We start from the raw sequence: 72089 nt of genomic DNA on the forward strand, positions 1-72089 counted from the left end.
GCCATAGTCAGTGCAACTATCCTACTTCTGTGCCTACTTAAACAGTCGCTGTTCACAATTAAACATGAAGATTTGCATGCGGTTCAGGTGGGGATGGAGAAAGACATAACACAGAGAGATTGTAGCCTGCTTAACCTCATCTCATCTGCTCAGCACAGATTGGGTAACAATGAGGAGGTGGACACTGAGGAAGAGAAAGAGGAAGAACAGAAGCTGATGGCTATCACGACAGAAGCTAGTACCCACACAAACTTCATCTCGTCTCTCCTACGTGGATGGGCTGGGGATGGAAATGAGGAGGAAGAGATGGAGGAGAAGATGAAGTGTCATGAAGAGTCATCACCATGGTGGGGACAGGGAAGTGTTGGCTGTATGGAGCTTGGTACATATGACTGACTTATGTATTTCTGCCTTTCCCAAGACCCTTGTGTTACATTCATCTTAGCCAAAAAAGTACTGGTTGATCACCCTGATAGACCCACACTCCAAGGAGAACGTTGCATCTTTTTCTGAGATGGAGTGGTCTTCTAAAATGGTGCTATACCAGAAGGCCATTGTGGAAAATATGTTGAAAAAATTCCCATCATAAAATGCTAGCTGCAGGGGGCTAGCTTCCTTGCCCAGCTATGGAGGAGAGGCCAGGGAGATACACAGCAGGAGTACACTGTCAAAGGCATGGGACAATTTCATATCACCAGCTCAGCGCCCAGGGCCCAATGACCAGGTATTTTTTATAATCATGGAAAAGTTTTTAAAGATGGTCAAGCAATACTTGGCCGACCAAACCAGCATACTCGCTAATTCCTCTGCAACTTTCAACTATTGAGTCTCAAAGCTGTCTCTCTATGCCTTGGAGTTATTGTGTTGTCCTCTCGCTAGCATTTTGTCTGAGTGGATTTTTAGGGCCACCAGGTGGGTCATACCATAACTTTTTCCTGTCAACAGAAAATGCAGACAGGAATTCAACATATGCATGTGCATGGTCACAGGTGAGTGATAAGGTGAGTATAAGGGGGCCCGTCACACATAGCGAGATCGCTGATTTTGTGATGCAACAGCGATCTCGCCAATGATCTCGCTGTGCATGGCATGCATCAGTGACCAGCCCCCCCGCCAGGTATCGCTGATCGTGCAGGAATGTCCTGGGCCATCTTTTGATCGTTAGTCTCCCACTGGCCAGCACGCATCGCTGCGTGTGGCAGCGGGAGACCAATGATCAGCGAGCTCCCAGCACTGTAAGCAGACGCTCAGAGCTGGTATCCAAGGTAAATATCGGGTAACTAAGCGCACGCGGCACTTAGTTACCTGCTGTGTACCTTGGATACCAGAGTGCTCATGCTGGGAGCTGGTATCTAACGTAAACAGTGGGTAACTAAGTGCCGCGCGTGCTTAGTTACCCGATATTTACCTTGGATACCAGCTCTCAGCGCGAGCATGCTGGTATCCAAGGTACACAGGGGGTAACTAAGGGACACACGCGCTTAGTTACCCGATATTTACCTTAGATACTAGCGTCCTCGCTGGTCCTGATCGCTGGTGTGTCTGCCTGTTTGGCAGCTCACCAGCGATCATGTAGCGATGTACCAGCGATCCTGACCAGGTTGTATCATTGTCGGGATCGCTGGTGCATCATTTGGTGTGACGAGACCCTAAGGATTTTGCTGCATTGTTTATATGTTACATTTATTATTTCTTGGGGACTGTAGAGACCATAGCACATAATAAGACATATTAAATTTGAGGAGAATAACTTCTCCCTAAAATGAAATTCCAAAGAAAAACCGTGCGAACAAGCAAATTTGAATTTTGCGAAATTTGCTTGTCTGTACTATTGGAAAATAGGCTGGTCTCATTTTGAATTTTCCTATGGGATTTAGTCTGCTCTATATACATTGTCATATTCTAAGCCCAGAGGATGTTATTTATATGTATTTAAGTATCTGGAGCATGTTCTTTTCCATAAGGGGATATTTTACTCAATATGGCTTCTCTGTATAAATAACAACTGTTTATTATATGACAAGTACTAGGCTGTGCTTTATGCTCACCATCCAGTGACCAATGATCTTGTTCTTGAATTTTGGTCTTTGTCTATTATATTATCAGACATCAACTAAGTTTTAATTTATAAAACTGAGGCTGTGATACATAGACAAGAGCACTCGTTTATTATAATTCTTCAAACCTCTTTTAAATGATTGCTTCTGAATCTGTCTTTATGTGACTGCCTGTAGATAAAGTGATACGTGGCACTCCATTCAATGCACTTAAACTATACGTTTTAAAGAAATACAATATAAAGTAATTAATGGAATTCAGCGTGATAGCATTAAGGCTAGTTTCACACTAGCGTTTATTCGACGCAGCGCACGGCGCCGCTAAGCCCCGCCCCCTGCCGGCTCCCTGCCCGCCCCATCCGGTCATCGCCGCCTACTATCGCACATGGACGCTTGCGATCTGCACACCCTTTCTTTAGCATAGGGTGCACAGGTCATGCGCTGGCCATGCGCTAGTAGGATTTTGGCGTGCGCTGCGCACTTTTGAAGGTGCGCCCGTGTGCGCCGAACGCTGCATGTTGCATTTCGGCGTGCTCGGCGCACCTTCAAAAATGCGCAGCGCACGCCAAAATCCTACTAGCGCACGGCCAGCGCACGATCTGCGCACCCTATGCTAAAGATAGGGTGCGCAGATCGCAAGCGTCCATGTGCGATAGTAGGTGATGACCAGATGGGGCGGGCAGGGAGCTGGCAGGGGGCGGGGCTTAGCGGCGCCGTGCGCTGCGTCAAATAAACGCTAGTGTGAAACTAGCCTTAGAGACATATAGTTCTGTGACAGAAAGTGAGATATGAATTTGGGCTTATGAAATACCCAGTGATGACTGGAACAAGTGGAAACAATAAACTCAACTTGGTTATGATTTCAAAGCTGTTAAAAGGAATATCCAGGTTCACATTAAGTCGCAGTATCCTAAAAAGAAATAACTGCTGTTACTAGTGTATTATGAGAGAAAGAGACTATTGTGATGACTAGGCAAAGGTTGGTAGACCTGTTATTACTGTTGGGGAAAGGCACTGCCAGGACTACTGGGGGAGTAATGTCAGGGTTGAAAGGAGAACTAGGAGGAAACTTTTTGGGGCATTACTGTTAAGTGAGACAAAGAAACACTGCTGTGACTGTTGGGCAATAATTTTCATGATTTACACTTTTCCTATCCTAGTCCTAGATTTTATATAGAAATCTACTGTTCATGCACTGACTTAGCTTCTCTTTCCTATTATTTATTCCTTAGCTTCATTTTGATTAAGAACTGACAGGATCAGCCAATGATCTAATGTGTATACCCAACTCTCCCCGACAGATGACATAAGAGAAGAGAAGGATCAGGCCTGTTGAATTTTAGTGGCTGACCAATTTTCTTATCTCTGTATATCATTTTTTTTTATAACTAAGGAGTCAGTAAGCAAGATAGAAAAAACTTTTTGAATGAAGAGATTTTCACAACAAGACAAGGAGCACTTCCCTTCTCACCATACAGTACTTCTTTATGTGAACAAAAGCTGTTCTCTAAGAAATTAATCTCTGTCTTTTAAGGAAACTTTCCTATCAAAGTTTTTATCCTCATAATATATTGTAATCATCATGTTATATAACACTGTGTACTTACAAATGCTCATTTTGCCTTTCTACCCAGATAATTCTTCTCTTTTCCCTTAGCCTTATGACAGCACTACAATTCTACATCACTTCAAAGTTCCTGGCAGGGGGAGGAGTGGAACAGCTGAATCAGGAGTTGAAGAGAGAGTGGAACTGACCTACTAAGGACTTTGCAGTTATGTAGAATTGTAGTTCTAATGATGACTCATGCAGAGAAACGGAACTTCCTGTTTTTACATAGAGCTTAGAAGGATTCAGCTAGTCTGCTTTTAATCACGTGATATTATAGACCTAATGGAAAAGAGAAGCATTAACTAGGTAGAAATGCAAAATGAGCAATTTTAAGTACACAGAGCTATATAATATGATGACTGCAATATATTAAAAGAATAAAAGCTTTGATGGGAGGAGGAGGAGGAGCGCTTCTTGAATATTAGGTTATGGTTGAGGTCAGCTTTCTCTAGCATTATTAGCTGCTTGACATGAGTGCTAAGATCCAGTCCTACAGTGGTTCTTATATGAAATGGGTGGTCTCTGTCATGAAACAGCAGCTTACATTTATCGTTTAAGGGAAAAATATAGATTTGACTAAAAGGTTTTACTATTATCATTGTTACTATTATTATTATAATTATTATTATTAATAATTATAATCAATATATCACATTTTAAAATATTGTTTGATGACCCTATTTTTATCTGAAAACACTGGTAAAAAGGAGAGAAATCAACTAGAGTAATACTTTTTGTGATACTTTTGTGTCTTTGAAAGCCTTGTTTTTATCAGAATCCTATTCAAACGTTCTTAATTGCTTTCCCTTGTATCTGTCTGTTGGCTAACTGCACCTTACACTCTGTAGGTGCTCCCTTGAGACTCATAGGTCATGGCCTCATCAGTTCCCTGCTGAGACCTTTATCAGTAGCAGGCAGTGAGTTCCCTGATTGGATTAAAGATTGATTATATACTAATCACAGCATCAAGGCAGGCAAGACAGGCTGCTTGTGGTCAAAATGGGAACCCGCAATCAGTGTCGGAATAATGAGATGCATGCTGCTTGCCTTATAGGGAGAAGAGCCTGAACACAGAAAATGTGCAAGTACTTTCACAAATATGTTTTACGAGAAATTTGCTTGAAAACAAAAATAAAAAATTCCATTCAAATTGAGATAAATTTCACAGCAACCAATAATTATTTATTTTAAAACAATAAGTAAAACATAATTTCTTGAATCTGCAATAAACACTTTAAAGTGTGAATTATATATTTGGAAATAAACATGAATTACACACATGGGAAAATCTAAATACTATAGCTGTACTTGTGAGGTTATGTGGCTGGTGAAAGTACTTCACAAATGCAGGAGGATAGCATGTAAGATCTGTTAACCAAAGTTGCACATTTTATTTTTTTACTTATTTATATAGTAAATTAAAAGGCGCTCACATGTTGGGGTCAGCTGAATTTAGTGCAATCCATAAACCATCCCTACCTTCAAGGAAACAGAACAACCTTAGATAGAAATGTTTATGTATTTCTGTTATCTCCCCTTTTTATTTTATAACTGTTTTGCTTATTTTTACATTGCCTTTTTTCCCTTTTAATTTTTATTAATTTCGCTGAAAGCTCTATACTTTTCATATTAAAGCTTAAAACGTTCATTAATTTGGTCTTTGTATGCTCAAAAGAATCCATAGCCTTTCGAAAAAGTGTCTGATCTTTTGACTGTCCGGGGAGTCATCAAAATGTTTGTGTGATAAGTGTTGATAGTGTGCTGTGTATCTGAGGAATGTAGATTGTGTTGGGGTGTGATTTAGGATCACTTTACTGTCTATAAAAGAGGTTTAGTGGAAGATTGAGTCAAAGGAGTTACGTTAAAATTTAGAGTCAGATCCCTACGCCACATGGTTGAAAAGTGTGTACGTGGCACCAAGTTTTCAACTAAACTTTACTTCTTGCTGTTTACATCAAATATTGTGAATGGTGGATCCTATGTTACCTACTGCATATAGAGCTGTTATCACCTTTATGGTAATTGTTTTTAAATTGTCAATTGTCATTGTTTTTAATGACAATGAGTTGAGCTCTGAAAGTGATCTTTTGCAGAACAGGAAGTGCCAGTTAATTGTGGGTCGTGATAGACAGAGTGATATGGAAATTAAAGAAAGAAAGACACCAAAAATTGTATTTTCAAAATATATTTTAGATAAAAACTTGTTATAAACAATATTACGTTTTCTGAAGATACATTCCCTTTAAATCTACATCAAGCAGCTATAATAGAAACCAAAATAAAAAATAAAATACAAGTATAACTCAAGTATTATAAGGTTTACCTACTAGTGAATTAAAACCAAATATGTTTCGTAGTATTTGGTTGTTATTACATTTTTTTTAGAGGGATCTTCCAGGCTTTTACATTAATAGGACCCCCCTTCATAATGCAGAATAATAGGCGATTAATAAATAGCCTGTAAATCTCCTTTATTGCGAATGGCCTGTAGATGAAAGTGTATAAAACAAAAGCAACTTTTTATCAGGTGTCGTGTCAGCAAAATGGTCCATGTATTCTAATAATTAGCCAGTCAGCCAGTTCCTTATTTAAACCCTATAATAAAAATTGTCTAATGTATATGAATTTAGTATGTATTTCTGTTATTTACCTACTGTACATCTATGTATATACTGTATACATGTGTGTATGCATACATGTAGATTTGTTTAAAGTTGATGATTTTGTGTGTAATATGTGTGTATTTATTTGTTCGTTGTGTACATGTAACGCTCAAGTTTTGAATGGGCAAATATTTCTTAGGTTATTATCATTCTCAAATAGGTAAAAAAGTCAAGGATGCCATATAATGACAGAGAACTACTTTCCTTAGAGGCTTAGGGCCCCGTCACACATAGCGACTCACCAGCGATCCCGACAACGATATCAACTTGTCAGGATCGCTGGTGAGTCGCTACACGCTCGCTGGTGAGCTGTCAAACAGGCAGCTTCACCAGCGATCAGCACCAGCGATGCCGAGCGCGCGGCGTCGCTGTGTACGTTAGTTACCAGCGCGCTGATGCAGGGAGCTGGTATCTAAGGTACACATCCAGTTTCTAAGCGGCGTGCGTCACTTAGAAACCCGATGTGTACCTTGGTTACCATCTCCCTGCATCAGCGCGCTGGTAACTAAGGTACACATTCGGTTTCTAAGCACCGCGCGATGCTTAGAAACCCTGCGTTTACCTTAGTTACCAGCACGCTGATTGCTGGTCTCCCGCCTGTCACACGCAGCGATGCGTGCTGGCCAGCGGGAGACCAGCGATCAAAAAAAGTCCTGGCTATTTCAGGATGATCAGCGATAACCAGCAGGGGGGCGGTCCCTGGTCAGTGTCACACACAGCGATCTCGCTGATGAGATCGCTGTTGCGTCACAAAACTTGTGACGGGGAATTTAGACAGCTTTACATAAGGCCTAATTCAGATGTCTGTGTTTAAACACGTACATTCAAAATATGGTACTCGTGTGACCAGTAGTGTTGAGCATTCCGATACCGCAAGTATCGGGTATCGGCCGATATTAGCTGTATCGGAATTCCGATACTTAGTTCCGATACTTTTTTCATATCGAATACCGGAATCGGAAGTTCCCATAATGCTAGGAGCCCGCTCGATTTGATTCAGCCAATGGGGATCCTCAGAAGTGTGGGCATATCCTGTTAGGCATGTAGGCATGTTAACTACTGGCATGGCTGTGATTGGCTGCTGAAATGATGTCATGATGCACTATAAAAAGTGCTGCAGCCGCCATTTCTGGTCACTCTGCTGTGAATTCAGTTAGGGACAGGCTGCTGTTGAAGACTGTGAGGGACAGTTAGAAATAGCGATTCTAAAAACAATATTGTGCTTTAGCCAGGCTACATAAACCACCACTGTAGCTTGCTTTTCCCTAGCAGCGCTGTTTTCACAGCTGTCTGCAAGGGCTGTGTGAGTGCAGACCCACGCTGTGTAGTGTGTCCTGCAGGCACGTCTGCTTGTAGGCCGGCCAGCGTGTGTCTCTGCCTCATACACATTTTTCTTTTATTGCTGCTTTTTTTTTCTCCTGTATAGTGTGCTTCCATACGTATCCATATACGTTGGTTGCAAACACTAAAGGAGTGGACAGCGGAGCCTTTCAGCAGCCTTTCAGTGCTATAGCCCATTTCTCTGCACTGTTTTTGGCTGTCTGATAGGTCTCTCTGTGTGTGAGTGCAGCTCACGTTGCAGTGTGTTCTACAGCCACCGCTAGCTGTAGTCCGCTCAGCGTGCGTCACTGTCTCATACATAGTCCTTTTTTTGCAGCAAATTTAGCCAGATTTTTGCTCCTATATTTGTGTGCTTCCAACCGCATCCATTGTCATTGGTTGGTTGCAAACACTATATAGGGTTAGATAGAGGAGCCTTTTTGCTGGCTTGTGCCCTTCAGGGCCAGCCAGGCTAGTATCACCCTATTTTTTGGAGCCTCATCAATTGCATTGTAGGTTAGCTTCCTGCATTGTAATCGCTCCAAAAAGTTTGTGATACTATAGCTTTCAAACTTTGGTCACATCCTTTCCTTTCCTTTCCCCCCACCCAAAAAAAAAAAGGAAATAAAGTTCACCAAACACTCCACTTTACAGTTGTCTAGGCCACATTAGATCATATTAAAGTGTAGTACATACACTCTTAGCCAAATTAGTGTTTCTTATACTGGTTAGCAGGTGTTCAGGAATAAGAACACTAAGCCACCCCTTTTTTACTTTTCTGCCTATCTTTATTAGTCTACCAAGATGAAGAAAGCAGGGAGTAAGGCACGTGGTCGTGGCCATGGAGTTTCAGCAGGGAGAGGACGGGGGGATTCAGCAGGGAGAGGACGTGGGGATTCGGTATCTGCTGCGGCCACCAGTGACCCGGCATCCCCCACTTTTACCAGGCAACAGTCCTTCATGCGCAGCTTTGTAGGACCTCGCCGTACCCCACTGTTGCGTGACGAACAAATTGAAGCCGTTGTCGGATGGATGGCAGCTAACGCATCCACTTCAATGACTTCCGCATCCTCCCAAGGCCAGAGCACTGAAGAGCAACCATCTGTCTCTTCACCACCTGCCAAATTGCCCAGGCAGTCTGAGAGCCCTGGACAGGAGCCATCTCAATCTTTAATTCTGTTCTCAGAATCTGTTGGCTTGGAAAGAGGTGGCCAGCCAAGCAGCATTCTAGAGCGTGAAGAAGAGGGAGTATGCAGTGATGCGCAACTGCTTTGTCCCTCTGAATCTGAAGAGGCGGGTGGGCCAGTGCCTATGGTCAGCACACCTCAGTATGCATCAGATGATGATGAGACTCAGTTGCCAATTTCTGGTGCGTACGGTGCTGGCGAGACAACCCAGGACCAGCCGGTGCTTGAAGAGGGGAGTGGAGATGATGAGGTCCTTGAACCATCATGGCGTCAGCCACAGGAAGGTGGAGGGAGCAGCTCTGAGGAAGAGATTCCCCGAATGGCCAAAAGAGGAGGGAGAGGGCGGGGGCAGACTTGGTTGCCTGTAGTCTCCACTTTGGCACCCTTGAGGAGCAATCCTCTTCCAAAACACAAAACGGGCGCTCCCAGGACTTGCAGTGCGTGGTCTTTTTTTGGCACAGTTGCAGATGACATTTGCTTTGTCAAATGCAAGCTGTGTCATCAGAAAGTGAAACGAGGGAAAAATGTGAGCAACCTCAATACCACAAATATGTGGAAACATGTGCGTACCAAGCACGAGGTGGAGTTACACAGACACACTGAAGATGTAGGCCAACCTTCAGCAGCACCTACCACCTCTTCAGCTCGTGTTGGGGCCTCTTCCTCCAGCTCACACACAGCTGGTTCGGCTTCCTCACTGGAACGCCATTGGAAGAACCACTGCCACTGTTGTCCAGAGACCCAGTGAAATTCCACCCACTGAACCACGTTCGCAGTCATCAGCACCCTCCCAGGCCACTCACCAGCAATCGGTAGCACAGGCATGGGAGAAAAAGCGGCCATACTCGGCAAACCATCCCCAAGCACTGGCTCTGAATGCCAGCATTGCCAAACTACTGGCCCTTGAGATGCTGTCATTCAGGCTGGTGGAGACTGACACATTCCGGAACTTTATGTCATTGGCAGTTCCACAATACAATGTGCCCAGCCGCTTTTATTTCAGCAGGCAAGCTGTCCCTGCCCTGCAAAAGCATGTGGAGGGAAAAATTAAAAATGTGCTACTAAATGCCGTCAGTAGCAAGGTCCACCTGACCACCGATGCGTGGACCAGTAGCCATGGACAGGGACGATACCTTTCCCTCACTGCCCATTGGGTCAATGTTGTGGAGCCGGGTACAGATCTGGAGAGTGGCTCTGTATGTATTCTGCCAACTTCAAGGATTGCAGGAATGCAGTCTGTACATATTGAGTCCTCCTCCTACTCTAGTTCCTCGGAATCAGCACTGTGTGAGCCTGTTAGGCCAGATATGAGCACAGGTGTGGCCAAACGTCAACAGGCCGTCCTTAAATTAATTTCTTTGGGGAATCGGAGCCACACAGCACAGGAGCTCTGGAATGCCATCAAGCAGGAGAGCGATGTGTGGTTTGTGCCAGCGAATCTCCAGCCAGGTTTGGTAGTGAGTGACAATGGCCGAAATCTAGTGGCAGCTCTGGGCCTAGGCAACCTCACTCACATACCATGTCTGGCACACGTGCTCAATTTGGTCGTGCAGAGCTTTCTGAGGGACTATCCGGATCTTGATGCACTGCTGCACAAGGTTCGCCTAGAGTGTGCTCACTTGCGGCGTTCCAGCATGGCAAGATCGTGCATTGCATCTCAGCAACGCCGATTCCGCCTGCCAGAACATCGCATCATATGTGACCTCCCCACCAGGTGGAATTCAACATTACATATGTTGGAGCGGTTGTGTGAGCAGCAGGCAGCAGTAATGGAGTACCAGCTGCATCAGGCGCAAACAAGTCGCACTGTGCGCCAGACACACTTCACCACCACTGAGTGGGCCACAATGAGGGACATCTGCCAAGTTTTGCGTGCCTTCGATGACTCCACGCGGATGGCCAGTGCAGATGATGCACTAATCAGCATGACTGTCCCCCTCATCTGTCTGCTTCAAAAAACCTTACAAGCACTAAGTGAGGAGGTTTTTGAAGAGGTCGAGGATGAGCAGTCAGAAATGCCATCTGTTTCTGGCAAGTCTGCGCAACGTGCTTCCACACAAAGGCCCAGGCAGGGTACACTTAGTGAGGAGGATGACGAGGAGTCAATGGAGGAGGAGGAACACATCTCTCCAGAGGAGGGAGGTACACAAGGCTCTAGTAGTCAGTGTGTACAGCGAGGGTGGGGTGATGCTGAGCAGGCAGAGATGCTGCCTCAAGCTGGGGACAGCGTTTCCGGTCCAGTTGGCAGTCTGCAGCACATGGTTGATTTCATGCTGCAGTGCTTGTTAAATGACCGCCGCATCGCCAACATTCTCCACACGGCTGATTATTGGGTGTACACCCGCCTAGATCCTCGCTACCGGGACAACTTACAAAGCCTCATACCACAGTTGAACCGGGAGCGAAAAATGCGGGAGTACCAAGAAACACTTGTGCAGGCCATCATGTTCTCCATTCCCCCCACAAGTGTTGCTGGTAGTGCTTTTCAAAGCAGCCATGTGGGTAGAGGCAGTGGAGGAAGCTCTGCACAAAGAGGTAGCAGAGGCAGTGCCGCAGGACAAGGCAAGGCCAGTATGGCCCAAATGTGGAAAAGTTTTGTGGGACCGCCACAAACGGCTACACCATCACAGACGGCTCCAGTCAGCAGGAGGCAACTTTTCCGTCAGATGGTGACAGACTACTTGTCTTGCCCTGTTAGTGTTCTCCCAGACGGCTCTTCCCCGTTCAAGTATTGGGTCTCTAAGCTGGATACATGGCCAGAGCTTAGCCAGTATGCATTGGAGGTGCTGGCTTGCCCTGCTGCCACTGTATTATCGGAACGTGTCTTTAGTGCTGCAGGTGGTGTGGTAACAGACCGTCGCACGCGACTATCCGCCGATAATGTTGACCAGCTTACTTTTGTGAAAATGAACAAGGCCTGGATCTCGCCTGAATTTGCCAGTCCTCTTCCAGAATAAATAATTGGCTGGCAACAGGATCCAGGTCTCCTGTTGTGTTCATGTTTCTATGACCTGAACTTTATTTCCTGGGCTACAGCAACACCCGTTGTTGCTCAGAAGTGCTGTCCGCACAGACAAAACACTCGCTCATGTGTAAGTGGGGTTCGGTAACGTCAGCTGATCCCCTGCTGTGTGTACGGCAAACTCTCCTGCTGCCTACAACTTCTGACTACCTCTGATTTAATATGTTCTCTGATTTGCCCTCTGTCTCCACTCTGTTTTGAGTATTTCCTCTGGCCTACAACACCGCCTGTTTCTGCTCTCAAGTACCGTCTGCACAATCCACACTTGATCCTGTGGTACCTGGGTCCTGTAACATCTGCTCATCTCCAGAGTTGAGCACGGCAATGTCTCCTGCTTTGTCTACATTCCCACTACTTGTAGTGGAAATGTGGACAGAGCAGGAGACATTGCCTGACTCACCTCTAGGGAGAAGCTGCTGTTACAGAACCCCAGTAACACAGGAACAAGTGTGGGTTGTGCAGACGGCATTTCAGAGCAGCAACTGGCGTGGTTGGAAGCAAGCGGAAATACTCGAAACAGAGTGAAGACAGAGGCCTAATTGGATTACGTTGACAGTTAGTAGTAGTCTAGAAACAATCGCACACTGCCACCAAGTAGGCCTCGGCCTACTACCTGATTTTCCCTGGGCTCCGACACCGCCAGTTGGTGCTCAGAAGTGCTGTCCGCACAGACAAAACACTCGCTCATGTGTAAATGGGGTTCGGTAATGTCAGCTGATCCCCTGCTGTGTGTATGGCAAAGTGTCCTGCTCCCTCCACAGTCAAACAACCTCAGATTTACACCTGGCTCCAAGTAGGCCTCGGCCTACTACTTCAGTAACGTCAGCTGATCCCCTGCTGTGTGGAGGGCAAACTGCTGCTGCCTCCAAATTGTAACTACTTCAGATTTAATCATTCTCTGATTTGGCCTCTGTCTCCACTCTGTCTCTAGTATTTCCCCTGACCTCCAACACCGCCAGTTCCTGCTCACAGTTGCCGTCCACGCATTCCACACGTGTTCCTGTGTTACTGGGGTTCTGTTACGTCAGCAGATCCCCCAATATGTGTCCGCCACTGTCTCCTGCGCTGTCCACCTTCCCACTGCAAGCGGTGGGAATGTGGACAGAGCAGGAGACAGTGGCAGACACACATCAGGGGATCTGCTGACATTACAGAATCCCAGTAACACAACAACAAGTGTGGATTGGGCAGATGGCTACTGTATGCATAAACTGGCGGTGTTGGTAGTCACGTGAAATCCTGAAAACAGAGTGGAGACAGATGCCTAATTGGAGCACGTTGACAGTCTGTTGTAGCCTACAAACAATCTAAAACTGCCACCAAGTAGGCCTCGGCCTGCACCCTGGTTCTCCCTGGGCTCCAACAACGCTAGTTGGTGCTCAGAAGTGCTGTCCACACAGAAAAACACACTCGTTCATGTGAAAGTGGGGTTCGGTAACGTCAGCTGATCCCCTGCTGTGTGGAGGGCAAAGTGTCCTGCTCCCTCCAAAGTCAAAATACCTCAGCTTTACACCTGGCTCCTAGTAGGCCTCGGCCTGCACCATGATTGTCCCTGGGCTCCAACAACGCCAGTTGGTGCTCGGAAGTGCTGTCCACACAGAAAAACACACTCGTTCATGTGAAAGTGGGATTCAGTAACGTCAGCTGCTCCCCTGCTGTGTGGAGGGCAAACTGCTGCTGCCTCTAAATTGTAACTACTTCAGATTTAAACATTCTCTGATTTGGCCTCTGTCTCCACTCTGTCTCTAGTATTTCCCCTGACCTCCAACACCGCCAGTTCCTGCTCACAGTTGCCGTCCACGCATTCCACACGTGTTCCTGTGTTACTGGGGTTCTATTACGTCAGCAGATCCCCCAATATGTGTCCTCCACTGTCTCCTGCGCTGTCCACCTTCCCACTGCAAGCGGTGGGAATGTGGACAGAGCAGGAGACAGTGGCAGACACACATCGGGGGATCTGCTGACATTACAGAATCCCAGTAACACAGCAACACGTGTGGATTGGGCAGACAGCTACTGTACGCATAAACTGGCGGTGTTGGTAGTCACGTGAAATCCTGGAAACAGAGTGGAGACAGATGCCTAATTGGAGCACGTTGACAGTCTGTTGTAGCCTACAAACAATCTAAAACTGCCACCAAGTAGGCCTCGGCCTGCACCCTGGTTCTCCCTGGGCTCCAACAACACTAGTTGGTGCTCGGAAGTGCTGTCCACACAGAAAAACACACTCGTTCATGTGAAAGTGGGGTTCGGTAACGTCAGCTGATCCCCTGCTGTGTGGAGGGCAAAGTGTCCTGCTCCCTCCAAAGTCAAAATACCTCAGCTTTACACCTGGCTCCTAGTAGGCCTCGGCCTGCACCATGATTGTCCCTGGGCTCCAACAACGCTAGTTGGTGCTCGGAAGTGCTGTCCACACAGAAAAACACACTCGTTCATGTGAAAGTGGGGTTCAGTAACGTCAGCTGATCCCCTGCTGTGTGGAGGGCAAACTGCTACTGCCTCTAAATTCAAACAACGTCTTATCTTAAACTGCCTCCAAGTAGGCCTCAGCCTACAAAATGACTATCCCTGGGCTCCAACATCGTCAGTTGTTGCTCGGAAGTGCCGTCCATACAGAAAAACACACTCGTTCATGTGAAAGTGGGGGTCATTAACGTCTGCTGATCCCCTGCTGTGTGGAGGGCAAAGTGTCCTGCTCCCTCCAAAGTCAAAATACCTCAGCTTTACACCTGGCTCCTAGTAGGCCTCGGCCTGCACCCTGGTTCTCCCTGGGCTCCAACAACGCTAGTTGGTGCTCGGAAGTGCTGTCCACACAGAAAAACACACTCGTTCATGTGAAAGTGGGGTTCAGTAACGTCAGCTGATCCCCTGCTGTGTGGAGGGCAAACTGCTGCTGCCTCCAAATTGTAACTACTTCAGATTTAAACATTCTCTGATTTGGCCTCTGTCTCCACTCTGTCTCTAGTATTTCCCCTGACCTCCAACACCGCCAGTTCCTGCTCACAGTTGCCGTCCACGCATTCCACACGTGTTCCTGTGTTACTGGGGTTCTGTTACGTCAGCAGATCCCCCAATGTGTGTCTGCCACTGTCTCCTGCGCTGTCCACCTTCCCACTGCAAGTGGTGGGAATGTGGACAGAGCAGGAGACATTGGCAGACAAACATCAGGGGATCTGCTGACATTACAGAACACCAGTAACACAGGAACACGTGTGGATTGGGCAGACGGCTACTGTACGAATAAGCTGGCGGTGTTGGTAGTCACATGAAATCCTGGAAACAGAGTGGAGACAGATGCCTAATTGGAGCACGTTGACAGTCTGTTGTAGCCTACAAACAATCTAAAACTGCCACCAAGTAGGCCTCGGCCTGCACCCTGGTTCTCCCTGGGCTCCAACAACGCTAGTTGGTGCTCGGAAGTGCTGTCCAGACAGAAAAACACACTCGTTCATGTGAAAGTGGGGGTCAGTAACGTCAGCTGATCCCCTGCTGTGTGGAGGGCAAAGTGTCCTGCTCCCTCCAAAGTCAAAATACCTCTGCTTTACACCTCGCTCCTAGTAGGCCTCGGCCTGCACCATGATTGTCCCTGGGTTCCAACAATGCTAGTTGGTGCTCGGAAGTGCTGTCCACACAGAAAAACACACTCGTTCATGTGAAAGTGGGGTTCAGTAACGTCAGCTGATCCCCTGCTGTGTGGAGGGCAGACGGCTACTGTACGCATAAACTGGCGGTGTTGGTGGTCACGTGAAAACCTGGAAACAGAGTGGAGACAGATGCCTAATTGGAGCACATTGACAGTCTGTTGTAGCCTACAAACAATCTAAAACTACCACCAAGTAGGCCTCAGCCTACACCATGATTGTCCCTGGGCTCCAACAACGCCAGTTGGTGCTCGGCAGTGTCTTTGGCACGGGGACTCCCTGTTGCCCAGCCTGGTTCCAGCACGCCTGCTGTTTCCGGGTAGTGTCAAGGTCACTATGCCACCAATCCGTTGTCCTGTCGTCTTGCGGCCGGGTTAACCGACTCTACGGTGCCTTCAGTTTAGGTGACTCCTATGTGGGCTGCGGGAACTGGCACTGAAGGCTGGATCCGTAGTGCCAATGGGACATGGACCCCCTGTAGGACTGTGGGTTTCGGTAACTGCGGCCGGCTTGCGGCCTGGCTACTTTGCTTTCAATGGGTACCTTCTGCTACCCACCCGGGTTCCAGCACTGTCTGCTGGTTCTCGCCAGAGCCTTTGGCCTAGGTGCCTCCATCTCGGTATCCGAGGTCCAGCACCGTCAGCTGGTCCTTGGTAGTGCTTTTTAGCACAGGTACCTCCTGCCTAGTAACCGTGGTCCAGCACCGTCAGCTGTTCCTCGGTAGTGCCATTGGCTCTTGTAGCTTTTGATACCCATCTGGGTTCCAGCACTGTCAGCTGGTTCTCGGCAGTGTCTTTGGCACGGGGACTCCCTGTTGCCCAGCCTGGTTCCAGCACGCCTGCTGTTTCCGGGTAGTGTCAAGGTCACTATGCCACCAATCTGTTGTCCTGTCGTCTTGCGGCTGGGTTAGCCGACTCTACGGTGCCTGCAGTTTAGGTGACTCCTATGTGGGCTGCGGGAACTGGCACTGAAGGCTGGATCCGTAGTGCCAATGGGACAGGGACCCCCTGTAGGACTGTGGGTTTCGGTAACTGCGGCCGGCTTGCGGCCTGGCTACTTTGCTTTCAATGGGTACCTTCTGCTACCCACCCGGGTTCCAGCACTGTCTGCTGGTTCTCGCCAGAGCCTTTGGCCTAGGTGCCTCCATCTCGGTATCCGAGGTCCAGCACCGTCAGCTGGTCCTTGGTAGTGCTTTTTAGCACAGGTACCTTCTGCTTAGTAACCGTGGTCCAGCACCATTAGTTGGTCCTCGGTAGTGCCGTTGGCTCTTGTTCCTTCTGCTACCCATCCGGGTGCCAGCACTGTCTGCTGGTTCTCGCCACAGCCTTTGGCCTAGGTGCCTCCATCTCGGTATCCGAGGTCCAGCACCGTCAGCTGGTCCTTGGTAGTGCTTTTTAGCACAGGTACCTTCTGCTTAGTAACCGTTGTCCAGCACCGTCAGTTGGTCCTCGGTAGTGCCATTGGCTCTTCTTCCTTCTGCTACCCATCCGGGTGCCAGCACTGTCTACTGGTTCTCGCCACAGCCTTTGGCCTAGGTGCCTCCATCTCGGTATCCGAGGTCCAGCACCATCAGCTGGTCCTTGGTAGTGGTTTCTAGCACAGGTACCTCCTGCATAGTAACCGGGGTCCAGCACCGTCAGCTGTTCCTTAGTAGTGCCATTGGCTATTGTTCCTTCTGCTGCCACTACGGGTTCCAGTACTGTCAGCTGGTTCTCGCATGAAGACAACCACCAAGATACAGAACAAAAGACAGAAGAACAAGATGCAGAAGAACAGAAAGCAGAAGAACATTAAGCATAAGACAAAAAATCAGCATAGAAGAAATCAAAATTATAAGCAGAAGAAGACTAAGCAGTAAATGGGGGTGAGTCCGTTCCTCCTCGTGGTGCCCCTGGAAAATGCCTGCTGCTGCAGGCCAAACTGAACGCGGACAAATCCTGTTGTAAATCTTTTGTGACAGGCAGAACGTAAGGTGTAATCTTATAACTTTTATAGATAAGTACTACAGGAATGCCTGTCGCCATAAGAAAATGAAGAAAAAGAAGAATAGGAAGAAGATGAAGAAATAGCATATGAAAATTAATAATAGCTGAATAAGAAGAATATGAAGAATGGAAAAAAAAAATTAATGGGAAGAAGGTGAAGAAGAAGAAGATGAATAAGGTGAAGAAAACGTTGATGAAAAAAATGCTACTGCTGCGGATCATGAAGGAGAAAGTGTGGGAGAAGTACAAAAGAAGGTGAAGAGCATGGAAGTTGTGAAACATACATATCTGACTAAATATAAAAAAGTTAACATAGTCAATATCTTTTTAACTCCGAACGTCTTGAAAAAAAAAAATTGGAATTAATGCTATGCCATGTGATTTGAATAAACCACTATGCTTTTAATGTCTCCTCCACCTCCCACAATACATTCTACATGATTCTTATTTGTTTTCAATTATGTAGAATTAGCCAACAAGGAAATAAAGGCCTTTTTTTAATTCCGATACCGGAAGTCCCATTGACTTGAATGGGACTTCCGGTATCGGAATCGGCGATACCCGATATTTTTTTCGTGTCGGGCGATACCATCCGATACGATATTTTTGGGTATCGAACGGTATCGCTCAACACTAGTGACCAGTGTTTTACATCTGCACGTCCATTTTTACCATCAGTGTGTCATCAGTGTTTTTTACGGTTGGATGAAGAAATAAATTACAAAGCTATACTTTGCAGTGTTAAACACCTACAGCACTCGGATGGCACAAAGATATCACCTGTGTACTTTATACACAGCTCTGGCAAAAATTAAGAGACCACTTTCAAATGTTCAGTGTGTCTGATTTTTCTCTTTATAGGTATATTTTTGAGTAAAATGTAAATTGTTCTTTTAGTCTATGAAGTTCTGACTACATGACTCCAAATTTCCAACCAAAAATGTTGTATTTTTTTTCTGACAAAGGAAAATGGTCAAAATTAAAAAACCCCACTGCTTTCAGACCTCAAATAATGCAAAGAAAAAAAGTTCATAATCATTTAGAAGCAACAATGCTAATGTTTTAACTCAGGAAGAGTTCAGAAATCAATATTTTGTGGAATAACCATGATTTTTAAATCAGCTTTCATGCATCTTGGCATGCTTTCCACCAGTCTTTCACACTGCTTCTGGCACAAAAATGTAAGCAGTTCTTCTTTGTTTGATGGCTTGCGACTATCCATCATCCTCTTGATTACATTCCAGAGGTTTTCAATGGGAGAATGGGCTGCCCATGACATGGTTTTGATGTGGTGGTCTCTTAATTTTTGCCAGAGCTGTATATTTATGGACCCATAGACTTCGTTTGGCCCTTTTCATCCATGCTGCCAAAAAGACAGACATTTTAATAGCACCATAGATTATAATGGGTATGTGTTGTATCCATGAAAAAAAAGGATACATGTACGTTCAACACGGACGTCTGAATGAGGCCTAAGGAAGTATAGTAAATAAATATTTTAAAATAATTGACATAAGTGCAGTTGACTCTGTAGCTTACAGGCTGCTACCTAAGGCTCAGAATGATTCACTTGAACCATACTAATTAGGAGTCTTTATAACGGTCATCACTAGTAGATACATTTATGGCCCAGTCCTCGTCCATTTTAACATATTACTCTGAAACTGCATGACTACCACTGACCTACTTAAAACCATTAGACCTCTCATGACCACAGGCATTCACCCAGTAGACTGTTGGTTCTAACCAGAGATGAGTGGTTATTTTATAATTCAGATTTGCCAACTTCGCCAAACTTTCCCCAATAAATAAATTCAGGTGACAGGTAATACTGGAAAGCTTGAAAAAAATGCATGTTGGGGCAAGGCGGAGAGAGAACCCCACTGACCATAAGAGTTTACGCTTTAAGGACTCACACTGGCGTATAACACGGCCAAGTGCAATCCAATGTTTTATCGGATAGCACTAGGCCCAATGTTATATTATGGGGCAACACAGATCTACGATTTTTTTTCTCATGCTAATCTGGCATGAGAAAAGAGTGCTGCAAGTACATCCAATGATCGGATCACACGCACCCATACATGTCTATGGGTGTGAGTGAAACATCAGATTACACTCGGATGCCACTGAGTACACAGAGACAATGGACAAGATGGAGAAATGATGTTCTCCACTTTCTCTGTACCGGTGCTGCAATTTTCTCATGCAAGAGAATCAGATCACTCTAAGGTGACACTCGGATCAAACTCTGACAGAGTTTGAGCTGAGTGTCGTTAGCATAATCGCCCCGATTCTCTCGCATTGGTAGTGTGAGTGAACCCTCAAAGAGAGAGAAAGCGAGGCCCTAGCTGGCCATAAGAGCTTCCATGCTGCAGGCAAAAGAGGGACAGAACCCTGCTGGCCATAAGAGTTTACACTCTACAGGTAAGAGAGACTTATCCATTGACTCTGGAGATGGAAAACAACTCTGTCATACAAACTGTGCTCCATTGGGAACCACTGATTTGTGATGGCCCAGGTACTGATCACTATTGTAAAAGGAATGATAATCTATAAGATGTCATAGCTGCAGAGCATTATGGAGAGGCCCGTGTGACAACGCAAAATCACCTTATGCTACTCTCTGATCTTCAGCAGTGCGGGATATGTTTTTTTTATAAAATATGGATCGAATCTCAAAATGTTTGAATTAGTGTGCAACCACAAATTTCAGAAAATTTGACTCGGAGTCGATCCTCCGTAGATCAATACGCTCATCTCTATTGATAATCACGCCACTTTATATTCACCCTTTAGACTCGCCAATGAGAAAAACATGCCAGAGTGTTTCCAAAACTCTTCAAAGCCAGCACTGGTCATCACTCCATCTGGAGGAGCCATACAAAGTTCCAGAACCGATTCTCAGCACTAAAAATTAATTAATTATTCCAATAAATTGATGCATATACAATCAATTCTGGTTGGTAAATTGAAGGGTATTTGAAAATATGGAGTATTAAATTACAGTAGGAAATTAAATAAAATGCTCATCTGCCCCTCGTGTTTAGGTCTTATAAATGCAATTTCCTCTAGATCTTAATGGTATATCTATTTCTAACAGTTCGTCAAGCAGAATTGATTTTGGAAAGTTACCAGGGAGCTAGTCTGATTGCCGTATGTGGAGTCGGGAAGGAATTTTTTTCCCCAATGTGAAGCTTACTGTTGCCACATGGGGTTTTTTTGCCTTCCTCTGGATCAACATGTTAGGGCAGGTTAGGATAGGATATGGGTTGAACTAGATGGACTTAAAGTCTCCCTTCAACCTTAATTACTATGTTACTATGTTACTATGTTACCTTTCACAATGAACTTGTATTTTTCATCCGACTTTCTATAAGATCATGCAAACTGGTAATCGTAACGTTAAACCCTGCAGTTTTTTTAGCAGAGATGATTCTTAACGAAAATCTTTCTTTCAATAAATAGAATGTGTCTATGTGTGCAATTTTGCATTGTAATAAGAGTGAATGAGGCTAATAGAATAGGGTGATTTTTTCCAAAGATGTTTTTGAGGGTGAAGAATCACATAATGTTAGAAATATTCACAGCTTTGACATTGGAAAAGCATTTAGTTAAGAGCTAAAGAAAATGCCATGTAATTTTAAAGGAAACAAAGGCATAAAAACAAGAAAAAAAGATTTAAATAGAGGAATTCTGAATGGATCTGTTCTGTTTTGTCACAGATGAAGGGTCGCTAACAACATTTGATTGCCCAGAATAGCCTTATATAATGTGCTTAATGGCTTTACTGTCACTTTGGAAAGATGTATTAGTGGTCAGAAACAGCTGCATGGATCAATAGCTGTAAATCAATGGCCGCAGATAGAGTGCCAAGGCAAACGCTATGGAAAATTATTATGATTAAGTTTAGCCATTCAATTAGAACAGACTTGAAGTTCAAGTGATAAAAAGATATGTCTCTCCTGATGGATTGCAAAGATATTCAATGAAAGTTCTCAATAGCTGAGGGGGAAAAAAGTACATCTACTATTGTTCATCATTGAATAGATGTTTTCTCTAATCAATCCTTAGTAAAATTAAGAAAAAAGTTGCTTTTCTTGATATTAGTTGTTCTGATAAATTCTGTAAAAACTATCTCTACTTATTTACCACTTACACTAGTAGAATATTCTCAGTTGTGGTGGAAAAGTGAAAACTAAAGTGGCCAATAGAGTTGAGCGACTTTGATTGGATCGGGTTTCATGAAACAAAATTTGTTTCAGATGAAACTGGTCCGACTAGGGCAGAAAAAAGTCGGAGTTTCGTCTGAAACCCAACCCCAATGCAAGTCAATGGGGAATAAAATTCGTCATTGAGTGGATGAATGTATATATATATATATATATATATATATAGTCATGGCCAAAAGTATTGACACCCCTGCAATTCTGTCAGATAATATTCAGTTTCTTCCTGAAAATGATTGAAAACACAAATTCTTTGGTATTATTATCTTCATTTAATTTGTCTTAAATGAAAAAACACAAAAGAGAATGAAGCAAAAAGCAAAACATTGATCATTTCACACAAAACTCCAAAAATGGGCCGGACAAAAGTATTGGCACCCTCAGCCTAATACTTGGTTGCACAACCTTTAGCCAAAATAACTGCGCTGGCAGGACGCAGCAGAACCCCATTGATAAAGGTTTAGGCAGCACAGGTGCACTCCACTGATGAAGACAGCCAGTAACCATTTGTGGTCCGGCTGCCCAGTGGAAATGCACACAGATGAGGCTTGCATAAGGCATAAGTCACACTGATAAATGTGATGCAAAAGTGTCTGAGCAGCCTATTGATCACGCCCCTAGTAATTAGCAAGCGGGCTGCTTTGCACTATAGATACATGCATCACACAAGGAACCAAGCCAAATATAAAGGGTTCTGGCTGCGTCCTGCTGAAAGGTGCAAAAAAAGATAATAGATATGGGGTATTGGTTACTATTTTGGCCAAAGCAGATAAGCTCACAACCCAACGTCAAGGGTCCCCAGATATTGTGAGTCCCTAACACTAAATATAACCAAACACTAATCAGAAAAAAAATTAATAAAAAATCATCATTTGAAAGGTAACTCACCAAACCCTGACTGATGCACTGGCAGGACGCAGCAGAACCCCATTGATAAAGGTTTAGGCAGCACAGGTGCACTCCACTGATGAAGACAGCCAGTAACCATTTGTGGTCCGGCTGCCCAGTGGAAATGCACACAGATGAGGCTTGCATAAGGCATAAGTCACACTGATAAATGTGATGCAAAAGTGTCTGAGCAGCCTATTGATCACGCCCCTAGTAATTAGCAAGCGGGCTGCTTTGCACTATAGATACATGCATCACACAAGGAACCAAGCCAAATATAAAGGGTTCTGGCTGCGTCCTGCTGAAAGGTGCAAAAAAAGATAATAGATATGGGGTATTGGTTACTATTTTGGCCAAAGCAGATAAGCTCACAACCCAACGTCAAGGGTCCCCAGATATTGTGAGTCCCTAACACTAAATATAACAAAATTGCTTGGTTCCTTGTGTGATGCATGTATCTATAGTGCAAAGCAGCCCGCTTGCTAATTACTAGGGGCGTGATCAATAGGCTGCTCAGACACTTTTGCATCACATTTATCAGTGTGACTTATGCCTTATGCAAGCCTCATCTGTGTGCATTTCCACTGGGCAGCCGGACCACAAATGGTTACTGGCTGTCTTCATCAGTGGAGTGCACCTGTGCTGCCTAAACCTTTATCAATGGGGTTCTGCTGCGTCCTGCCAGTGCATCAGTCAGGGTTTGGTGAGTTACCTTTCAAATGATGATTTTTTATTAATTTTTTTTCTGATTAGTGTTTCCAAAATAAATGCGACCAACCGCTTCCGGTAACCATCAATGAGTTTCTTACAATGCTCTGTTGGAATTTTAGACCATTCTTCTTTGGCAAACTACTCCAGGTCCCTGATATTTGAAGGGTGCCTTCTCCAAACTGCCATTTTTAGATCTCTCCACAGGTGTTCTATGGGATTCAGGTCTGGACTCATTGCTGGCCACCTTAGAAGTCTCCAGTGCTTTCTCTCAAACCATTTTCTAGTGCTTTTTGAAGTGTGTTTTGGGTTATTGTCATGCTGGAAGACCTATGACCTCTGAGGTAGACCCAGCTTTCTCACACTGGGCCCTAAATTATGCTGCAAAATTTGTTGGTAGTCTTCTGACTTCATAATGCCATGCACACGGTCAAGCAGTCCAGTGCCAGAGGCAGCAAAGCAACCCCAAAACATCAGGGAACCTCCGCCATGTTTGACTGTAGGGACCGTGTACTTTTCTTTGAATGCCTCTTTTTTCTCCTGTAAACTCTATGTTGATGCTTTTGCCCTAAAAGCTCTACTTTTGTCTCATCTGACCAAAGAACATTCTTCCAAAATGTTTTAGGCTTTTTCAGGTAAGTTTTGGCAAACTCCAGCCTGGCTTTTTTATGTCTCGGGGTAAGAAGTGGAGTCTTCCTGGGTCTCTTACCATACAGTCCCTTTTCATTCAGATGCCAACGGATAGTACGGGTTGACACCGTTGTACCCTCGGACTGCAGGGCAGCTTGAACTTGTTTGGATGTTAGTGGAGGTTCTTTATCCAACATCCGCACAATCTTGCGTTGAAATCTCTTGTCAATTTTTCTTTTCCAGCCACATCTAGGGAGGTTAGCCACAGTGCCATGGGCTTTAAACTTCTTGATGACACTGCGCATGGTAGACACAGGAACATTCAGGTCTTTGGAGATGGACTTGTAGCCTTGAGATTGCTCATGCTTCCTCACAATTTGGTTTCTCAAGTCCTCAGACAGTTCTTTGGTCTTCTTTCTTTTCTCCATGCTCAATGTGGTACACACAAGGACACAGGACAGAGGTTGAGTCAACTTTAATCCATGTCAACTGGCTGCAAGTGTGATTTAGTTATTGCCAACACCTGTTAGGTGCCACAGGTAAGTTACAGGTGCTGTTAATTACACAAATTAGAGAAGCATCACATGATTTTTCGCACAGTGCCAATACTTTTGTCCACCCTCTTTTTTATGTTTGGTGTGGAATTATATCCAATTTGGCTTTAAGACAATTCTTTTTGTGTTTTTTCATTTAAGACAAATTAAATGAAGATAATAATAACAAAGAATTTGTGTTTGCAATCATTTTCAGGAAGAAACTGAGTATTATCTGACAGAATTGCAGGAGTGTCAATACTTTTGGCCATGACTGTATATGAAGTATGTGTGTAGTATGTATGTATGTTGTATGAATTTTGTATATATGTAGTATGTATGTATGATGTAGTATGTATGTATGCTGTATGAATGTTGTATATATGTAGCATGTATGTAGTATGTATGTATGTTGTATGAATGTAGTATGTATGTAGTATGAATGTATGCTGTATGAATGTAGTATATATGAAGTATGTATGTAGTATGCATGTTGTATGAATGTTGTATATATGTAGTATGTATGTATGTTGTATATATGTAGTATGTTTGTATGTTGTATGATTGTAGTATATATGTAGTATGTATGTGGTATGTATGTATGTTGCATGAATTTTGTATATATGTAGTATGTATGTATGCTGTATGAATGTAGTATATATGAAATATGTATGTAGTATGTAGTATGTATGTATGTTGTATGAATGTTGTATAAATGTAGCATGCATGTAGTATGTATGTATCTTGCATAAATGTAGTATATATTTAGTATGTATGTATGTTGTATGAATGTAGTATATATGTAGTATATATGTAATATGTATGTATGCTGTATGAATGTAGTATATATGAAGTATGTATGTTGTATGAATGTTGTATATATGTAGTATGTATGTAGTATGTATGTATGCTGTATGAATGTAGTATATATGTAGTATGTATGTATGTTGTATGAATGTAGTATATATGAAGTATGTAGTATGTATGTTGTATGAATGTTGTATATATGTAGTATGTATGTTGTATCAATGTAGTATGTATGTAGTATGTAGTATGTATGTTGTATGAATGTTGTATATATTAAGTATGTATGTAGTATGTATGTATGTTGTATGATTGTTGTATATATGTATATATATATTTTTTTTTACATTCAGCACATTAGCCGGATGATGGGATTACTACTGTCCCATCATTGGCTAATGTTTCAATCACTGTCATTGTAGCAGGCATCGCCCGATGGGACTTGTAGTCCCATCGGACGATGCCTGTACACAGGCACGAAGACCCCCGGCAGGCCCGCACAGACCCCCGGCAGCCGGCACAGACCCCTGGCTGACCCGCACAGACCCCCAGCAGCCAGCACAGACCCCCAGCAGGCCCGTACAGACCCCCGGAAGTCCGCACAGACCCCCGGCAGCAGGCACAGACCCCCAGCAGGCCCGCACAGACCCCTGGCAGCCGGCACAGACCCCCGGCAGGCTCGCACAGACCCCTGACAGCCGGCACAGACCCTCAGCAGGCCCTCACAGACCCTTGGCAGCCGGCACAGACCACCGGCAGGCCCGTACAGACCCCCGGCACTCCGCACAGACCCCCGGCACTCCGCACAGACCCCCGGCAGGCCCGCACAGACCCCCGGCAGGCCCGCACAGACCCCCGGTAGGCCCGCACAGACCCCCGGTAGGCCCGCACAGACCCCCGGCAGCCTTCACAGACCCCCGGCAGGCCCGCACAGACCCCCCGGCAGTCCGCACAGGCCCCGGCAGGCTCGTACAGACCCCCGGCAGGCCCGTACAGACCCCTGGCAAGCCCGCACAGACCCCGTCCGCACACACAGACACGCACAGTGTCTGCCCACGCACTGCCCACACTCTTCCCCCCTCCCGAACAGGATGTGCAAGTACAGAAAGGGTTTTTTTTATTTCGATATTTCTGTCCCATTGACTTGAATGGGACTTCCGGTATCGGAATCGGCGATACCCGATACTTTTTGGGTATCGGCCGATCCAATCCGATCCGATATTTCTCAATATCGGACGGTATCGCTCAACACTACTAAATAGTAGACCAAACAACCACATAAACAACAAGCAACCGTGTCACCTATTACACCCTACTATGGGGTACTGATATGAAAGCTGCCTAACAACGGAGGTTGGCACCCTAAACACAATCGAGATTGGCGCCCCGTTCCACGATGGCTGAACCCTAAAACTCCTAAATAGCCCTGAATATATGCCACATTTGGTCAACCAATTATTCAGAAAAGGAGTGTATAGGGGTTGCCAGATAGGAAGCTCAATAGGCAACAAAGAGAAAAAGTGCAAAAATAGTGCAAAATGACAAGACATAAAGTGACAAGTGCATTAGAGTATCTCACTATCAGTCCCCTATAACTGTATGCCTTCCTGTCAGCGGAGGTTGGAACCCTACTGGTCAGCGGAATGGCGCCCCCGCTCCACGACAGCTCACCCTGGGAATACCCTGATATGGCTATACATTCACCACTGGGTGGCACAAATAAGCATATGGAAGGAGAAAAAAGACAAATGATCCATTAAAACATTAATATCAATATAACCAACATTATTGATAACAAATAGAGGGATACTCAGATTTTTTGACGTAAGATAGGCAAAAACCTCAATGCGTTTCTCCCAATAGGATCATCTGGAGGTGGATAGATAGATATTATGTGGAAAAAATGGTCAAACAGCCCCTATATATATATAGTCATGACAGGATAATGAACAGGGCCCACTTCCGGTGCACTTCTCACACACCTGTAAGCCTAATAAAATCATTCATGACCAACTCCATTTCATATTGGATAACCAAATATCAAATGCTGCCATATGCCCCGCATTACACACACCTGTGCCTCCTCTCCTGCACAATGAGCCGGCGTGCGCTCCACATGCCGCGCTGTAAATGGCGTGCGTTCCACAGGGCTCATAATCCTTTCTTCTCTGGGCGGCGCATGCGCGGTATAGATGAAAGAGGGAGCGCAGGGACAAAAACGTCATGACAGAAGATACCGCCCTGTCATGGCGATGCCCTGGCGTGTGTTCCACTAACACTTCCTGTTCAGGATGGCACTTGCGCAGTGTGGGGGAAAGGATGAGCGCAAGAGATAGACCATACATTATGTTGAAACATGCGGCGCTGTCATGACAACGTTTAAATTTAATGCAGACATCAACCTGCGCCTGCCACTAAGCGTGCATTAACATAACAAGAGGGACGTCATATTGAGATGGGCGTCATGTTCCTCCCCTAATGAATATATTACTCTTCCCAACCAAAAAACCTGCATAGGCAGGATGATAAAGTGCAGCACTAGGCAGCAAACACCTCCCATTACCAGCATGTTCAAGCCCCATCAGGGACACAACAGAAGCGGTGCCATATATCAAAATTAACCCTGTTTATTGCAGATGGCTAGAAAAAGGGAATACATAATGAATAAACAGACCTCGCCGCTGTTAAAAACAAATTATTACCCCTTTGATGACTAAACATATCATATTAACATATACCCGTGCAATGGCAAAAACCATTATCAACATCAAAAGTATAAATTGATATCCAAAGAAATCAGTTTCAGGCTGTGTGCCCACGATGAGTTTTGTTAAGCGTTTCCGCAGCGTTTGTGCCGAATCAGATGTTGCAGAAATGCTTAAAAGATACATCAAATTAATTAGCATGCGTTTTTGGCTTTTTGTGCTAATGCATACGTTTTTAACCGCTCAGGAATCGCTTAGCGGCTAAAAACGCAGCATGCTCATTAATTCCCGCATTGCTCAGCGGTTTTAGCCATCCCCAATGTTCCCAGAAATCGCGTGTCAAAAAACGCGTCAAAAACCTTGCAAGAAACGCGCGGAAAAAGACGCGCGTTTTCTGGGAAAGGGGATCCTTTTCCTGAGCGTTTAAAAACGCTAGTGTGGGCACATAGCCTGAATAAGAATATTGCACAATAATTCGTGCCCCCCCCACATCAATGGGAGGAAAAATTTGTCTAGCATAGCATGGCCCAAAGATTCTAACGCCTATAGGAAACAAGCATAAGATAAGCTTTCATTGAGGCCACTCGGCACCATGGACTCCATGAATTGGTCATGAATGATTTTATTAGGCTTTCAGGTGTGTGAGAGGTGGGCCATCTTTAGTGTACAGAAAGTGGGCCCTGTTCATTATCCTGTCATGACTATATATATATAGGGGCTGTTTGACCATTTTTTCCACATAATATCTATCTATCCACCTCCTGATGATCCTGTTGGGAGAAACGCGTTGAGGTTTTTGCCTATCTTACATCAAAAAATCTGAGTATCCCTCTTTTTGTTATCAATAATTTTGGTTATATTGATATTAATGTTTTAATGGATCATTTGTCTTTTTTCTCCTTCCATATGCTTATTTGTGTCACCCAGTGGTGAATGTATAGCCATATCAGTGTATTCCCAGGGTGAGCCGTCGTGGAGCGGGGGCGCCATTCCGCTGACCAGTAGGGTTCCAACCTCCGCTGACAGGAAGGCATACAGTTATAGGGGACAGATAGTGAGACACTATAATGCACTTGTCACTTTATGTCTTGTCGTTTTTGCACTATTTTGCACTTTTTCTCTTTGTTGCCTATTGAGCTTCCTATCTGGCAACCCCTATACATTCCTTTTCTGAATAACTGGTTGACCAAATGTGGCACATATTCAGGGTTATTTAGGAGTTTTAGGGTTCAGCCATCGTGGAACGGGGGCACCAATCTCAATTGTGCTTAGGGTGCCAACCTCCGTTGTTAGGCAGCTTTCATATCAGTAATCCATAGTAGGGTGTAAAAGGTGACACAGTTGCTGATTGTTTATCTGGTTGTTTTGTCTTCTATTTAGGCTTCATTAAAGGTTGTTTTTATGCATATCTGTATCTAGAAGTTGTTGTAAGGGTCCTTGGTTTACTTAAGAAACCCGATCTGACCAAAGTCGCTCAACTCTAGTGGCCAACCCTTTTATAACAGATAAAAAGTCAAACGTCCTTGAATATTGGGAATCTGTAAATCGCCTTTAACCATGGTCACTGCTGGGGTTATAAAATCAGATGAAACTTTTGGCAGTGATGAATCATCTCTAGTAGAGAAATTTTCACAGCACACTCGAAAGTTTTCAAGCAAATTTTCTTTAATTATTGTTCAACACAAGCGCAAGTGGCAGATAAAGTGAGAGCATTTGCAGTAAAGCGACTCTAACGTTTCGGCCCCCTCCAGAGCCTTGATCACTTAGTCGCTCTGGGGGAAGGAGGACCAAAAACAGTATGTCGGTGCACAGACATAAAAATTATATACAGGAATTTACGATATTTACAATTAATGTCAAAGACTTCTGAAAGGAAAAGGTTGTAAGGGCATGAAGTAAACCGTTATGGTCAGTAGATGTGTAGACCTAAACAAAGGCTACAAGGGAGGATGGGGTACAAGATGGGGGTGGTGTAAAATGGTTGTTTGGAAAATATGAGACAAAGTTATGGTAAACCTGCATAAGGACAGGATGTCCAAATGACTCCTGGAGATGCCAACAGGGACAAGTTCATGGCATCTGAATGGTGTAAAATGGCATAAGTGGTCAGACAGATGGGTTACCCAGGCCATTTTTTTATGTCCACACATCTACTGACCATTACGATTTATTTCATACCCTTATGGATTTGTACATGCATCCACTAATGATTCCTGCAAATATTAAATTCAAAAAGTCAAACAATGCTCCTTCCCTTTCGAGCCCTACCATGCGCCCAAACAGTAGATTTCCCCCACAAATAAAGTATTAGCGTATTCAGAAGAAATTGCACAACAAATTTTGGGGTCCATTTTTTCTTGTTACCCTTGTGAAAATAAAAAAAGTTTAGGTGTAAAATAATTTTTTGTGAAAAAAATTAAATGTTATTTTTTTCCCTCCACATTGCTTCAGTTCCTGTGAAGCTTTTGAAGGGTTAACAAACTTCTTGACTGTGGTTTTGAGCACCTTCAGGGGTACAGTTTTTAGACTGGTGTAACTTTTGGGTTACTTTCTGTCCAACCCCTCAAAGTCACGTCAAATGTGATTTGGTCCTTAAAAAATGTGTTATAACTTCCTAACAAAAAAATTTTATTTCCTAAATTGTACTGATGTAAAGTAGACATGAGGGGAATGTTATTTATTAACTATTTTGTGTGACATAACTCTGATTTTGGGGCATAAAAATTGAAAGTTTAAAAATTGTGAAATTTTCAAAATTTTTGCCAAATTTCCATTTTTTTCACAAATAAGCGGAAGTCATATCGAATAAATTTTATGGCTGACCTGAAGTACAATATGTCTCGAAAAAACATTCTCAGAATCATTGGGATCGTTGAAGCATTCCAGAATTATTACCACATAAAGTGACATTGGTCAGAATTGAAAAATTTGGCTTGATCATTAAGTTCAAAATTGGCTCGGTAACTAAGGGGTTAAGTGACCATACCTATATTCTAAAGCATTTTGGTTAAAATTAAGGTCTTGCATAATGACAACTTCATGCACTTTCAATTAATCGCTAGGCACATTAGGGGCTCTCCAAACACGACATGGCATTCGCTAATGTGTTCAGAAAATTTTACATTCAAAAAGTCAAATGGCGCTCCTTCCATTTTGATCCCTTCTGTGCATGCAAACAATAGTTTTTCTCCATATATTTGTATCGGCGTACTCAGGAGAAATTCCCACAGCAAATTGTATGGTGAATTTTCTACTGTTACCCGTGTGAAAATGCAAAATTTGGGGTTAAAAGAAGATTTTTTTGTGGGAAAAATGGGATTTTTTATTGGCTGTATGTTATAAACTTCTGTGAAGCATCCAGGGGTTCAAGGTGCTTACCACATATCTAGATACATTCCTTGAGGGGTTTAGCTTCCAAAATGGTGCTATGTGTGATGGGTTTCTACTGTTTCAGCACATGAAGGGCTCTCCAAACATGACATGGCATCTGCTAATTATTTCTTTCAATTTTGTGCTCAAAAAATTCAAACATTGCTCCTTTCCTTTCGAGCCCTGCTGTGAGTCCAAACAGTAGCTTTCCCCCACATATCTGGTATCAGCATTCTCAGGAGAAATTTCACAACTATTTTGTGGGTCCATTTTCTCCTGTTACCCTTGTGAAAAATAAAAAAAATTGTGGCTAAAAGAACATTTTTGTGGGAAAAATGTGATTTTTTTTTGTTATTTTCACAGCTCAGCGTTATAAATTTCTGTGAAGCACCTGAGGGTTCAAGGAGTTTACCACCAAACTAGATAAGTCCCTTGAGGGGTTTAGTTTCCAAAATGGTGCAATTTGTGGTGGGGTTCCACTATTTAGGCACATCATGGGCTCTCCAAACGCAACATGGCATCTGCTAATTATTCAAGCAAATTTTACATTCATAAAGTGAAATGGCGTTCCTTCACTTCCAAGCCCTGCCATGCACCCAAACAGTAGTTTTCCCCCACATATGGGGTATCAGCATGCTCAGGAGAAATTGCACAACAAATTTTGGGTTAAATCTTCTCCTGTTACCTTTATAAAAATACCCTTGTGAACAAATTTTACCATTATCATGAAGTACAATATGTCCAAAAAAACAGTCTCAGAATCAGTGGGAGCCATTGTAGCATTCCAGAGTTATTACCACATAAAGGGACACTGGTTAGAATTGTAAAATTTGGTCTGGTCATGAAAGTGGAAAAAGGCTTGGGGGGGAAAGGGGTTAAAAAAGTTTAAAGTGTATGCTGGCGTACTATAAAATCACAACTTTACAATAAAATAAAATATGCATGTAAATAAAAAAATTTATTTGATAAATATTAGGTTTACGACCCCATGAAAGAAAGGTCACTTTGTTGTGACTGGTGGGCTCACACGAATTGACCAATTAAGTACCTTGATTTTATATAAGAATATTCTGTGTCAAAATTTCAAATATTCAATGTTTGCAGACATTTTAGCGCTTCCAGAGTGCTCATGTATTATTTTGTCATTAGATAGATAGACATATAGACATATAGATAGATAGATAGATAGATATGGGATAGATAGCTAGATAGATATGGGATAGATAGATAGATAGATAGACAGTTAAATGGTTAGACAGACATATTAGTTATAAACTGGACACTGAAAACTATGTACTGTGACTAATCCTTTGCAATTGTTACAACAGTGTGTTCACGAGACAACAGACTGCCCTCTAGTGGCATTAGCGTAAAATCACATACACAATACATTACTTTCCTATCTGAATGCAAACAATTTTCCTGTAGGTCATTACGGGTTAATTGGTATCTGACATTTCTGGTCCACTTACTATCAGTTTAACTTATACATTAAAATGCTTTTTTTTTTCTTTAGCATTGATATACTAAAGTAGAAATGATGATACAGATCTGATACAGACTTTTCCACAAAAAAATATATTATAATGTTCATATCATGCAAATAGCAGCCTGGAGTTGTCTGTAGAAGAGGTTTAGGTAGTGAATGGCGGCTGATTTTTATCATCTGACATTCTAAATAAATGCATGAGATTTAAATCTGGCAATCCGTCATAATGACCTATTCAAGTGCCTAGTCTGATGTCGTTTTTCAATCAGAAGTCAATTTGATTCCACAGACCTACAGGCAGGCATGTGAGAACAGAATTTTATTACCTGAAGTGATTATTTGTTATGTTTCCCTCTTTTTAATAATCTGTCGCTTCATTTTCAGAGAAGCCTGTTTTGTAGGAGTCGGGTTATTAGTCTACATGGGAGTCAGAGAGTTAAGAAGACCGGACTGTTTAGAAGTCACCTCCAGACTGACCCTCATTTCATTCTAATGATAATTTGATCTGATAAGAGATTACACGAGTCCGTAGCTCGCTGGGTATTGCTGTTCGGAGAGCTGTAGCTCCAATTCAGCCTAATGCATTGACAAAAAGAGCCGCCTTGCAATTAAATGACATATTCTTCTGATACATTCCTCTTTGCTTTTGGGTAAGTGATCATGGATCAAGGTCTTCCTTTCAATCTCCCCCCCCCCCAAAAAAAAATGTTTTTATAAAACTAATTATGAAGTGAAGCACATAGTACTTTATTTAAAAAGAAGCAACATTGTGTCATTTTTTGCGGATCCAACCACTTTCCAGGGCTCTGTGTTTCTTTCAAATCCAGAGTAGTCTAATTCTGAAATTCTGAAATGACATTGCCATCCATTTGCTATGCTGGAGTATTTCCATCTATGAAATGCAATAGCATAACTAGAGTTCAATGTATCTCAAAGCAAAAGGAGGCTCTCGTAACATCCTAGATTCTATAAAGACATGCGTTTTCACCCCCGTATAATAATGTCCCCCCATCCTATCCACTTTCTCTAATAATGTCCCCGATTCTGGGTCCCTTCCTGGAATAATGTCCCCATCATGGCTGCTTCAAAGAATAAAGTCTCCTGTCCTGGAGCTCTCCAGTAATAATGCTCCCCATCCTAGGCGCCATGTTAGAGCAATGTCCCCAATCCTTGATTTGGCCCCTTCCTGGTCTAATGTCCATCATCCTGGACCTCTTCCTGATACAATACCACCCATCCTGGCCCCTACTGTTCTTCTCCAGCACATTATAAAAAGAAACAGATAATTGTTATTACCTTCCCCCTCTCCTACAATGTGCAATGTCCTCAATTCTTGGTGTTTATGCCGGAAGCTGACTTCAGTGTGGCGGCACAGGCAGTAGGCAGTGCACGATGTCAGTGCCATGTGCCGCCCGTCATCAATCAATCAATCAACCAAATTTATTATCGCCAGGAAACTGTCGGGATCCCTCAGAGTACCTCTTTCACCTGAAGGACCGATGTTCTTGGGTGTGAGACACCATATGTCTCTAATTGATTGCTCCGTCGAGAAGAATAACACAGACTTACGCTGTATTGTACAACTCGGGAAGCCTGCTGAGACGCCTCTGGCTTATCAGTTAGGTTTCCATTCTTTATAGCAAAGAAGTTAAACATTTACAGACATGCGTAGTATAAAACAATTTCACAACTGGTTTCAACAAGACAGAGGAAGCCACGTAGGCTGAAAAACAGGAATTCATCTGTTATCTGGTTTTAGTTCTCAAGGGAACAGGTAAGATGAGTCTAAACAAGAAAATACAACATAGACAGAACTCAATTTAACTCCTTCAGTTCCTATCAGTCCCCCCTTTGACATCTTCATTCTTCACAATCTGTAACACTGGATCCTGTAATGACAGCTGATAGTGTCCTATTCGCCAGGTACTATCCCAGGCCGACGGGTTGCCCGAGGGAGACAGATATCTTCTTTTACCCTCTCCATCCCCCAGTTACTAAGGCCACGTCTGTCATCACAAGAGTACGCTCCTTCATGTCAGAAATGAGATGTCAACTCTTATGCTTTGTTAATGGGCAAGCAGACATCAGCGTTTATGGGAGTTCAGGAAGCCAGTGGGTCTCTGTGCCATAATACATTTCAGCTGAATGTTCCTCTGATAATATGCATTTACAAGTCCCCAAACCCCGACCTTTGGCTGCCTTTTACCCCATCTCGGCAAGAACATTTCTTTGGTTTTATTGTTGGTTTCTCTAATATCCACCAAAAGACATCTAACACTGCTGTTTTTAAATATCTGGAATTTTACTTGACCCTAAAATTCTGAAGATGCCAAGAGAAATGAAGAGGAACACAATAGAATCCATCATTTTAAGGGATTTTGTCCGTTAAAAGTTGGAATGAAGGCCTTGTTCTTCCATAACTAAGCCAAAGTTTGTGCCCATATTTGTTCCAGTTGCCTGCTACTGCAAAGTATAAGAACACAGTAATTATCTATTCATTGGTATTATGCTACTCACATCCCATAGAAAGGTATATTTGAGCAGCCAATTATCAGGTTACATCTTTTTTTATTAGCTCCTCAACATATAGAAACATAAATGATGTACACCATGATGGCAAGGCCAAAGCAGAAATCCAGCACATTATTATAACAGCCCTTTAAATGCATGCACATGAGGAATAGCACTATTTCTGGCCATTATATGACTTTTATCCTGCATTATTAAGGAGTTTTCACTTCTGCGTCAGTCATTAGAAGCAGCAGATATGCCTCTTTCTACCTCCTGCTTCTCCTTCACTACCTCCTCTATGGACATCTGCAGGTATCAGGTGCAATTTGATTTCTCATTGAAGATAGAACTTCAGACAAATTGTTGATAGATTTGATCAATATTTTGAACTTTAATTTTTTTTTTTAAGTCAAACAGAAAAATGATACATCTAGATTATAGTAAATAAACCTTTTTAAAAAGGAAAACATTCTAGGGACATGTTGGATGAGCGGAAAGGAGAAGTAAAAGGAGGGAGGAGGTAGGAAGCCCGCGGGGCTGGGGTGTAGTCCAGTTCCGCCTAATGGATGTAATTTATTGACAGTAATTAGGGCTTGTAGAAGCCTGGGGGCGTAGTGATGGTGTGATGGAAGAAGTATGGCTGCTGTATTCAACCAAGGGTGACCTGATTTTCTTGAATTTATGTAGCCTATCTGTCAATACTACTGATAGTTTTTATTGATCATATATTGTATATACTAAAGTATAAGCCGACCCAAACATAAGCCGAGGTACCTAATTTTACCTAAAAAAATGGAAAATTTATTGACCCAAGTATAAGCCTGTATACATTGTCCCTTCATCCCCATCCTGGTATGCATGACACCCTCATCCCTATCCAGGTATACATGATGCCCTCATCCCCTTCCTGGTATGCAGGACCCTCTCATCTCTACCCTGGTATGCATGGCCCCCTCATCCCTATACTGTTATGCATAACCTCCTCATCCCTATCCTGGTATGCATTGCCCCCTGATACTTATCTTGGTATGCATGCCTGCCATCCCCATCCTGATATGCATGCCCCCCTCATCTCCATCCTGGTATACATGGCTCTTCATCCCTATCCTGGTATGCATGACACCCTCATCCCTATCCAGGTATACATGATGCCCTCACCCCCATCCTGGTATGCAGGACCCTCTCATCCCTATCCTGGTATGCATGGCCCCCTCATCCTCATCCTGATATGCATGGCCTCCTCATCCCCATTCTGGTATGCATGGCTCCTCATCCTTATTCTGGAATGCAGGGTTTCCTCATCCCTATCCTGGTATGCATGGCCCCCTGATACTTATTTTGATATGCATGGCCCCCTCATACCTATCCTGGTATGCATGGTCCCCTCATCCCTATCCTGGTATGCATGGCCTCCTCATCCCCATCCTGATATGCATGACCCCCTCATCCCCATCCTGGTATGCATGGCTCCTCATCCCTATCCTGGTATGCATGGCCTCCTCATCCCCATCCTGATATGCATGACCCCCTCATTCCCAGCCTGGCAGGCATGGTCCCCTTCATCCCCATACTGGTATGCATGGTCTCCTCATCACTATCCTGGTATTCATGACCCCCATCAGAAAAACATTAAGAAACCATAAACCATTATACTTACCTTCCCTGCGCTCGCAGCATCCTGTTCTGATGCCAGCAGCTGCTTGTAAACAGCGTGCTTACAAGCAGAGGACAACTGCCATGATACAGAGTACAGCTACTGGAATGCTCACTGTTCTCCTCGCCGGGACTAAAGGAGTGGAGAGCAATGAATAATGGAAGACTTGCTCAACTGTAGTAAATAGCGTAGACCATGGTGGCACTAAGGACTCATTCAGATGTCTGTGTTTCACAATATGTGTTATATCTATTCAGACATGTCCCTCTTTGCCAGTCATTACCCTGGTTGCTCATTCATTACAGGATCCAATTCAAAGTACTTGTTCTCACCCACAAAGCTCTCCACAGTGCGGCACCCCATTACATCTCCTCCCTCATTTCTGTCTATTGGCCTAACTGATCGCTGCGCTGTGTAAATGACCTTCGACTGCCTCCCACTCCTGACTCCAAGACTTCTCCCGTGTTGCGCCAATCCTCTGGAATGCTCTACCCCAAGAAATTAGGACTATCCACAACGTGCACAGTTTTAGGCGCTCCCTCAAAACAGATTTGTTCAGAGTGGCCTATCACGTTCCCTAATCAAAGTCATTTTATATTCAAGTGTGTGTGTGTGTAGCCCATTCACTATCTCTATCTATCTCCCATTCTCTCAAGATGGCTGGACCATCATTGTAAATATACAGCTGTACTTTGTATCTCCCCCAACTCATTGTAAATTGTAAGCTCTCTCGAGCAGGGTCGTCTTATTTTGCTTTAATTATTGCATTGTTAATGTTGTTACTTATGACTTGTGTTTGAAACGGTTAAACTGTAAAGCGCTGCGGAATATGTTGGCGCTATATAAATAAAAATTATTATCTATTTATTTCACAGATATAACACGTACCCATTATGGTGCTGTTTACATGCCTGTGCTTTTCACTGACCGTATGTCCGTGCAATACAAACCGAGACATGGGGTGGACATATAATTGGTGCGACCTGTGAACACGCACAGAGCCCAAAAGGTAAGGGGGCATGTTGTGAACTAATTTTCTAGTCTGCCTCTGGTTTCTGGTGAGGGAGCTGGTTGTGCTGACAGAGGAGTTGTGAATTCTCTTTCCGGGCTCCATCTGGTGGTGGCAGGAGGTAGTGAAGCTGATCTAATTAACAGAGATCTGCCACCTAATAATGAGGAAGAGGAGTGGACATCTGGAGTCTCAGACTGGATATAAGACATGAAAACCTCAAAAAGAGGAAAAAATCCTCCAAAAAAATTCAGATACAAACCAGACAGGCCTAAATTCATCATACAAGGTGCAGCGGACCCAAGTAAAATGGCAGTTGCACAGGTGCATAAATACCAAATTAAATAGCCAGCCTACAATCACGGATTGGCCGTGTGGTACACCACTGCAGAAGAAATAATCCGCATGTAGCAGTGTTCACACAGGGAATGCAGGGCTTCTGGTTCACAACCTTTTAGTAACACCATATAGGGGGGCTGTCCAGTGCCAACTAGAATGCATCCCGTGTGAACAGAGGCCACAAGTTTGCAGAACCATTTGGGCCCAACTGCACCCTGAAAGAAATATAAAAAGTGCACAAAAACATATCAATATATGTAAGGTATTGGTTGATATTAAGGCCTTAATACGGAAGCTGGCAAACTGCGTCAACGATCCTTACACTTGCCAGTCCTACTGAAACATGAAAACCTCAAAAAGAGGAAAAAATCCTCCAAAAAATCCAGATACAAACCAGACAGGCCTAAATTCATCTGCACTAATACAAGGTGCAGCGGACCTAAGTAAAATGGCAGCTGCACAGGTGCATAAATACCAAATGGAACAGCCAGCCTACAATCAGGAATTGGCCGTGTGGTACACCAGTGCAGAAGAAATAATCCGCATGTGGCAGTGTTCACACAGCGAATGCAGGGCTTCTGGTTCGCAACCTCTTAGTAACACCATATAGGGGGGCTGCCCAATGCCAACTAGAATGCATCCCGTGTGAACGGAGGCCACAAGTTTGCAGAACCATTTGGGTCTAACTGCACCCTGAAAGAAATATAAAAAGTGCACAAAAAACATATCAATATATGCAAGGTATTGGTTGATATTAAGGCCTTAATATGGAAGCTGGCAAACTGCGTCAAAGTTCCTTACACTTGCCAGTCCTACTCTAACATGAAAACCTCAAAAAGAGGAAAAAATCCTTCAAAAAATTCAGATACAAGCCAGACAGGCCTAAATTCATCTGCACTAATACAAGGTGCAGCGGACCCAAGTAAAATGGCAGCTCAGTTCCTGCCATCTCAAGCTAAGTTGTCTTTGCTAATGTTCACATTTGATTTGGTTTTGTCTATTCAGTTTTTTGTGTGGTCAGCCAGCCCCGGCTGGGGCTGTGCTGAATTTCCACTCTTATGTCACTGTATGTGCCAGTTTGCTTTTTGTCCCTTATTAGATTGGCCTCTTTTTGCTCTGTTCTCAAAATATGCCAGAGTGCTGATATAGTGGGAGAAGTCTAGTGACTTCAGGGTATGTTTAGCTATCAGAAGTGTTGGACATTTTTGCAGGGTTTTTTGGCATGATTGCAGACAGTATCTTTCATTTCCTGTCCTTTCTAGTTAGTGTGGGCCCCATCGTTTGCTCAGTCTATTTTCCTACCTGTGTTCGCGTTTTCATTTTGTCTCACCGTCAATACATGTGTGGGGCTGTCTATTCCTTTGGGGTCTGCTCTGGGACAGTTTTAGATTTCCCCTTTTCTTGCTTTAAGCTTATTTAGTCCTCCGGCTGTGATGATGTGTCTAGAATCATCGTAGGTACGCTCCACGGCTGCTATTAGTTGTGTGGTTAGGATCAGGGGTCTGCAATCCACGCAGTTACCAACCTCTCTGGTTTTCTGTGACTTGGCTTGGTCTTGTTTTCCTCCTCGGTGGCCCTTTCATAACAGAATCACCAGCCATACCGCAGATTCTAGGGTACTCAAAAGCAGGAAAAAATTGTTTAAAAAAAGTGTCAGAATTTTTTTTGTATATGTATTTTTTCCTCTTTTTCTCTGGGGCCGTAGGAGGATTTTTTCTCTAATGGAGATTAAGTAATTGTCTGATTGTGTGGAGCAGCTCGCTGCTGAAGTGTGGGGAATTTCAGCCTATCTCGTTCAGTCACATTCTGTTGAACCAAAGATCCCTACTCCTGATGTGTTTTCTGGGGATCGGTCTAAATTTTTGAATTTTAAGAATAATTGTAAATTATTTCTTGTCTTGAAGCCTAACTCATCGGGGAGCTCTGTGCAGCAGGTTAAAATTGTCATCTCCTTGCTGCGCGGCGATCCCCAGGATTGGGCTTTTCCTCTGACACCTGAAAGTCCTATTTTGACTAATGTGGATGCATTTTTTCAAGCCTTAGGGTTGTTGTATGATGAACCTAATGCTATTGATCAAGCTGAGAAAACCCTATTGGCATTGAACCAGGGTCAGGATTCTGCAGAGTTATACTGTCAAAAATTCCAAAAGTGGGCGGTCCTTACTACATGGAATGATGGTGCATTGGCAGCTCTCTTTCGGAAGGGTTTATCAGAGACCGTAAAAGATGCTATGATGGGATTTCCTGTTCCCTTTGGTCTTGATGTTTCTATATCATTAGCCATTCAAGTTGATCGGCATTTACGTGAACGTAAAACTATGTGATGTCAGGAATTCTGTGCAGTCCTGTGGGAATTGTTCTCGGTCTAAACCCTGTTCTCGTTCTATCGGGTTGTGTATGCCCCTGCCGGTGCCCAAGAGGCCATGGACCCATATCTCAATGGATTTTATTTCTGATATGCCTGTCTCTCAGAGAATGACTGTTATCTGGGTGATTTGTGATAGATTTTCTAAGATGGTCGATCTTGTACCACTCCCAAAGTTGCCATCTTCCTCAGAGTTGGTGCCCTTGTTTTACAACAGGTGGTTCGGTTGCATGGGATTCCTGAGAACATTGTGTCGGACAGAGGAGTCCAGTTGGTTTCCAGATTCTGGAAAGCCTTTTGTTCCAATCTGGAAATTCCGTTATCTTTCTCCTCTGCGTTTCATCCTCAGACCAATTGGCAGACTGAGAGAACAAACCAGACTTTGGAGTCCTATTTGAGATGTTTTATATCTGCTGATCAGGATGACTGGATCTCGTTTTTGCCCTTGGCCGAATTCGCACTAAACAATAGAGCTAGTTGGAGTTGAGCGACTTTGGTCCGATTGGGTTTCATGAAACAAAATTTGTTTCAGATGAAACTGGTCCGACTAGGGCAAAAAAAGTCAGAGTTCCGTCCGAAACCCGACCCCAATGCAAGTCAATGAGGAATAAAAGTCAGCATTGAGTGGATGAATGTCATCCGCTCAATGCCAACTTTTATTTCCCATTGACTTGCATTGGGGTTGGGTTTCGTATGAAACTCCGACTTTTTTTGCCCTAGTCGGACCAGTTTAATCTGAAACAAATTTTGTTTCATGAAACCCGATCTGACCAAAGTCGCGCAACTCTAGAGCTAGTTCTGCCACTTTGATGTCACCCTTTTTCTGTAACTTTGGGTTTCATCCTCGATTTTCTTCAGGGCAAGTGGAGTCTTTGGCCTGCCCAGGTGTGGACACTGTGGTAGAGAGAATGCAGCAGATTTGGGACCAAGTGGTGGATAAGTTGTCACTCTCTCAGGAAAAGGCCCAGCGGTTTTCCAACCGGCATAGGACCATTGGTCCCCGGTTTAAAGTGGATGATATGGTTTGGTTGTCATCAAAGAATATTCCTATGAAGGTTGCATCTCCAAAGTTCAAGCCAAGATTTATTGGACCTAATAAGATCTTGGAGATTCTTAATCCTGTTTCTTTTCGATTGGCTCTTCCAGTTATGTTTAAGATCCATAACGTATTTCACAAATCTCTGTTGAAGAGGTTTGTTGAGCCAGTAGTTCCTGTGGCGGTGCCTCCTGTCCCTGTATTGGTTGAAGGCAATGTGGAATATGAGGTTAAGAAAATATTGGATTCTCGTTTGGTTAGATGGAGACTCCAGTATTTGGTCAAATGGAAGGGTTTTGGCCAGGAGGATAATTCTTGGGTCTCTGCCTCTGACATTCATGCCAATAGATTGGTTCATGCTTTTCACCGGGCCCATCCTGATCAGCCTGGTGGTGTGGATGAGGGTTCGGTGACCCCTCCTCAAGGGGGGGTACTGTTGTGAACTCATTTTCTGGTCTGCCTCTGGTTTCTGGTGAGGGAGCTGGTTGTGCTGACAGAGGAGTTGTGAATTCTCTTTCCGGGCTCCCTCTGGTGGAGGCAGGAGGTAGTGAAGCTGATCTAATTAACAGAGACCTGCCACCTGATAATGAGGAAAAGGAGTGGACATCTGGAATCTCAAACTGGATTTAAGACAGCCGACTCCCTATTCCCATGCTAGTGATTTTTTCCTGCCTCCTGAGGTCTTAGTTTCCGGCTCAGTTCCTGCCATCTCAAGCTAAGTTGTTTTTGCTAATGTTCACATTTGATTTGGTTTGGTCTATTCAGTTTTTTGTGTGGTCAGACAGACCCGGCTGTGGCTGTGCTGAATTTCCACTCCTATGTCACTGTATGTGCCAGTTTGCTTTTTGTCCCTTATTAGATTGGCCTCTTTTCCTACCTGTGTTCGTGTTTTCATCTTGTCTCACTGTCAATACATGTGTGGGGGCTGTCTATTCCTTTGGGGTCTGCTCTGGGGCAGATTTAGATTTCCCCTTTTCTTGCTTTAGGCTTATTTAGTCCTCCAGCTGTGATGAGGCATCTAGAATCATCGTAGGTATGCTCCACGGCTGCTGTTAGTTGTGTGGTTAGGATCAGGGGTCTGCAATCCGCGTAGTTACCAACCTCTCTGGTTTTCTGTGACTTGGCTTGGTCTTGTTTTCCTCCTTGGTGACCCATTCATAACAGGAGCACATATCCAACTCCAATGCAGGTGGATTTATGCATTATGATGAGCTATTGGGCTACAAAGGGCCTATTTATCATTCTTGCACAGGTGCCCTCTTCTATCTGTGTCTGCCAGTGCGGAGACATGTCGTTTTTTTTTTACAGCAGCATAGATGAAAAGGACCGATGCAAGCCTATTTGTCCGTGAAAAACACAGACAGAAATTGTGCCATCCGAGTATAGGAGAAGCATTGTAATTTCTTTATTTTTCCATCCGTCAAAAATACTGATAACACACTGATGGTAAAAACCGACACACGGATGACACAGGTACCATTTCTTCCAAATATGGGTTTAAATGTGGATGGCTGAATGAGGCTTAACAGCGTAGAGCACCAAATGTTCATTACTGCATTTACTACATCTCTGCTTCCTCCATCTTTGTCCTTTTTAGTGCTAGCTATATTTGATAGGTATAAAAATATACATGATGAATGATATTTAGTGCATAGAATCATAGAATGATAGAATGGTAGAGTTGGAAGGGACCACCATGGCCATGGTGTCCAACCCCCTGCTCAATGCAGAATTCACTAAACCATCACAGACAGATATCTGTCCAGCCTCTGTTTGAAGACTTCCATTGAAGGAGAACTCACCACCTCTCGTGGCAGCCTGTTTCACCCATTGATCGCTCTCACTGTCAAAAAGTTTTTTCAAATATCTAATCTGTATCTTCTCCCTTTCAGTTCTGGTTTTCCAGGATGCAAAATTAAAGACCTTTTTTAATTTTCTTAGAAATGCGATCAAAATAAATATTATTAATTAAATAGGTCACCCCCAAATGTCTTCAGGTCTCCCCACCGTATTTACAACACATCTCATTGCAAGTGTCAATCTCTTGGTCAATGGGATTTTACTTCCAGATTAAGAGACCATCAGGGCTCATGATTAGATTCTACTCTGATGGAACAGTGTCCACTTTAGATTCCATGAGCAGCCTATTTACCTGTGTAACTCAAGGTAATCCAATGCTCCCTCACTAAAAGATCTCAGCTCCATGAAATAGAAAATGAGAGAAGAATTTAATTCTGCACAGGCAAAATCCGGTGGGTATTCATCTCACTTTCATCATACTTTTCAAGTACACAATGAATTTGCGACTGTTTTATTTGATGCACCGTGCTTAACTTTAAATACAACTTTAGAAATTACTAGTTTCCAAGCCGTAATTCAATGTAGAAGGATAAATTACATAGAGATGTTTGAGTGAGATAAAAGCGTTATTTTTCTGTCAAGATTCATTCCTGTATAGACAGTTTCACATAAATGACTGGGTGACTGATAGCATAAAATAAATATATTTTTAGATGCGCTAACAATATACTTTCCTGCAAGGATTCCTGTAATAGACAAGACCCACTGACAGCTGCATGGGTGCCACTGTGCAAAGACAATAAATCAACCATAATGGTTTTCATTATATGGACTGGTTCACATTGGCTGTCGTTGCTGTAAAAATGCTTTTTTTGTGATGCAGCTGACTGCATCTTTCTAGGAATAAAAAAAAGAACATTAAAGCAAGGTGAATTTGCATGACCGCGATGGGAACTGCATGGAACAACAGTTTTTTTTTCTGCCATTTTGTCACATTGATGATGGAAAACAAACTGGACAATGAAAAAGAAATCAAATATGAAATATGCAGCCAGAAAAATAACAGCGACTTGTAATCACAATATAGTATGTAAGTATATACAGTAATATATTGTGTACTATAATAGTAAAACATTCACCATATAATTAATGTCTGCGCTAACATTTTTGCAACAATTTTGGCCTTAAAGGGTTTGAATCAAGTGGTAACCTATCCATATATAAGTCATAACTTGCTGGACCTCTGGCGGACAGAGACAGAAGAGGGCCCCAAGAACAGTATAAGGAAGGACCCATTTCAATCCAAGAGATCATCAAAATGCAAAATTCCACCTGTTTTGAAGGTGGAAATGGACTTTTACCTCTTTTTTTTTTCCCCTGTGGCCGAACAGGTTGCAACAGTGGTATGTCCACCTCTGTGCTGAATACTAGGATTTAAAGGAGTATTCCCATCATCAGGATCCTATGTACAGTAGTAATTGCAGCAATAATAATATTAGCAAATACCTGTAATTAGTAATGTAGTTCTTCTGATAAGCTATGTCACTTACCCCATCTGCAGGGCATTACAGTAGTTTTGATATCCATGGTTACTACTAGAGTTGAGTGACTTTGGTCGGATCGGGTTTCGTGAAACCCGACTGAAACAAAATTTGAGTCGGATGAAACTGGTCCGACTAGGACAAAAAAAGTATGAGTTTCGTCCGAAACCCGACTCCAATGCAAGTCAGTGGGGAATAAAAGTTGGCATTGAGCGGATGACATTCATCCGCTCAATGCCGACTTTTATTTCCCATTGACTTGCTTTGGGGTCGGGTTTCAGACGAAACTCCGACTTTTTTTTGTCCTAGTCGGACCAGTTTCATCCGACTCAAATTTTGTTTCAATCGGGTTTCACGAAACCCGATCCGACCAAAGTCGCTCAACTCTAGATACTACCACTAATAACTTACAAACTAATTAACTAGCTAACTGTCATTATATGAGTGGTCATAACCATGGAGACCTAAGCTACTGCAATGCACTGCACATGGGGTAAGCAAAATAGCTTATCAGAAAAACAATACTACATTTCTAATTGTAGGTATTTGCTAATATTATTATTATTATTACACCTATTACATATTGGATTAGGATTTTGAAGATAGGAATACTCTTTTTAAGGTTAACTTAAACAGATAGACTGGCAGCACGACACGACCCCAGGCCAGTTTACCTATTGGTGTGCAATTGTATGTCTGTTTACATGGGCAGACCAAAGCAAACGATTCACACTGAGTGCTCAATACTAGATTACTCAGTGCATATATAGGCTGCCATAGCGCTCAACAGTACGAATCCTGTTTACACAGGACAATGCACCGCTGAAAGCAGTGATCTTTTATCCTACAAAAAATATAAGTTCATCGGGTGACAGGCAGCCCCCGTTTACATGGCAAGATAATCATGAAAAGAACAATTTTTCCAATGGTTGTTCATAATTTTGCAATGTGAATTTGCCTTTAGACCACTAGCACTACCACCAGTCCTGAGAATGTGTCTCTGCAGAGCGTGTCAGAATGAAGGAGAGGAAATGCAAGTGCACCACTGCTTCATTTATTGCCTATGTTACTTCCGTAGATAGACAAATACAGTGCTCAGCTATCTCCAGCAGCTCCAAAAACATAACAAGGAGCAGTAGTGTCCTTGCTCGACCTCTGCTCCATTTAGACGTGGCTCTGCAGTACCCCACTTTTAGGGAAGGAGGGGGTGCTACCTATGAGTAGTTGAGATCTTTGATACTTAGTGCAAATTCTTTAAAGGGAATCTGTCACCCTTTTTTTTGACTATCAGCTGCCGGCATTGACATCTGGGGCTTATCTACAGCATTCTGTAATGCTGTAGATAAGCCCCCGATGTAACCTGAAAGATAAGAAAAACATATTAGATTATACTCACCGGAGGGGACGGTCCGGTCCGATGGGTGTTGCGGTCCAGTCCGGCTCCTCCCATCTTCATATGATGCCGTCCTCTTCTTCCCTTCCTGTACTGGCTCCAGCCCAGGCGCACTACTCTCCCCTGTTGAGGGCAGAGCAGAATACTGCAGTGCGCAGGCGCCAGACCTCTCCTGACGCCTGTGCACTGCAGGACTCTGCTCTGCCCTCAACAGGGCAGAGCAGTGCGCCTGCGCCGGAGCTGCGACCGGTAGGGAAGAAGAGGACGGCATCGTATGAACATGGGAGGCGTCGGACCAGACAGTGACACCCATCGGACCGGACCGCCCCCTCCGGTGAGTATATTCTAATGTATTTTTCTTATCTTTCAGGTTACATCGGGGGCTTATCTACAGCATTACAGAATGCTGTAGATAAGCCCCTGATGTCAATGCCGGCAGCTGATAGACAAAAAAAAGGGTGACAGATTCCCTTTAAAGCAATCCTGTCATTAGATTCTTGCCGCTCAAACCACTTGGATGCGTGATTGAAGCCAAGTATGTTTTATTCTGAAGCACTTCAGATTGAGCTCTTTGAAGTCGTCCACTCAATGCCGACTTTTATTTCCCATTGGCTTGCATTGGGGTCGGGTTTCGGACGAAACTGCGACTTTTTTTGCCCTAGTCGGACCAGTTTCATCTGAAACAAATTTTGTTTCATGAAACCCGATCCGACCAAAGTCGCTCAACTGTACTACTGACAGGTTCCCTTTAAGAGGATAAATACTTTCATGGGAGTGTTTTTTTAATTTCCCTTTGTTTATAAATCAGAATCTTCCTCCAAGTTAAATGACAATAAATTAGTGGTGGGTCAAGCTCATAAGCTTGTAATGTAAAGTCCATGATCCCACCCAATAATAAGATATTTTGCTTCATTAATCTGACCAGAAATATTTGAATGTTTTAATACATTTACCGTATAGAAAACTTTTATTAACAGAACCTATAGTTTTGTGTAGACATTCTTTTTTTTCTTTTTGTAGACATGCTTTAATGGAGGGAGTGGCAATTATTTTTTATCTACGTTTATGACAAGATCTTGGGTCTATTAATGTCATTGAATTACGGAATGTGTATGAATGACCTATTGCATTTTGTGTGAAAATTTAAATGTTTGAAGGTTAAATGATTAGATTTCATTGCTTCGGCATTCTTTAGTTAGAACATTTTTTGTTGCCATGGACATAAATATTACTGCATTATGAAATGAGAATTTTTATAAGTGTAAACAGCAAATATTCTGTATTAATAACTTACATATATCCATGACAGCATTCTCTACATCTAGAGCTAGAGGAAAGAAGGTTTCATCACCGATATAAAAGGGATTCTTTATTGTAAGACTAGTGAGTCTATGGAACTCTCTGCCTGGAAATTTTTTTTTCAAAATAAGATCGGATGCCTTCCTTTAATTTGACAAGGTCACAATTACTAGATTTGTGTACATAGTGAAGGGGTTAATTATAACCTCTTCCACTGTTGGATTATTGATTTATGACTGGTCCACATCAGACTTCAGTGGTTTCTTCATATGCACATTTGTCCCTGGTACCACAATATTTAATGCTATACTATATGTACAGTGGCTCGTGAAAGTATTCACCCCCTTGGCTTTTTAGCTTTTTGTTACATTACAACCTGTGTTTAAATATTTTTGTAATCCAATTTGTGTTCATTCATCAGCGCTAAATAGTCTCAGTTAATGAAATGAAGTGAGAAAAATGTAGACATAAATTAAATTTATGGGATCAATTAACTAAAAATTGGCATGAGCATATGTATTCACCACTTTTGCTATGAAGCCCCTAAAAGTTTCTGGTGCAAGCAATTACCTTCATAAGTCAGATGCTTAGTGAAAGAAAGTCCTCCTGTGTGTAATCTAAGTGTCATGGTTTGAACAGGCTTCTTGCCCTGCACTCACAGGGTTAAGTGTTTGTGGCCTCTTTCTGGATCTGGAAGGGGTATTTATACTCACTCTTTACCAGGGTTCTCTGTCAGCAATACTGTTGTTCTGATGTGTCTGACCCCTGGTGTACGTGTATTCTGCGTTGCTTGTTTGCTTCCCGTGTATGACCCGGCCTGTTCCCTCACTCTGTACTCCGTCTCTCGCTTTGGTACTATTGTCTTCTCCGGTTCTGACCTCTTGGCTTGGCTATCGTTACTCCGTTACAGTTTGTCCCTATTGTACCGTCTATTGCCCGTTCTGGTTTTCTGACCTATTGCTACGTCCTGACTATCCATTCTGTCTAACCCTTTGTTACTGTATTGCTATCTTGTGCTTTGACCCTGGCTTCATCTGGTTTCTGTCTCTGTCTATGCCCCTTGGTAACATTGTCCTGTAGTTACCTTTCTAGGAGTTTCCCTGCAGCTCCTAGATCGGAGGAGCTTAGGCCACGCCCCCAGCAGTCATGTGCTTCAGGTCCTGATACTCTGAAGCACGCATCGTCACCGCTGCTGCCCTGCTCCACAGGTATCTTTGAGCACTGTCTTTGTACTCAGGACACCCGCACTGGCTCAGTGAGCAAGTGCAGTGCGGGGTTCCTGACATTATAGCTGACTATTTCAGTTTATTTTTTCCCTCCGAAGAAAAAAAAAAAAGTGTTATCCTCATGGATCCCATACAAGCTTTGGCTGATCAGGTCAAGCACCTGACCCAAATGTTTCACAAACTTAATGTGGAACAGCGCACGATGGCCCAGACCCAACAACAGTTGGTGGATACTGTGCAGGGGGCTGTCGCTGCAGAGGCTCCTAGTGCTGGGGATAGAGATGTGTCATTGGCATCCCCCGAATCTCCGGTCAAATTGCCAGACCTTTTCTCAGGGGATAAAAAGAAGTTCAGGTCTTTCGGAGAAGGATGCAAGCTTTTTTTTTCTCTGAGGCCCCGCTCCTCCGGGGATGAGTTCCAGAGGGTGGGGGTCATCATTTCCCTACGTCGGGGGGCTCCACAGGCATGGGCTTTCTCTCTCTCTTCCTCTGCTCCTGAATGTATGTCTGTGAATTTGTTCTTTGAGGCTCTGGGGAACATTTATGATGAGCCTGATAGAGTGCGTCTGGCAGAGGATATGGTGATGAGTGTGACACAAGGGAGGAACTCTGCTGAATGGTTCTGCTCTGAGCTCAGACGCTGGGCAGCAGAGGTCTCCTGGGATGATGCTGCCCTCCGGGGTTTGTTCTGCAGAGGCCTGTCCGAACTTTTGAAAGATGCCCTAGCCCTTCATCCTCCACCGGATTCTTTGGAGGACGCTATGATCCAGGCTGTCCGCATGGATTGTAGGCTGCGGGCAAGAGGGGTCATGCTGCAGGAGACCCCTTTATTCTCCAATCTGAGAGACTCTGCATCTAGTCCTGAGCCCATGGAGGTTGGTGCCTCGTCATTGGAGGAAAAAGAGAGGAGACACCGAAGAAACAACCAATTGTGCTTTTACTTTGGATCCGCTGGACATTGGAGAAGGAACTGTCCTTCTTGCCCTTCTTCAGTGAAGCCGTCAGGAAAACGACTGAGTCTGGGTAACAGTCGAGGAGGTTGCCCAGACTCCCAGGTACCCTTTTCCTCACTTACTAAAATTCTGCTTCCGGTGGAACTGGAACTTACAGGTGGTCCAGTTGGGACTACCGCCTTTGTTGACTGTGGTTCTTCTATTAATCTGATCAATGCCAAAGTTGTGACTTTTCATAAGATAGGGACAGTCAGGTTAAAAGATCCTGTTAAAATCGTAGCAATTGATTCTTCTCCTATCACCCAGGAGGGAATTTGTTTCATGACTGATACCTTTTCTCTGAAAGTGGCTTCCACTCACGTGGAAAATTTAAGGTGTTTTGTTATAAATAATCTGCCGGCTGGACTGGTACTGGGTATGCCTTGGCTTACAACGTCACAATCCTACTATTGACTGGGTCACGGGGGAGATCATTCAGTGGGGTTGTATGGCTAACGGTCTATGTTGTAACTTGACAACTCTTGTCACCCCAGTAAAATCTGTGTCAGTGTCGTCTGTCGATCGGGAAGGTATTCCAGAGTACCTGAAAGATTTTGAAGACATATTTTCTGAAAGAGAGGCTGAGGCGCTACCACCACATAGACCCTTTGATTGTGCCATTAATCTAGTCCCTGGAGCCAAGTTACCCAAGGCTCGCCTGTTCAATTTGTCCGGGCCCGAACGTCTAGCCATGAAGGAGTACATTACCGAAAGTCTCCACAAAGGGCATATTAGGCCTTCTGTTTCACCTGTGCCAGCGGGCTTCTTTTTGTTAAGAAAAAAGATGGTGGTTTGCGGCCGTGCCTCGACTTTCGGGAATTAAACAAAATTACTGTGAAAAATACATGCCCTCTCCCCCTAATTCCTGATCTATGTAACCAACTCACTGGGGCCAAGTGGTTCTCTAAACAGGATTTACGTGGGGCATATAACCTTATAAGAGTCCGGGAAGGGGACGAATGGAAAACAGCATTCCTGACGACTGAAGAGCTGTTCGAAAACTTGGCTATGCCATTTGGTCTCACCAATGCTCCTGCTGTTTTTCAGAATTTTATTAATGCAATTTTCTCTGATTTTATTGGTCGTTTTGTGGTTATCTATTTGGATGATATTCTGGTGTACTCGGTGGACAGTCAATCTCACTTGCACCGTTTGCGGATGGTTCTCATGAGACTGAGGGAGAATCATTTGTATGCCAAGTTGGAAAAATGCTCATTTTTCATGCAAGAAGTATCCTTTCTGGGGTTGATTGTGTCAGGGGAGGGGTTCCGCATGGATCCTAAGAAGGTCCAGGCTGTTACGGAGTGGGTGCAGCCTCATGACTTGGAAGGGTTACAGGATTTTTGGGCTTTGCCAACTTTTATGGGAAATTTATTAAGGGCTTCTCGCATGTGGTAAAGCCTCTAACAGACCTCACTCTCAAGGGAGCTGATGTAAAAAATTGGTCTGTAGCTGCAAAAATTTCTTTCATGACATTAAAAAAGTGCTTTTCTTCAGCCCCTGTATTGGTACAACCCGACCCATCAAGACCTTTTGTCGTGGAGGTTGATGCCTTGGAAGTAGGGGTGGGGGCAGTTTTGTCTCAGGGCCCTCCTACCCTTACTAATCTGAGGCCTTGCGCCTTCTTCTCTTAAAATTTTTTCTCTGCCGAGAGAAATTATGATGTCGGCAATAGAGAGTTGTTGGCGGTAAAGTTGGCTTTTGAAGAATGGAGGCATTTCCTGGGGGGGGGCTGTTCATCCCATTACAGTCATCATTGATCGCAAAAATTTGGCCTATATCGAGTCTGCCAAGAGATTGACCCCCAGACAGGCTCGGTGGGCGCTTTTTTTTTCTCGATTTCAGTTTACCATCACATTCCATCCGGGATCTAAAAACATCAAGGCCGATGCCTTACCCCAAAGCTTTGATTCGGTGTCCCCTCCAGAACCTCCCTCCTCCATTCTTCAGCCAGGAGTAGTGGTGGCCGAAATCTGATCTGAGTTACAGAGAGGGATTTTGGAGGCCCAGGCTCGGGCTCCTGGTGGTAAACCCCCGGGTAAATTGTTTGTACCGGAACGTTTCCATCTTGGACTTATGCAGGAATTTCACGATTCTGTGTTGACTTCTCATCTTGGGATTGCAGCTACCCGGGGGGCAATTGAGAGGGATTTTTGGTGGCCCTCTATGGTAACAGATATTAAAAAGTTTGTGACTGCATGTGGGGTGTGCACTCGTTCTAAAAGTTCTCAGGTCCGGCCGGCCGGGGAATTGGTGCCTTTGCCAATTCCGGATAGACCATGGACACATTTGTCCATGGATTTTATCACAAATCTTCCTCCTTCCAGGGGCAACTCGGTGATGTGGGTGGTGGTGGATAGGTTTTCAAAACAAGCTCACTTTGAACCTATCCCCGCGTTACCATCAGCTGAAACCCTGGCCCGTTTATTTATGCAGCATATTATTCGGTTGCATGGAGTGCCTATGAATGTGGTGTCAGACACAGCGGTACAGTTTGTAGCCAGGTTCTGGAGGGCTTTTTGCAAAAAGCTGGGGATTTCTTTGTCCTTCTCCTCTGCCTACCACCCACAGTCTAATGGACAGACGGCGCGCACGAACCAATCGTTGGAGCAGATTCTGAGATGCTTGGCCTCTTCCAGGCAGGAGGACTGGTGTGAGGTATTGCCCATGGCAGAGTTTGCTTTCAACGGTCGTGTGAGTCAATCTACTGGGAAGTCTCTCTTTCAGGTCAACTATGGGTTTAACCCACATTTTGGAGAGTTTTCCCGCATGGATTCAGGTTGTCCTGGTGCTGAGGATGTGACACAACGTCTTAGAATTCTTTGGAGGGAGGTTCAGAGGAATAATTCCAAGGCCCAGGAAAACTATAAGCGGTTTGCTGACAGGAGGAGGGGGCCAGGTCCAGCATTTGCAGTAGGGGAGAAGGTGTGGCTATCCACCCACAATATCAAACTTAAGATACCATCTATAAAGCTGGGCCTCAAGTTTATTGGCCCATACAAAGTTGTGGAGGTTGTTAACCCAGTAGCCTGCCGACTGCAGCTGCCCATCTCCTTTAAAATTTCTGATGTCACTCCTAACGTTCCCTATACAGGCTCCTCGCTTGTCGCCGAGCCGGAACCTGTCACCCTAGCACACCCTACACCTATCCCCTGCTAGGGAGCTGGGTGGTGCAGGCACTGGCCCCACCGCTGTACTAATATACACCAAGGAAAAATACAAACAGGGAAACACCACTTAGCTTTGCTCTGTTGCTCTTGCTCCAAACAGCAGAGTCCACCACCAGAATGCAGCTTTCCTCCTGAATAGCTGCCACCAAGCTCTGCCAGAGCTGCAAGTAAATCCTCTCTGACTCCTTCCACACCAGGACTCTGACTGAGCTGCCAGGAACTCTCTCTCTCCTTCCTTCACCAGTCCTGGTTGGAAATGAGCAATATCACCAACCGTGATTGCAACACCTGACACTCTTTTATAGCAGAGCCAGCGAAATCACACCTGCTTTATAATCACATGCACTAAACTAAAGAAGCCAGAGTGCAATGATCCTATCGGCCACTGGGGGCAAAACTAGAACTGAAACCACCACAGTGCAATGACCCTAATGGCCACCGGGGGCAAAACTATCTTTAAGCACCACAGCTTAAGGAAAAAAATGTTACTAGTGCATTTTATCTGTCATGATCCAGGATGGATCATGACAAATGGTCAGAAATGAGAGGAAGATGGATGCTGCAAAATACAGGGATATTCTTGATCAAAACCTGTTTCAGTCTGTCAGTGATTTGAGACTAGGATGGAGGTTCACCTGCCAACAAGGCACCGATGACCCAAAGCATACTGCTAAGGCAACACTCGAGAGGTGTAAGGGTAAACTTGTAAATATTTTGTACTGGCCTAGTCAAAGCCCAGACCTTAATCCAATTGAGAATCTGTGGTCAGGTTTGAAGATTAATGTTCACCAGAGGAAATATCTAATCTGAAGGAGTTGAAACAGTTTTGCATTGAGGAATGGGCAAAAATTCCATTGGCAAGATGTGAGACTTATCCAAAGCAATTTGCAGCTGTAATTGCTACAAAAGGAGGCTCTAAAAATTACTGACTTTATTGGGGGTGAATACTTATATAGTTTCTTTTTTCACTCTCTATTGTATCTATTTTGTATACTTTTTTTGTGCCTCTGTCATGCAGATCTATACATCTATATGATAAAAATCACTATATAGAGTATAATCCTGCAGTAATACTGTCTTCTATTTGTCATTGGGAAAATACCTTTAGAGTATTATCTATTAGTAGAGACAGATAGAAGGGAGTCTGATGGCAGGATCAGACTACACAAGATATGTTTGTTGTCTGTTACCATGGAGATACATTACTTACATAATATCTGCAGGTAAAACAGTGCAGGAGATTTTTTTATTGAGGACTTTTTCTCAGTTGCTTTACTTTGTCATTTTAATGCACTGAAACAATGGTTGTGAAGGTGTACATAGTTGGAGGAGCTTCCCTTCCTTATTTTGCTGACTAGGAAGCTCCAAAGTTTATTTTCATACTGATTGCACATTGATGTCACACTTTTTCCCAGAAAATTCCATTCAGGGTAACTTTGATCAATGGTTTACTGTTAAATGGAAAAACAAATCAATATGTTTAATGGGGCAATTTCCTGCATAAACATTGATTTACTCTGTTTGATCAGGCAAGCAAAAACATTTTCCAATTAAAAGAATTATTTGTAAAGAATTTTATGTCTAGATATTGCTGTTTAACAATTGTTATGTCACAACATAGTGTATTTAATGGGTTATACCCATCTTCAAAGGATAGGAGTAGAGTTGGTCCAAATTGATTGCCAGGACATTATCATGTCAGCAATCTGGATGGGTTGGGAGCCCTGAAAACCGACTCTCACCTGATGGCATTCGCGCCTCTATTTTCTATTAATTGGCCTACCACAATGTCACATGTGCATCAAGTCACAACAATGATATTCTGTCAGGCTTGGTAATCAAAAACAAGAGCTACAAATGTTGGCAAGTAGAAAGTTCCGGTTCAGTACGCCTCAGATTACTGACGTGATCGTTGGGACAGGTTGCGTAAATTGAATTGCAGCAAGTTATAAGAGATATCTTGCTGATTGATGGATCTCATATTGCTTTAGCCTCCACTGTTCTGAGAACTGGGCTATGAAGTGCACCTCTAAAACATAGTAATGGCTCCCATGCCCATTAATGCCTCATTCATTGTCTATGGAACTGCTAGAGATAGAGATGAGCGACTTTGCCTTTTTTCGGGTCGAGTCGGGTTTCATGAAACCCGACTTTCTCAAAAGTCGGGTCGAACGAAATCGACCGATTATCAGAAAAGTCGAAGGCCGACTGAAACACAAAACCCAATGCAAGTCAATGGGGAACCAAGGTTGGCAGGGAGTGGAGGACAGGAAACATACCTACAGACTGATATCCATTTTAAATTCTCCAATAGCTCCAAAAACAGACAGTATATTACTCCATACAGTATTATGGCCACCGCATAGTGTGCTATACAGAGTAATGAGGCCCATATATTTCTCCATACAGAATCATTGGTCCCATATAATGTTCCATACAGTATATGATGAGCTCCACATAATGCTACAGTATATGTTGGTCCCCATGGATAAAGCTCCACTGTGTTATGGGCCCAAATAATGCTCCATATATAATGGGCCCCATTTCTAATGCTCCAGTGCATAATGGGCCCTGTAAATGCTGCTCCAGTGTCTGATGTCCAGCTTTGGAATGCTCCAGTGTATGGTGGGCCTCATATATCATTCTCCAGAGTATAGTGCTCCCCAAAAAGAGCTGTCCCAACATTGAAAACAATTAAATAAGTCTCCTCGCTAGGGAATACCTGTACTAGTCTGGACTCCTCGTCGTCCCCATCTTCCATCTCACTGCACTTGGACTGTTTAGGCAGAGGGTGTACAGATGTGATGTCATCGCACTCTCTGACCTGAATGTCACTGTCAGGAAACATGGAAGACGTCACGGCGGTGGAGCAGGGAGAGGTAAGTATTTCAACTTTGCAAGTGCTGTGAGCCTGAGCAAGCAGGGGGGGCCCACTAGTTAGCAATGGCACTGGCACAGGGCCCCTCATAGTATGCCGGTGTGTCTGACGGCGGGTGTGCACCCCCACCATCAGAGACACTTGATTCTACTATGAGGGACCTTGTGCCAGTGCCGTTGCCAAAGAGTATGCCCACCCACCTGTCCAGGGCAATGGCACTCGAACGGGTGCGTGTGCCAGGTGGTGACACCAGCCCTGTGGGGGGAGGCAGCCCAGTTAGGGAGGTGGAAAAATTGGCATATGTTGATGTTGAACATTCAGCAGCTGCAAATGGAGTAATTGGAGAAATCCGCGGAAGAGGAGGACAAAAGCAAGCCATTTTTCTGGCAACCTACGTGTCAGCAGGGGAGGGTGGGACAAAATCCTTTGAAACCCATGCATGGTTCATTTTAATGAAGGTTAGACTATCACCATTTTGGGTCGACAGACGGGTCCTTTTTTCTGTCAGGATTGATCCAGCAGCACCGAAGACTCGTTCAGATAACACACTAGTAGCAGAGCAAGCGAGCTCCTGTATGGCATATTGTGCCAATTCAGGCCAGGTGTCAAGTTTATTGGCCCAATAGTCAAAGGGGAATGACCGGTGAGGGAGAACATCGATATGGGAGGAGAAGTAGTTTGTTACCATAGTTGACAACTGCTGTCTCCTGTCACTTTCGATCGATGCAGTATTACCAGTCGTGTGAGCGGTACTAGAAAAATCAGTCCACAACATGGTCATGAAACCCCTGTCTCCAACGCTACTTCGGCTGTGTGCACCATGAACACCTCTTCCATGTTGCCCCCTACGGCTCGTTGGAAAAACATCACCGCCTCTGTGTGCTGGGAATGCCTCAAACAAACGGTTTACCAGAGTTGCTTGTTTGCTAGCCATTATTAGCTCTAGGTTCTCCTGTGGCATGATGTTTTGGAATTTGCCTTTATAGCGTGGATCCAGGATTCTGGTCAACCAGTAGTCGTCATCGTTCATCATTTTGGCAATGCGGGGGTCCCTTTTTAGGATCTGCAAGGCATAATCAGACATGTGGGCCAATGTTCCAGGTGTCAATGATGCACTGCGAGTGCTGGGTGGAGGAGCACTTTCTGGCAAATCCACATCCCTCCAGTCACGCACAAACCCTGTACCTGACCTTGCCACGCCAACATTTTTTCTTGCTCCCTGATAAGCATCCTCCTCCCCAAAATAATCATCCCCATCATCCTCCTCCTCTTCCTCTTCTTCCTCCACCTCATCCACGAGACTTCCCTGACCAGACAATGGCTGACTGTCATCAAGGCTTCCCTCCTCCTCTTCCTCCTCGGCTGCAGATGCCTGCTCCTTAATGTGCGTCAAAGTTTGCATGAGCAGACGCATAAGTGGGATGCTCATGCTTATGATGGCATCGTCTGCGCTTACCAGTCGTGTGCATTCCTCAAAACACTGAAGGACCTTACAGAGGTCTTTCAGCTTCGACCACTGCACACCAGACAACTCCATGCCTGCCTGCAAACTGCCTGCCCATGTGTCCTCCCACAAATGAATTACAGCCTGCCTCTGTTCGCACAGCCTCTGAACCATGTGCAGGGTGGAGTTCCACCTTATTGCAACGTCGATAATTAGGCGGTGCTTGGGAAGGTGGAGCAATCGCTGCAGCTTCTGCATATGACTGGAGTGTACGGGCGACCGGCGGATGTGCGAGCACAGTCTTCGCACCTTATCGAGCAGGGGTGTTAACTCCGGATAATTACTGAGGAAGCACTGCACCACCAGGTTCAAGGTGTGAGCCAGGCAAGGTATGTGTCTGAGTTTTGAAAGGGCTATGGCTCTCACTAAATTACAGCCGTTATCACTAACTACCTTGCCTGCCTCAAGATGTAGACTGCCCAGCCTTGACTCAGTTTGTTGCTGCAAAACCAGGGGAAGTGTCTTGAGGAGATCATTTGCATATTCCCAGTGCCTTCTGGGATAAGTGAAGAGTCTCCGCGAGCTCAACGATCACTGGGTTTTGGCCGTTGCAGCTGAAAAGAGGAAATCGGAAAAACCGCGCGCCGATTTTTGGCTCATCTTTCATCGTTTTTAAGAAATCTCAAGATGGAAGAGGCCAGGAGCCATTTGGTGAGCTGCATTTCTTGCTACATGTTCACAGATTTACCAGTGGAAAAGCCAAACTTCACATGCCACAAATGCAAGCTTGTGACCCTGTTGGAGGAAAAGTTGCAAAATCTCGAAGAGAGGTTAGCTACATTGAAGATCATTAAGGAAGGTGAAGAGTTCTTGGACAGAGCAGAATTATCTCTTCATGTTACAGAAAGAGAAGAAATTCGAAGTGCACCCGAAGAAACAGAGGAATGGAGACATGTGACCCAGAGAAGCAGGAGGATGAGGAGGCAGTCAGCACCCATACTGCTCAGAAACCAGTACCAGGCTCTCACGCAGGAAAACGATGAAGAAATACATCAGGATAAGACTTTGCCAACAAACAGCAACCTTGTATGCCTTCAGAGTCCTCCTGGATGGAGAAAGAAAAATGTTGTGAAGAAGAAACGGAGAGTGGTGGTCATGGGGGATTCCCTGTTGAGAGGAACAGAGGCCGCTATCTGCAGACCGGATATAACTTCAAGAGAAATGTGCTGTCTTCCAGGTGCAAAAATTAAAGATGTGTCTGACAGGATATCAGGACTCTTCAGACCTACAGATGACTACCCATTCCTGCTACTACATGTGGGGACAAATGACACCGCAAGAAACGACCTGGAAACCATCTGCAGAGACTTTGAAGACTTAGGCAAGAAAGTGAAAGAACTGGGAGCGCAGGTGGTCTTCTCTTCCATCCTCCCAGTGGATGGCCATGGAACAAGGCGGTGGAATAAGATTCTGCAGGTGAACAACTGGCTACGTCGATGGTGCCGTCAGCAACGATTTGGATTTCTGGATCACGGAGTGAACTACTTATACGATGGACTACTTGCTAGAGATGGGGTGCACCTTACGAAGACTGGAAAGCAGGTATTTGGAAGTCACCTTGCTACACTTGTAAGGAGAGCTTTAAACTAGAACAACGTGGGAAGGGAAGCAAAAGACCAGAAAAAGCCATACACCTGACAAATGCTATTGAGAACTTTGCTATTAGAAGTGGAAAGGAAGAACAAAGACGAAAGAATCTAATTAATAAAAATATTGGAGAAAGAGAAACCAATCACAAACTAAAATGCTTCTATACTAATGCACAAAGCATGGGCAACAAACAAGGAGAGTTGGAACTACTAACACAGGAAAAGAAATATGATGTCATTGGAATCACTGAAACTTGGTGGGACAATACAAATGATTGGAATACAAGACTAGAAGGATACAACTTATTTGCAAGAAACAGACTTGATAAACGAGGAAGGGGTGTCGCATTGTATGTTAGAAACGCGTATATCTGCACAGAGATTGAAGCTTCAGAGACTGGGAGTTCTGTGGAAACTGTTTGGGTAAGAATACAAGGACAGAACAATGGAAAGGACACCATTGTAGGCATTTACTACAGGCCACCTGTGCAAGCTGAAGATATGGATGAACACTTTATGCATCAAATGGCCAAGTTCTCCAAAAAATATGACATAGTTGTCATGGGAGATTTCAACTATCCAGACATTTGTTGGGAATCTCTCTCAGGCAAAACTAACAGGTCAAGGAAATTCTTATCCTCTCTTGCTGACAACTTTATCTTCCAAAAGGTAAGGGTGAAAACAAGGGGAACTGCTACCTTGGATCTAATTCTTATAAACAGGGAGGAAATGGTTGAGGAGGTAAAAGTGGCTGGGACCCTAGGAGGTAGCGACCATGCTATTTTAGAATTTTGGATAACTAGAGGCGGAAGACCTGTGAAGACTCAGACGTCAAGGTTAGATTTCAGAAAGGCAGATTTTAAGGGATTCAGAAAGAGAATTGGAGGGATCCAATGGCTGGATATCCTTAAAGACAAAAATGTCCAGGAAGGATGGGAAATCTTGAAAAATGAAATTCTCAAAGCACAGTTGTTAACAATTCCGAAAAGAGGGAAGAATAGGAAGCATTTAAGGAAACCAGGATGGATGAACACAGAACTTAAGCACATGCTAAAAAGGAAGAAAAAAATGTTTATAAAATGGAAAGAGGGAGGCATATCTAAAGAAGAATATAATGCTGTCTGCAGAACCTGCAGGGCACAAATCAGATTAGCTAAAGCTGAAAATGAATTGAGGCTTGCAAGAGATGTCAAAAGCAATAATAAAGGATTTTGGGGATATGTCAAAAGTAAAAGAAAAGTCAAAGATGCTATAGGATTTTTACAGGTTGAAAATGATGAAATGGTAAGACAGGATGTTGAGAAGGCTGAACTTTTAAATTCCTATTTTGCATCTGTTTTCTCTCAGAAAGGAAATGTAACATCAACTGTTATTCACTGTCCTATTAAGGGAATAGAAGAATCCAGGATATCTATAAACAGAAAGATAGTGAGGAAACACTTAGCTAACCTAAATGAATTCAAGTCTCCAGGTCCAGATGAATTACACCCCAGAGTACTGAAGGAGATAGCAGAAGAAATTTTTGAACCCCTCTCCATAATCTTTGAAAATTCTTGGAGAACAGGAGAAGTGCCAGAAGACTGGAGAAGAGCAAATGTTGTTCCTATCTTCAAAAAGGGGAAGAAGGTGGACCCAGGCAACTATAGGCTGGTGAGTCTGACTTCTATACCAGGAAAGATCTTTGAACAAATTATTAAACAACATGTATGTCAATACCTGGATAAAAATGAAGTGATTAAACAGAGTCAGCATGGGTTTGTAACTAATAAGTCATGTCAGACTAATTTAATTTCCTTCTATGACGGTATTACTGATTGGGTGGATCAAGGAAATGCTGTAGATATAGTATATCTTGACTTCAGCAAAGCATTTGACAAAGTCTCTCATACAATCCTTATTGAAAAAATAACTAAGTATGGAATGGACAAGGCAACTGTTAGGTGGATTCATAACTGGCTTAGTGATCGGACCCAAAGAGTGGTCGTAAATGGCTGCACATCCAGTTGGAAGAATGTCTCAAGTGGGGTACCACAGGGCTCTGTCCTGGGCCCTGTATTGTTCAACATCTTTATCAACGATTTAGATGAAGGAATTGAGGGTAAACTGATTAAATTTGCTGATGACACAAAGCTAGGAGGGATAGCTAATACTAGAGAAGAGAGAGAGAGGATTCAAAAAGATTTAAATAAACTGGAGAAGTGGGCAGCAACTAACAGAATGGTTTTTAAAAGGGAGAAATGCAAAGTACTACATCTGGGCAATAAAAATGAAAAAAGCATATATAGAATGGGAGGAATAGGGCTAAGTGACAGCACATGTGAAAAAGACTTGGGTATACTAATAGATCACAGACTGAATATGAGTCAACAGTGTGATGCAGCAGCAAAAAAGGCAAATGCAATTCTAGGATGTATTAACAGAAGCATACAGTCTAGATCACGTGAAGTCATTATTTCCCTCTACTCCTCTTTGGTCAGACCTCATCTGGAATATTGTGTCCAGTTTTGGGCACCACATTTTAAAAAAGACATCAACAAACTGGAGCAAGTTCAGAAAAGAGCGACCAGAATGGTGACCGGTCTGCAAACCCTGTCTTATGAGGAAAGGTTGCAGGATTTGGGAATGTTTAGTTTGCAAAAGAGAAGACTGAGAGGAGACTTAATAGCTGTCTACAAATATCTAAAGGGCTGTCACATTGTAGAAGGATCAACTTTATTCTCATTTGCACAAGGAAAGACTAGAAGCAATGGGATGAAACTGAATGGGAGGAGACACAGATTAGATATTAGAAAAAACTTTTTGACAGTTAGAGTGATCAATGAGTGGAACAGGCTGCCACGAGAAGTGGTGAGTTCTCCTTCAATGGAAGTCTTCAAACAGAGGCTGGACAGACATCTGACTGGGATGATTTAGCGAATCCTGCTTTGAGCAGGGGGTTGGACCAGATGGCCCAGGAGGTCCCTTCCAACTTTACGATTCTATGATTCTATGATTCTAAGTAGTCGGCCAGTACCTCTGCGGTGTGTCTGTTGTCGCCCAAACACATCATCTTCAACACAGCCTGCTGACGCTTACCACTAGCTGTTCGATAGTGGGACACCTCATGTGCAACACTGGCAGCTGCGGATGGAGTGCTCGTGCGACTGCACTCTGTGGACGAGCTTTCGCTTCTGGAGGAGGAGGGTCGAACGCCTACAGCCAACTGTTTCCTATACCGCGGGCTAAGCAGCACTGTCCCACCGCCGCTGTCCCCTGTGGACCCTGCATCCACCACATTAACCCAGTGCGCAGTGATGGACACGTAACGGCCCTGGCCATGCCTACTGGACCATGCATCTGTTGTGAGGTGCACCTTTCCACTCACTGATTGCTTGAGTGCATGGACAATGCGGTCTTTCACATGCACGTGGAGGGCTGGGATGGCTTTTCGTGAAAAGAAGTGCCGACTGGGTAGGTCATAGTGTGGTACTGCATAGGCCATGAGCTCGTGGAAAGCTTTGCTTTCAACCAATTGGTAGGGCATCATCTCTAATGAGATTAGTTTGGCAATGTGGATGTTCAAAGCCAGTGTTCGCGGATGAGAGGATAAGTACTTTCTTGTCCTACTCAGAGTCTCTGGTAGGGTGAGCTGGACTTGAGAGCTGCATATGGTGGAACTAGCGGTGGACATGGTGGACTGAGAGAGGGTTGGTGATGGTGATGGTGTTGGTGGTGTTGCTGATGGTCAAGATTCAGTCTTTCGTAGCAATAACATTGTGATTCCATGACTGCTTTGCCCTTGCGGCGACACCTCGACATTTGCTGCTGGTGGTGTGCTAACCAGTGGGCTTACAGTGGGGGAAGCGATGTAGCATTGCTGACTACCTTCATTCGGAGCAGGTGCACATGTGGTAAGTGAGGTTTGGTAGTCCGTCCACGCTTGCAAGTGCATGGTGGTTAAATGTCTAAGCGTGCAAGTGGTATTCAAATTTCTCAGATTTTTCCCTCGGCTAAAGGTCTTTGCGCACTTCTTACAGATAGCTTTTGCCTGATCATTAGGATTTTGTTAAAAAAAGTGCCACACTGCACTCTTCCTACTATGGAAGACATTTTGAGACCTTCTAATTTGACTGTCTGGCCAAGCTGTCCTGCAACTCTTTTGCTTTTTGTAACACGTTTTTGGACTGCTATGGTCCTGCCAGAAAACAGCTTTTGCAATGTCGTTGCCTGCTGCCGATCCTCCTCCTCCTTTTCTGAGCTATTGGCAGCGGCACCCTCTTCCCCCAATGGATGCCAATCTGGGTCAACAACTGGGTCATTCATCACCTCCTTTTCAATTTCATGTGCACCTTCCTCTGTGTCACCGTGTAAGGTGGTATAGTATGCGGGAAGGGGCACCTGAGTGTCATCAGGGTCTGATTCTGCCTCAGTACACTGCGAGGTAAAATGTAGTGCTCAGAGTGAATGTACCAGCAGGAAAATCTAGCAGTGGCTGTGCATCAGTGCACTCCATGTCAGATTCATCTTGGACTGGGGAATTCACAATTTGACTTGCTAACCCAGGCATGGTATGTGAAAAGAGCTCCATGGAGTAATCGGTAGTGTGGCCTGCCACATCCTTCACTTTTGGCAGGGGTGAAGGACACAAGGAAAGGTGTTGTTCCTGACCAGGAGCCTCCAATGACGACCAGCGCTTTTATTTTTTGAAACTTCAGAAGAGGAGGCGAGAGAGCTGGAGGCTGTGTCAGCAATGTAAGCCAAAACTTGTTCCTGAAGCTCCGGCTTTACAAGTGGTTTACCTACTCCCAGAAAAGAGAGCCTTCGAGGGCTTGTGGAGCCAGACGATGATGCAGGCTCAACACCTCCTGCCTTAGGTGCTATTGTGCTTTTGCCACTACCAACAGATGCAACACCACCATCGGGACCAGCTGGCAACCCCCGCCCACTTCCATGGCATCTTCCACCATACTTGCTCATTTTTGTGAAAATGTACCCAAAACACCACCAGCTATATGGTACTGTAAAAGAAGGTAGAAGGTGTATCTACTATTGGTGAGAATTTGAATCTCACTATAGATTTGAGGACGCTGAACTATTTTCTCTGGACCAGTAGAGATTACACCTCAATGTAACAGGCTGAAATTGGATGGTGTATGACAAGGTGTAGGGTGTCTATAAGATTGGTGAGAATTTGAATCTCACTATAGATTTGAGGGCGCAGAACTATTGTCTCTGGCCCAGTAGAGATTACACCTCAATGTAACAGGCTGAAATTGGATGGTGTATTACAAGGTGTAGGGTGTCTATAGTATTGGTGAGAATTTGAATCTCACTAGAGATTTAAGGACACTGAACTATTGTCTCTGGCCCAGTAGATATTACACCTCAATGTAACAGGCTGAAATTTGATGGTGTATGACAAGGTGGAGGGTGTCTATAGGATTGGTGAGATTTTGAACCTCACTATAGATTTTAGGACGCAGAACTATTGTCTCTGGCCTAGGAGAGATTACACCTCAATGTAACAGGTTGAAATTGGATGGTTAATGACAAGGTGGAGGGTGTATATAGTATTGGTGAGAATTTGGATCTCACTAGAGATTTGAGGACGCTGACAATGATGCTCTCAGTCCAAGTATGGAAGCACGCAGCCTAATAAGCATGACTGCTGCACAGTGCGCACACAAAAGGGTAGAAAAATGAATGTTTGGTACCTGTGCAGAAAAGAGGAAGAAAAGCATTTTTGCTTTTAAAAAAGCAGTTTGCACAGCAGTGTGCAAACAGCAATGCAGCTATCAGGGAGCCTTATAAGGCAGCCTAATAACCAACAGAGCCGATGCACAAAAATAGAGCCTCCCCTGTCACTGCACACAAAGTGTTGTGTTGTAAGTGGAAATCGCTAACAGCAGAAGCAGTTTTTTTGGTTCTTCTTCCCTGCCTAACGCTCTCCCTACAGAATCAGCAGCAGCAGCTCTCCCTATGCTAAGATCGGCATAAGTAAGTTGGCAGTCGGCGTTTATGCCCCTTTTTTAGCCTCTGTGACGCCACACAAAGCCAGCCAATCACATGCATGCCCTTCTCAAAGATGTTGGTGACCGATGCCTATGTCATCGCGTTGCCCACAGTGTGCGTCCTCCATCATTGGCTGAAAAAGGGCACTGGAAGCATCTTTTGAAACGCGACTTTGGCACTCTGGTCGCCGACCTCGTGGCCGACCTCATGCTATGGTTGGGTTTCGTTTCATGAAACCAGACTTCAGCGAAAGTCAGCGACTTTTGAATATGACCGACCCGTTTCACTCAACTCTAGCTAGAGATACACAAGTGCTGTACTGGGTGGGACCGCCAACAGTTATCAAGATAGCTGATAGCTTGTTTAGAAGGGGAAAACCAATGATGAATGTCCACCTAACGTGACTGTGCTGGTGGTCACACGCGATCGGTGCTGTAGCTCTGTCCGACTGTTTAATTCTCTTACACAAGTTGTGGAGTGGTGGAGTAATTCCTGTTATTGTGCAGGCCAATCAATAAGAATCAGAACAGTAGCAGTGGCTTCTTTTCAGCGATATTGAACACATTGAGTAGATCTTCTGGGAGAGAATCAAAGCAAAAACAAGAGGTCACCATAAAAAACTAGATAACAGTATCTTCTGTGCATGCAGTTTTTGTTAGGCATTCTGAAGACAAAGAATATTTTATCACCAGGAGATTATCACTGCTTAGACCACAGTTCATGTGAGCCCTGGTCTGACCATGCCCTTTCTCTGATTAGCAGCTCGCTGTCAATATACAATGTACGCAGACAGCTGTAGTGTGGGCGGGGTTAGCTTTTGAGCTCTGCTAAATGTTACATCTAAAACCTCTGGTTGTGTCACAATTGCTGTACCCAGTAAACTAAGTGATACATCGCTGGAATCAGGGTCTCTTTTCCTACATTATACTTTTCTCAGATTAGGTACCAAAATCCTGGTGACCAATTCCCTTTAAATTATTCCATTGAATGAAAAATTGTTAGACTTGTTCAAGCAGAGAAATCTAATGTTTAACCCCTTTCTGCCATCCGACGTACTATCCCGTCCATGGGACCTGGGCCCCTATGCCCATGGACGGGATAGTACGTCGGCGCGATCAGCGGCGCCCACGTGGTGAGCGCAGCTGATCGCGGCCGGGTGTCAGCTGGTTATCACAGCTGACACCCTGCACAATGTGTCAGGGGCGGTCACGAACCGCCCCCGACACGTTAACCCCTTGCACACCGCGATCAAATATGTACCTTGTACCGGGGGTTAAAGGGAAGCATCGGCAGGGAGGGGGCTCCCTCCGTGCTTCCCTGAGCCCCCCACGGCAGCGCAATATGCAGCGCTGCTGCGGGGGGCTCCTTTCCTCCAGGCCCCCGAATCCAAGATGGCGACGGGGGCCTTCGGGGGCCTGAGGAAGCTGGCTTCCTCAGTGCCTGCAAAGCGCAGGCATGAGGAAGCCTTCTGCAGTGCCTGTGTCAGATCGCTGATCTGTCACAGTGATGTCCCACCTGGGACTATTTAATAAAGTAAAAAAAAAATAAAAAAAAGTGTTAAAATAATTTAAAAAAAATCGCCAAATAAATTAGAAAAAAAAAAAAAATATTCCCCCAATAAATCCATCTTTTGGAAATAATAAAAAAAAAAACAATAAAAGTACACATATTAAGTATCGCCGCATCCGTAATGACCCGCCCTATAAAACTGTCCCATTAGTTAACCCCTTTAGCGAACCCCTTAAAAAATAAAAATAAAAAACGAAGCAAAAAATAATGATTTATTATCATACCGCCAACCAAAAAGTGTAATAACGCGCGATCAAAAAGATGCATATAAATATCCATGGCACCGCTGAAAACATCATCTTGTCCCGCAAAAAACGAGCCACCACACAGCATCATCAGCGAAAAAATAAAAAAGTTATAGCTCGCAGAATAAAGCGATGCAAAAATAATTATTTTTTATATAAAATAGTTTTCATTGCATAAAACTGACAAAAACATAAAAAAAGACCTAAATGAGGTATCGCTGTAACCGTACTGACCCGAAGAATAAAACCGCTTTATCAATTTTACCGCACCCGGAACGGTGTAAACGCACCCCCCCAAAAGAAATTCATGAAACGCTGTTTTTTGTTCATTCTGCGTCCCAAAAATAGGAATAAAAAGCAATCAAAAAATGTCACGTGCCCGAAAATGGTACCAATAAAAACGTCAACTCGTCCCGCAAAAAATAAGACCTCACATGACTCGGTGGGTCAAAATACGGAAAAATTATAGCTCTCAATATGTGGTGATGCATAAACTATTTTTACAATAAAAAGCGTCTTTTAGCGTGCGACAGCTGCCAAATATAAAAAATCGTATTTTTTCCAGAAACATGATCAATTAGTCCCCAATTTTTTCATTTTCCCAAGGGTAACAGGAGAAATTGGACCCCCAAAAGTTGTTGTCCAATTTGGCCTGAGTACGCTGACACCCCATATGTGGGAGAAAGCTACTGTATGGACACACGTCGGGGCTCGGAAGGGAAGCAGTGACGTTTTGGAATGCAGACTTTGATGGAATGGTCTGCGGGTGTCATGTGCGTTTGGAGAGCCCCTCGGTGGGTCAAAATACGGAAAAATTATAGCTCTCAATATGTGGTGATGCATAAACTATTTTTACAATAAAAAGCGTCTTTTAGCGTGCGACAGCTGCCAAATATAAAAACCGCCATAAATAGTAAATCAAACCCCCCGATATCACCCCCTTAGTTAGGGAAAAATAATAAAATTAAAAAAAAAGTATTTATCTCCATTTTCCCATTAGGGTTAGGGTTAGGGTTAGGGTTAGAGCTAGGGTTAGGGCTAGGGTTAGGGTTAGGGCTAGGGTTAGGGTTAGGGTTAGGGCTAGGGTTAGGGCTCAGATTAGGGTTAGGGGTGTGTTGGGGTTAGGGTTGGAGTTATAATTGGGGGGTTTCCACTGTTTGGGCACATCAGGGGCTCTCCAAATGCAACATGGCGTCTGATCTCAATTCCAGCCAATTCTGAGTTGAAAAAGTCAAATGGTGCTCCTTCCCTTCCAAGCTCTGCCATGCGCCCAAATAGTGTTTTACCCCCACATGTAGGGTATCAGCCTACTCAGGACAAATTGCAAAACAATTTTTGGGGTCCAATTTCTCCTGTTACCCTTAGGAAAATAAAAAATTGGGGGCAAAAATATCATTTTTGTGGAAAAAAATGATTTTTTTATTTTCACGTCCGAGTGTTATAAACTTCTGTGAAGCACTTGGGGGTTCAAAGTGCTCACCACACATCTAGATAAGTTCCGTGGGGGGTCTAGTGTCCAAAATGGGGTCACTTGTGGGGAGTTTCAATAGTTTAGGTACATCAGGGGCTCTCCAAACGCATATGACACCCGCAGACCATTCCATCAAAGTCTGCATTCCAAAACGTCACTGCTTCCCTTCCGAGCCCCGACGTGTGTCCATACAGTAGCTTTCTCCCACATATGGGGTGTCAGCGTACTCAGGCCAAATTGGACAACAACTATTGGGGGTCCAATTTCTCCTGTTACCCTTGGGAAAATGAAAAAATTGGGGACTAATTGATCATGTTTCTGGAAAAAATACGATTTTTTTATTTTCATGCCCTGGCATTATAAACTTCTGTGAAGCCCTTGGGGGTTCAAAGTGCTCACCTCACATCTAGATAAGTTCCTTAGTGGGTCTAGTTTTCAAAATGGTGTCATTTGTGGGGGGTTTCCACTGTTTAGGTACATTAGGGCTCTCCAAAGGCAACATGACACCCGCAGACCATTCCATCAAAGTCTGCATTCCAAAACGTCACTACTTCCCTTCCGAGCCCCGACGTGTGCACATACAGTAGTTTTCTCCCACATATGGGGTATCACCATACTCAGGACAAATTGGACAACAACTTTTGGGGTCCAATTTCTCCTGGTACCCTTGGGAAAATAAAAAAATGGTGACTAAAAGATCATGTTTGTGGAAAAAGTACGAATTTTTTATTTTCACGCCCGGGCATTATAAACTTCTGTGAAGCACTGGGGGTGTCAAAGTGCTCACCACACATCTAGATAAGTTCCTTAGGGGGTCTAGTTTCCAAAATGGTGTCATTTGTGGGGGGTTTCCACTGTTTTGGTACATCAGGAGTTTTCCAAACGCGACATGGTGTCCGATCTCAATTCCAGCCAAAAACGTCAAATGGCGCTGCTTCCCTTCCGAGCTCTGCCATGCGCCCAAATAGTGGTTTACCCCCACATGTGGGGTATCAGCGTACTCAGGACAAATTGCACAATAACTTTTACGGTCCTGTTACCCTTGGAAAAATAAGAATTGAGGGTGAAAAGATCATTTTTGTGGAAAAAATATGATTTTTTATTTGTATGGCTTTATGTTATAAACTTCTGTGAAGCCCATGGGGGTTCAAAGTTCTCACCACACATCTAGATAAGTTCCTTGGGGGGTCTAGTTTCCAAAATGGGGTCACTTGTAGGGGGTTTCCACTGTTTAGGTACATCAGGGACTCTCCAAACGTGACATGGCGTCCAATCTGAATTCCAGCCAATTTTGCATTGAAAAAGTCAAACGGCACTCCTTCCATTCTGAGCTCTGCCTTGCACCGAAACAGTGGTTCCCCCCACATATCAGGTATCTGCGTACTCAGGACAAATTGCACAATAACTTTTGCAGTCCAATTTCTCCTGTTACCCTTGGTAAAATAAAAAAAATTGAACCTGAAGTATTTTTTTTATGAAAAAAAGTTAGATGTTCATTTTTTTTTTAAATATTCAAAAAAATTCCTGTGACGCACCTAAAGGGTTAATAAACTTCTTGAATGTGGTTTTGAGCACTTTAAGGGGTGCAGTTTTTAGAATGGTGTCACTTTTGGGTATTTTCTATCATATAGACCCCTCAAAGTGGCTTCAAATGTGATGTGGTCCTAAAAATAAAATGGTGTTGTAAAAATGAGAAATCGCTGGTCAACTTTTAACCCTTATAACTTCCTAACAAAAAAAAATTTTGGTTCCAAAATTGTGCTGATGTAAAGTAAACATGTGGGAAATGTTAGTTATCAAGTTTTTTGTGTGCCGTATCTCTGTGATTTAAGGGCATAAAAATTCAAAGTTGGAAAATTGCGAAATTTTCAAAATTTTCTCCAAATTTCCATTTTTCTCACAAATAAACGCAAGTTATTTGAATGAAATTTTACCACTAACATGAAGTACAATATGTCACGAGAAAACAATGTCAGAATCACCGGGATCCATGGAAGCGTTCCAGAGTTATGACCTCATAAAGGTACAGAGGTCAGAATTGTAAAAATTGGCCCGGTCATGAACGTGCAAACCACCCTTGGGGGTGAAGGGGTTAATTGAGGGACAACCACTTTAAGTGGTAAAATATACTCTACAAATCCTTCTTACAAAATTGTATTTATTTGATAAAGTTTGTGTCCTTGTTAGAAGAACAGGACACCCAATATAGCAGCTTTATTCGTTGATTTCAGTTTTCCAATCTGTTTGCCATCTGATACTAAAGTCCTATTAAAAGTGACCTTAGTCAGTTGCACTTGTTTTGACTGTTGGAAGACACTCTTCCTAGGTCAAATCATTAGGCAAGTCTTAATCCTTTAGAACAAGTTTTCAATGCTGTTTACAACAGAGACTTAGTTCTACAAATCCTCTTTACATAAGACAAGAATAACATAGGAAAAAAGCTATTTGTTTCTGATCTCTTCCAAGGAGCAGAACAGACCCAAATCCCAAGGGGGTATTCAATCATTTAAATAACCACAAGGATATTAAAACATAGATTTGCTGCATTATTCATTTTTGGTTTCCCAGCTGTGATCAATATGTAATACAATGAACTAAATAGGCAAACTAATCTTGCTCTAAATTTTCTATAATCTCCAAATACATATCCTTTTGTGAGCGTATTACTAGATCTAGGGCTACTTAAGTACCGCTCCGAAGACAAGAGGTTTGGGTTTAAGTCATTTCTATCGAGACTCAGAGGCTATACTATATAACTAAGCACGTGGCCATACGGAAGACTAATATCTAATGATATTGTGGTGTTTTATACTTTGGCATTTAACTCTAGTGGCATCTCCACCTTATATTCTATTCATTACAGGAAAAATTAATTAACAAAATATCATGCGAATAGTTCCAAAAAGTGAATATCATGAACAAAAAAATAATCTATGCTTTCTGGCAATCAAAGAGATCAACTAGATCCATAGCACCCCGCAAAAAACTTACAGATCTCCATCAACAGAAAATTAAGAAAGATATGGCTATAAGATGATGGAGACACAAACCATGAATTTACATTTTTTAAAAGAAGTAAAGCATGAAAAAATTTACAAATTTTGTATTTTGAGAACTGTACTGATCTGAACTGTATTCTAATGTTACCATTTGAAAATAGCTATCATGTTTTAAGTAAAAGATATCATTTTTAAGTGGTGAATGAAAAAACAGCAATTGGGTGAACCCAAACAGTAAAGTTTGGGGTCCCTACCAAACACCTACTGTTTGGGCACGGACCCCGAACATATACTTCTCCAGGAAGTTCATGTTAGTTTTCGGGTTCGGCACCCAGAACATCGTGTGTTTCCCACGCTGCATGACGGCGCGAGAAATCATGGCAGCTCTAATCAACGGTACGATTATTTCCAACAGTCAGAGGGCTGCCGTTCCTATGCTGTCAGAAGACAGCTTGAGCCAGCAGCTGTGACCGGCGGTAAAAAGTCACAGAGGTTGGCTGATGAGAGAGTACTACTCCCATTAACCTGCGCCAACTGTCGCTAAAAACAGCTAGAGCAAGAGTCGCTGATGGGAGTATTCATCAGTTGGCACTTGCACTATAAATTAATTAATTAAAAAAAAATAATGTGATGTCTGTTCTATTTTTTATAACCAGCATGGCAAAACTGA

Source organism: Dendrobates tinctorius, unplaced genomic scaffold (genome assembly GCF_039654945.1).
Source record: "Dendrobates tinctorius isolate UK_male_01 unplaced genomic scaffold, ASM3965494v1 ptg000070l, whole genome shotgun sequence".
NCBI lineage: Eukaryota > Metazoa > Chordata > Amphibia > Anura > Dendrobatidae > Dendrobates > Dendrobates tinctorius.